Here is a 61876-nt window from a genome sequence, read left to right as displayed (position 1 = left end):
TGATGCTTAAGTAAGTCTTTGCAAGTAAAGTAGTGTAATGCAGAATGAATCAGGCTAAGGTTTATACTTGGTATAAGAGCCTATTTATAGGCTAAGAGGTGGAGGTAAACCTGGATTAGGTTTTCTACTCGAACTTAAATTAGGAGTGCTTGGAGTTCAATTCGGACCAAGAGTCCTATCCCAGTTCAACTGTAAGTAGGATTGTTGATCGGGTTCTTTAAGAAGTCTTAATTGGACTTGGACTAGGGCTCCTACACCAGTTCAACTTAAAGTAGAATTCTAATTTGGACTTCATGGGATGAGACCTAGTCCCAGAATTCAAAGGATTGAGACCTGAGTGTATCATTCTGTGGATCAATGAGTGACTTGACATATTTTGTGATGAGACTGATACATACCTAAGTTCTCGGGACATGTTTGTCTCAAGCCTTGGAAGGAGAAGTTGAATCTTGGTCTTGAGATGTGTCCACTTTCGGGACTCGATCTCGATGTGCCGCCTATCATATATTTTCAAAAACAACATTTTTCGGGGAGGATTTATTTGGGTGTCCGTCTACCGGATAGGCCCATCCAGCTGGATTTCACCATTACCCAAATATAAGAAATTTTGGATCAGCCACCCCACTCGAACCGCCTGATTGAGCTTAGAGATTTACTCTTGACTTGGGCCCAAACCCCAAACTAGCCAATTTATATTGACTCACCTCCCCCATTTCAGCAAGCCCATCCCTATCCCAAAAGACGAGAGAGAGAGAGAGAGAGAATACATAAGGATTTAAAATTTTTGGGGTGGATGCCAAAGCAAATAAAAAAGGTTAATAGGATTCAACAGTACCAGATGTAACCGGGAGAGGATAGACCAGTGTCCACAATCTGCCATGAAAAACACTTCGAATTCTGAATTTTCCATGGCTTATGATCTATTCTATTTTGTTCTAATACTCCTCAAATTTTAATATTATTCCAGGATTATTTTTAGGAATTTTCTTGCTTTAGTGTGTTTAATTAGTCAAAGTCAGGAAATTGGCTTAGTAAGGGACCGGGTATTTATCTTCCACATTTCCACTCATTGGATGTTAATTAGAATATTAAGTAAATGTTAACTTGCGATATCATTTCAAAAGAAATTAGTCAATTATTTGGAGTTTTTTAGAATTACTTTTATAAATTCTTGACATTCTCGTTCATATCATGTAGTGCTCCAATATCACATTTATAACGACCCAATGATCGAAAACGCTAGCCAACGGTATGGGTGGTGATTTAACATTTGACAAATTGTTGACACATGTTAGCATGTGATTGGAGGGTGTTCAAAAAAAAATTATTGGTTGGCGTATGTGGTTCCAATCACATGCTGACACATGTGAGCAAATTGTAAAATAGTTGTAGGTATGGCATTACACATAAATCTATAGCCCAACCAACAAATTAAAAGAACAGCATGCAAATCCTGGCTAGATAGCTTATACCCAGGTCGGATTAATTTGTAAAGTTGTAAAGCCACCAATAGGCCAATTAAATTAATATAGTAATTATAGGTTGAGTTAGTTGCATCAAACTTTGACAAAAACGGGCCTCGGGTTTCTTTTTTGCAGGCTCAAATGGGTGCACATCCTTCCTATGCATAGAGATCGAAGTTTGCTTAAAGCTAGACCTTCCCTTGAGCAAGGCTTGTTGTGGAGGATAGGGAATGGCGAACAGGTGCAAATATGGGGTGACAAATGTCTCCCTACCTCCCCCAATTATCAAGTTCTTTCCCATGTACAAGTGCTGTCTCCAAAGCAGGGCCGACCCGATATATTTGGAGGCCTTAGGCGAGAAGTTTAAGTGAAACATTTTATTTAAAATTAAATATAAATGAAATATTATTTAATTTAAAATTATATTTTTATTGAAAATGCATTCTTTCTCGCTTTTTGAGATGCAAAATTATTTATTAAGTTTTTATATTCAAGTTTTTTTAACATTTTTTTTTCAATTGATAATATGGCTTATCCATTTCCTTTTCAATAGATATATCATCAATATTTTTCATTTTCTTTTAAATTTTCCTGAACTTCTTCATCAAGAGTTGTTATATTACATAATTGAACGTCACTGTCATTATTTTCAACGTCACCTTTTTGTTGTATTATTTCATTATCTTCTAATTCTTTTTCATGAATTTCTTGTTTATTTATGTGCTTTTCAACTAAATTATCATTTATATTGGGGCCTTATTAAAGATTTTGGGCCATAGGCGAATTAGGCGGTTGCATAAGGCCCCAGCCGGTCCTGCTCCAGAGGCGAGGGTGAATTCACTTATAGATCCTGCCTCCTGTTGGTGGAACTATGGTCTTATCCATGAAGTTTTCTCCCCTGAGGAGGCAGCGAAGATTTGCAAGATGGTTCTCAGCCCGCTGAAACAGGCTGATAAACTGGTCTGGACAGGGACCAAAAATAGGTGTTTCTCTGTTCGAAGCGCATACCACCTAGAGATGAATCGTAGAGCTTCGGTTCATGGGGAGAGTTCTACTTCGGGGGAGCTCCAAACCTTCTGGAAATCAGTTTGGCAGCTCCATTCCCCCCCAGATCTGAAGAATTTTTTATGGAAGCTGAGTAACAACCTTTTGGCCACAAAGGAAAAACTTTTCCATAAAGGTATTACACAAGACCCTTTCTGTCCTTTCTGTCTCGAGCATATTGAAACAGCCAGTCACCTGCTGTGGAGCTGTCCCTCGTCCGAGGCAGTGTGGCAAGAATGTTCTCGCAGGATCCAAAAGCTTGCTTTTGAGGACAGTGAAGGAATGGGCCTTATAAAGAACCTGCAGGAAAAGTTGGTTGGAGAAGAGTTGTTGGAAGCTTTTATGGTGTTGAGGCTAATCTGGATGCGTAGAAATAGCTATGTGTTTCAAGGAGTTTTTACTCCCCCACATCAGATTATTTCCAAGGCAAAGGAGCAGCTAGCAGTTTTTTCAGAGACTACTTTTCGAGGGACAGAGGGAGTAGCAGCCACGGTTCCTTCTCTAGATATTTGGCATTCGCCTCCAGGGGGATGGGTAAAGCTGAACTAGGACGCAGCTCTCAACAAACACAGTAAACTGATGGGCATATCTAGGGGAAGTGGTGCGGAATGACAAAGGGGAGGTGGTTGCGGCTATGGCGAAATCAGTTCCTTTTATAGACGATCCTGCTACTGCTGAGGCCATGGCTGCATGGGGGGCGGTGTGTATGAGTGTGGATAACGGTTTCAACAGGGTGGCGCTAACGCGCAGTACCATATAAAAAAAAATTAAAATTAAAAATTAAAAAAAGAAAAAAAAGAAAAAAAAAAAAAAAAGGGTGACTGGCTATCCCCTATTTTGGTCCAGGGGTGGCTTGACAGAAGAAAAAAAAAAAAAAAAAGTCTTGATCGGTTTTGGCCCTTGGGAGTGGCTGAACCAACCCTGTGGCCCCGGAGCCACCATCAAGGGCCAAAACTGATCAAGACCATTTTTTTTTTTTTGTCAAGGGGTGGCCGAACCACTCTCTTGGCCAAAATGGGGTGGGAGCCACCCCTCTTTTTTTTCAATTTTTTTTTTAACATTTTTTTAATTAATTTTTTAAATTTTAAATTTTAAATTTTTTTATATAGTGCCACATCCCAACCTTTGAGGTTAACACGTGGCGGGCCGTTAATTTTTGGAATAAAAATTTGACTGAGGTACCAATTTGATCTGTTCTCAAAATTAAAGTATCATTTGTAATACGAATTGAAACTCAGATACCAAAAAATAAAATTTCCAAAACTTAAATACCAAAAAGGTATTTAACCATTTCTATTAAGATATTTGCATCCGGCTTCTGCGGTGGAATTTTTGGATGGCCCAGATGCATCCAAAGGTTTTCTAACAAAAAAAAAAAAAAAAAAAACACAAATCGTTTTGTAAAAAGTCCATCCTAACCATCCAAAGACGCCAACTCAAACCTAAATTATATATGCTTAAGAGACCATGAATTTTCATACCTTTAGAAACTTCAATGTCTTTTCCTCTTTGAAGAAAATGTTGGCCACCTAAGCACATTGCAGATCATCTTCTGTTTTTGAAATCAAGAGAAAACTATATTTTTTTTTTTTTGCAGCATATTTTCTGAATCTTTTTACTTCTCTTCTGTTTCATCTTCTTTGTTGTTACAGAATTTCTAAATTTAGAGTAGTGTTTAGAATTGAGTAATGCTACACATCATCTCCTTGTCCTCCTTTTATCCTCTCAAAATTAATGTGGCTCTTAAAATCACCAATGGATCAAAATTCAATAGTGATATATTAAAAATTCAATGGTGATTTTAAGAGACACATCAATTTTGGGGGGACAAAAAAAGGATAAAAGGATGATATGTAGCATTACCCCTTCTCTAAATGCAGCTTGAAATTTTATAATAAAACTATCAAATTTCATTGGGGTGGTAAAATAATCCAAACAAGTATAGCGTTTCATGTCTAAAGATGTCAAAGTGAAAAAGTAAAAGAATTATGACGGTGCCATGTTCCCAGTTCAACTATAATAACATACACTTAAGTCACAAATGGGATGTGAAAATTGGAGAAATACATGAGACAAGCATTTTTGTATAATGTTCGATGAAAATCTACCAATTTACAAAAGTAGCAAACTTCACCCTCAAAGGGATTTTATCAAACATGTAGCAAATATAAGAGTACTAGCAATAGACTCTCAATTATTTTCTCTAATTTAGGATAAATTTAAGAAATCAAGTCATTTTTTTTTTTCTCTATACAAAAACATCAATTAACAACTTTTCTTTATCGTTCCTAATATATTAAAATATTATTTTTTTTACCCTTTACTTCTTTTTTATTTTATTTTATTTTGTTTTATTTTTTTATTTTTTCATTCTTTTGTCTTCTCTCTCATCTCTGTCTTCGTCTCCATCTCTCTCTCATCTCCATCTTCCCATCATGCGAAGCAAATCCACAAAGAAGAGTGGATTGTCCCGCTTAGGGGTGGGCAAAAACCGCAAGATCGGATCCGATCCGACCCACAGAAGCCGATTTTTAAGTGTAAATTTGTAGGTACGGGTTTTTTATGGGTATATCCATGCGGGGCGGGGCAAGGCGCGAGTTGGGTGTTTTAAAAAAATCGGGGCCCCACCCCGCCCCGCCCTGCACAACAAAGAAAAGTGTAAAAAACCCTAAAATTTTACCCTTGCGCCGCAGCTCCTACCTCTTACTCTTCATTTTCAATTTTCTTTCACCCTTCGTCTCTTCCCCTGTTCTTCACCTTGCCACACACTTCTTCATCTTCTTCATCTACGCTGTTCTTCATCTTCTTCATCTACGCCGCTCTTCATCTTTTTCATCTGCGCCGCACACAGACCAAGTCTTGCCTTCCCTGGGCCAAGAGTCCAAGATGGCAAGACCTAACAAAACCCCTCCTTGCGAAGTGCGAACCCCAAGTCCCTCCATCCTCAGTCCCTTCTTTCTTCGTTTTGTTTGGGTTTGCAGGTATTTTCCATTTTTCAAAGCTTTACGGGTCTCATTCTAAGGCGTTGAAATTAGGGTTTGTTTGTTTGGTTGCTTTCTATTTTGTTATGAATCAACAATTATTGGTGATTGATCTAGGTTTTTCTTAACGATTTGGTTTCTTTTGTTGTTTGTGGCATTGTTCTGTTTTCCCCCGCCCTGCACACCCCAGTCCCGCACGGATATTTCTAATTTACTCAGTTCACGAGTTGGATTTACTAAACCTGCAGGGTTGCGGGGTGGGGCCAAAAATGGCGGAAATCCGCCCCGCCCCGTGCACACCCCTAGTCCCGCTGACGCCGAACATAATAGCAATTATTCTGTAGGTTAACCAACAAGTAATTTGCAAGAAAAAAAAAACAGAAAAATTACTCCAAACACAGAGACAAACTCTGAATTCGATAAAATTATCAATAATCAACAACTGTGGAAAAACATTCACAAGCCGGGCTAATATAGTTGAAAATTTTGAATTTTACCAAAAATAGCAAAATCCTAAAAATCCTAATAAAATGAAATACATAATAAAATAAATAGTTTGCCAAAAATCTGACCCAAATCGGACTTAGAATCACCTCCTAATTGATAAACGAAAAGTTACCATAAAAGAAAAAAAAATATAAAATTAAGGTTTTGGAAGGGAAAACAGCGGATTTTGGGCTCGAAACGAGTACGCTCGGTGGCCACGACGTGCGACTCAAATAGAGCTTTCTGAATTGGGGTCATATGCGTGAATCGGATACTCGTAGCTAAAGTTATGGCCAAAATATTGTAGCGCACTTAGAAATTGTTTGTCCAAATTAGGCTAGATGACGATTTCTTTTTAATTTTGTCCTGATCTGCCTGCTCTAGATAATTTAGTGTCATTAATGTATAATCTGACAACTCAGCATTATCTTACTCGGATCCCCTGCATCACCCGTCATTTCCAAAGAAGACTTGCTGTTCGAAGTCAGAATCCGGAGACGACGACGACGAAGAGAGATCAGAGAGAACGCATGATGATCACCTACCTGCTTGGGATCCCCGAGAATATCAAGCATAACCCCGTACCCATCTTCCATGACCGACGTTCTTCTTCCTTTCTTGCTTGCCAAAACGAAATTTCTACCTGCAACCTCAAATTCCTTGTTCGCAATATCATTGCCATAAAGTTAAGTTGAAGTCACCTCCTCCTTATTGTTTAGGAAAAAGAAAAAGAAAAAGCAAAAAGTTAGTGAATTCACGTTGCAAAGACCAAAAAAAAAAGAAAAAAAGTGGAGCTTGAAATGACCGTAGAAAAGTCCACAGCCACATATCGTTTTATCTTTATCTCTCACAACACAGTAATGGTTTGAAATGACTATAGAAATTAGAAGGATCCAGAAAAAGAACTGCCATGGTGCCATCGTAGCACAAGGCACAAGCTCTCAAGTCTCACCACAAAAGAAAGAAAAAAAGCAGAACGGCGAGAGAGGCTAGACGCTAGAGGCTGGAGCTCGCTTGTAGCTGGGTTCCTGCATCTCCTACTCTCTGGCTGCTAGAGGAAAATGTCAAAATGCGGTGCATTACCGGTAGTGATTTTAGTCGTAATTTGTTGGAAAGACACTGTTTTGTAATTTTTTTTTTATTTTTTATGGGGGACTGGGGGACGAGTTGTAGAGTTTCCAAAGGAATAGATAATGAATTTTAATTTTTTTTGACAAAATCATTTTGTTTCTTGGAATCTAACGGATGGTTTTTCTATGGAAGTTTTAGAGTCCAAGGAAAAGTTAAATCACTTTATTTCTTTTTCTTTTCCAGAGTTTTTTGGGCTCACATTGAATTTTTCATCAGATGTAGGAAACAAATTCAAACGCCGGCATATCAAAGGAAATCACTGAAGGTGATTCCTCAGTTATTGCCTCTGCACTAACACAAGATCTCCCATGTTTGCAACGCTTTGGTCACTTGATAGCGGAGATTCCACTCTTACCAGATTCTACATGTCCGAAAGGCAGCAAACCAGGTTGCCCACCTCCTCGCAAAAGGGACCTTTGAGAACTCATCTGATGTTAGTTGGATGGAGGCTTGTCCTTCTTTTATCCACTCTTTTGTAATGGCAGACCAAGCCACTTCAGGATGATATTTGGAATAAAATGAGTTATCATTTCAAAAAAAAAAAATCAAAGGAAATAAGTCTTACATAGAAAATCCCCTTTTCAACCAAGGAATGAGACTCACACACCCAAACTGAATCGACCATTCCCTTACGTTCGGGTTGTTCCTGCCACACATGATCACCCAATCACTTTCGTCCAGGTTTCATCAAATTCATCTCCTTTTGGGGAACCAAACTAACCAGAATTTTTCTGTCGCCCATAAAGATAGCAAATACAAATAACTTTCCAGATATAGATAGGGCAGGATATTTGGTGTGCGATTATTTTGTATTTATTTTTTTTAAATTGTTTTCAAAATTGTGAATACCCAAAAAAAGAAAAAAAGAAAAAGCAAAATTGGTCCAAACATTCTATTAAATTTGGGTGAATTAAATTAAATATAATACACGTGTTCTCTCCTCGGTTTTCGTGTGTGAATTCACTTTTAAAACAAATTCAGCTAAAATAAATTGAATTGAGTTGAGAAAAAAAAAATAATTGAATTTTGAGTTTATTGACCCAAACATGAACTCAAAGAAAAAAAATAAAATTGAGTTGGATTAGTGACTTCCAAAAAATAAATTTCCCTTGGGAAAACATGGCTATATGTTAGAATTCAAGTGGGCTTTCCATCTTATACGAAGAAAAAAAAAATCTATTATAAAAGTTAAAAAGCCTTGAAAATTTCATTTCTTTTGATTTTTCACACTATTTCAGCAATCAAGGAATCTATAAACAATAAATAAATAAATAAATAAATAAGAAACAATCAGATCTGTGAGTTACAGTATCCCGTCGACACATTACATATCACCGAAAATCAAAACGAAAAAAAGAAAAAAGAGAAAAGTTTACCTCTGTGGATTGATTGTGGCATGGCTTGGTTGTTCTCTAATAAAAAAAATGGAGAGAGAGAGGTGAATTTCGAAGACTGTCGAGAGAAAGTGAGAGACAATCATCAACTTTCTACCGCCAACCGTGCAGATTGCAGAGATTGAAGGAAACGTTCACGTTAGTGGGACTTCAATTTTATCATAAAAAGAGAAGTAAATTTATGCACACTTCTTTATTTTTTTGAATATACACACGCTTTTTCATACAACAACTACAAAAAGAGAATTTACAAAAACAAAATAAAACAAAAAACAAAACAAAACAAAAAGAGAAGTACAAACAATCATACAAAAATGAGAGTTCAAAATCGGACCAAAATCATCAGAAATTAAAATTATTTGCATCAACCGTATCATTATAAGTAGAGTTTTCTATATAATTACCAAACCATAACGCACAGTAAGTGTAACAGAATCGAAAAAAAAAAAAAACAAAAAAAAAAACAGCACATACAATATTCCCCCACGTTTTTTTTATACATCATAATATAAGAATAAGACTGGGCCGACCAGGATCCATTCAAGAAAGAAGTCAAACGTTGGCTTCAACTTCAACTTGAGGACGCTGGGGGATGCAGGTAATCAGGCTCCATTATATTAAAGAAAGAAGTCAAATGTTGGCTAGCCTTCGTTGTTCCCTTCAATTACAATTGCTTCAGGTTCAGGACGTTGGAGGATGCAGGTAATGATGAGAGCAGGAATGGCTTTGAGGGTGTGACAAAACGAACCCAGTATCATTTCATACCAAGGAGATAAGATAAGGAGCATGGGAAACACAAACCAGAAGAGTGACAATGGGATAAAGAGGGAGGCCACCAATGAAAGAGTGAGGGGACCTGAGAAATCTCCTGGCCTCAACTGAAGTGGCTCCACATTGAGAGTAAAAGGCAGCTTGGCAGAGGTGAAGAGGAAGGCAAGTAGTATGGCAATGACAAGTGCCATCACAAATATTTCACTAGTATCGAAGTTGGGATCTAGAGCCCAAGGCTTGGCTTGGGGTATGAGGACCCAAAGGTCTTCAATCAATAACTTTTTTTAAGCTGAGTGGCCAGAAAGAGAAACCTACAAGATTTGAGTCTCGAATATTATGAAAAGCTTCCGAATGTTGGAGCATTAGAGTTGAAATTGAACAAGCTTCCGACGAATAAGACAAGATCGAGAAGAAATTAACCTGACCCCGCCTTCCTCCACTATGTAAATAGTTTGTTTAGATGACCATGACTCCATTAATATCAGTAGCAGAATCTTTTTTGCATCATTTTCCATGTATGTGCAACTCAGACCATAGGCTTGATTATACTTTATAATTGTTACTAGATTTACACAAAAGATTACTCTATAGATATATCTAAGTTGGAACTTAAATTAAATACATATTAGATTCTTGTCACTGCTCAATCTGAAATTCCTAGTTTTGGCACTAGAGGATAATTCACACTCTAAAATCATTTTCAAACCTTTTGTATGTGTAAAACTATGGAACAATCCATAGCAATGTTGAAGGATAATTCATGCTTTAATAATTTAATTAATATTCTTACGCTCTCTCACACGTAGACCAAACATCTCCATCAATAAATAAGGCCAAACACAGATTATTTTAACTAAACGGAAGGTAAACTATGAAATCAAAATTTGAAGTCAATTAAATCATTAGTTGTCCAAAAAACTTGATTAAATGATTAGACAACCATGTTCTTTTCTACCCTTTCGTGTTTTGGAAATTTGATGTTTACATACATGTAGTGACATGATTGATCTCTCAAACAGGGGAATTGCAAATCATTTTGGCAAGGTTGCAGGATTGGTATCTTGTTTGATAATGGGAAGTCAAGCTGCCACCCACCAAGACCATCACTGTCCGAGTAGCTTACAAGAAGTGAGAGTTTCTGTTAAGTATTAATGCAGCTGGGATCACAAGTAAAGCCCGAGTTAGGTTATACAAGCCAATGAATTAACGGGAATAGCGGGTGAATGTATATAGTTAAAGCTAATCCATTTCCATTTGTGTTTTGTTTTCGATTACGTTGTGTTGTGGGTCTGTATAGGTTATTTTATTTTATTTTAAAAAAAATAAATAAGAAGAAAAAAAGAAAGAAAGAAAGTTGGTGATGGTTTTGTGGAGTTAATATGAATGTCATTTGACAGCTGACTAATACTTGGGATATAAAGACTCTGTCTCGATCTCCTCCTTCACCATACTTCTCTTTGCTTTGTTTTCTGATGGATGATTCCCAGGCAGCCCTTCAAGCATTGATTGATGATATTGAAGCGTTAGGCTGGGATTTTCCAGAACAGTTAGACGTCCTTGAGGATGCTCCACCCGATCAAGAAGCCTTTGCTCTTATATATTGGCAAGCTCTTGTCCCTCAAGCCCCTCCATTCTCAGCTAGTTCGTGCAACTCTAGCTTCTGCATGGAATTTTGATGCTCCCCTGGCTGTTGAGGTCCTGGCTTCTAATAAACTCCTCTTTGCTATCCCACAATAGAGCCATGTGGATCAGATTCTCCAACAAGGTCATTGGAATATCCGTGGATCCCTGCTCCTCCTTCAACCTTGGTCTCCTGTCTTACCCATATAGATGAGATTGATCTCTATCTTTGCCCTTTTTGGTTTCTGGTGTGTTCGAACAGTTTTCGGTACGGTGTGAATGATAGGTTCTTTGATGTTCTACGCACTCCAACGATCACTCCTCTATGCCTAAGTAAGTTTCTGCGAGAAAAGTATGTCTAATGCAAAATAAATCAGGATAAGGTTATACATGGTATAAGGGCATATTTATAGGCCAAGAGGTGAAGGTAAACCTGGATTAGGGTTTCTACTCCAACTTGGACTAGGAGTGTTAGAAGTTCGATTTGTTCCGGGAGTCCTATTTTAGTTCAATTGTGAGTATGACTATTGACCGGGTTCTTCAAGAAAGCCGAATTACACCTGGACTGGGACTCCTATCCCAATTCAGCTTGGAGTAGGATTCTAATTCAGACTTCATGTGTGGATCAATGAGTGACTTGACACATTCTGTGACGAGACTGATATTTAAGTTCTCAGGACATGCTTGTCCTAAGCCTTGGAAGGACAAGTTGAATCTTGGCCCCGGGATGTATCCACTTCCGGGACTCGATCTGGATGTGTCGCCTGTCACATATTCTCAGAAATAGTATTTTTCGGGGACGATTCATTTGGGTGTTCGTCTCCTAGATATGCCCATCTAGCTGGATTCCACCATTACCCAAATACAAGAAATTCTGAATCAACCACCCCCACTCGGACCGCTCGATTGAGCTCAGAGATTTCCTCTCCTCTTGGACCGAAACCCCAAACTAGCCCATTCATTATTGACCCACCTCCCCCATTTCATCTAAGCCCATCCCTATCCCAAAACACAACTTATTTATATTGAAGTTCCACTTGCAGCTTTGAGAAAGCAAAGGGAAATGACTTTGGACTAGAATTGAACCTTAGAAATAACTTATAATTTGTGATTTTAAGCCTTGTTTGTTTGGACGTCCTATAGCTCTTGGAAATCCAAAAAAAAAAAAAAACGCCCTGTCTGTCTTGAAGAAAGTTTTTTTTGCACAGTCCTGCCCATCCACTTCTTTTCATTTCAGCTACTCAGGGAGGAGGGAAGGACCTCATCTCTTCCTCCGCCTTTTTCTATGAATATTTTTGTTTTTGTTGCTTTTAGCCTAGAGGTCTCTCTAGCCCTTTTTACCTCTCATGAGGTTTTATTCATTGTTTCGTACGACTTATCCCGCCTCGCTATGAAACCTCAGGGTCTTGGCTTCTCCAGCGCGTCAATTTCTCCCTCCTCCATGTTCGCTGATTTCTCCCCGCGTTGGTGACCGGTTTCGAAGCTGTTAGATTTGGTTTTTTCAAAGCTAGATTTGCGTTCCTCTGTTGGTCCCGGCATCCCACGCGCTACTCTACTGCTCTCACCGGCGAGCCAACTTCCCGACACTACAGGCCACATCTTCAATCGCCATCCACACATCGTAGCATGACTCTCACGCGCCGGTGTGTGGACCTCTTGTACTGGCATGTGGATCTCGTGCGCCGGAACTCTCCGCCCTGCCAATCCCTGTTGTTGCAGTGTTTTGGGTTTTTTTGCTGCGGTTATTTTTCTTATTTTTTAATCTTAATTGGGTTATTGTCTCCATTTAGGGGAGACTCTTGTATTTGAATTTGTGTTGGTGCATCTCTTTTCTCCCGTCCCAGATTTGGACTTTAACAATGCTTTTACAATTTCAGCCTCCTTCGGATGGTTGTTGTTCCCAAGTGAGGGTACAGATAGGCTTGTCTTAATTCGTACCTCTTTACCTTTTGTAACCGCTTTGTGTGGCCCCTTGAGAGGACCTGGTCATTAATTTGTTTGACCTATTTCTTACTATTTGTATTTATTTTAACACTGTTTTGGTTTGTTTTGGGTCTATTGTTAGGGAACCCGCCCTTTTTTCGTTTATAGGATCGTCCACTTCTTCTTCCTTTTGGATCAGAAGTGGAAATGATCCTCTCTGTAACCTTTTTCCTTAATCAATTAGAAAAAAAAAAATGGTTTTTGATTGAAAACATTTTTCAGCTAAAGTTACTAATTTTTGTTTGGCTGACATTTCAAAAATAATCCTGAAGAATGTTATATATATATATATATATATATAGAGAGAGAGAGAGAGAGAGAGAGAGAGAGAGAGAGAGAGAGTAAATAAGCATTTTCCATGGGATCGGATGAGACAGATCGATAGAATATATATACACAAGCATTTAAAAATTTGGGGTGGATGCCAAATCAAATAAAAAAGGGTAATAGGATTCAACAGTACCACATGTAACCGGGAGGATAAACCAGTGTACGCCCACAGTCTGCCATGAAAAACACTTCGAATTCTGAATTTTCCATGGCTTATATTTTACGATCTATATATTCTATTTTGTTCTAATCCTCCTCAAATTTTAATTTTATTCCGGGATTATTTTTCGGAATTTTCTTGCTTTAGTGTATTTGCTCTCAACCTCTTTTGGATATGAAAGGTTGAAACCCAAATTAATTAGCCAAAGTTAACAAATTGGCTTAGTAAGGGGCCGGCTATATATCTTCCACATTTCCGCTCATTGGATGTTAGAATATTAAGTAAATGTTAATTTGTGATATCATTCTAAAAGAACTAGTTAATTTGAAATTTTTAGAATAACTCATAAAGCTCGATCAATCTCATTTAGTAAGGAATTAATTTGAGATTTAGCACCCATAAGTGCCTTTATAATTTACCATCTTTAAGTACGTGGCCTATTCATTTTTAATATTTTTGAATGTGGGACTGTGGTGTTACAATAAACCCCCCTGATTCTAAATTCCCGACGTCCTTGTTAGGGTCATGTTATATAGTACTCCAATACCACATTTGTAATGACTCAATAAAAACACTGTCACATCTACACTATAGGTGGTGACTTAACATTTGACAACTTATTGACCGACACATGTTAGCATATATGTGATTGGAGGGTATTCAAAAAAAATTTAGTGGCTGAAGTACGTGGTTCCAATCACATGCCGACACGTGGGAGCAAATTGTAAAAAAGTTGTAGATATAACATTACTCATAAATTCTATAGCCCGACCAACAAAAGAGCAGCATGCAAATCCTGGTTAGATAGCTCATACCCAGGTCGGATTAATTTGTAAACTTGTAAAGCCACCAATAGGCCAATTAAATTAATATAGAAATGAAACAATTAGGTTGAGTTAGTTGCATCAAACTTTGACAAAAACCCTAAAGGAATATTTTCTTAAGACATGTTGGTTAGACACATAGAAAGAGACATAATATTAAGGATTCAAAAGGTAGGAAATCATTGTCTTCTGCAGACATCTGCCCATAGTACGTATACATATAGAGATACAACTGCAACATTCTTTGCACATTGAAAAACGTAAAATTCAACTTTCTAGCCATTTTCTTCAATGGAGGTTATGAGAATATTCATGGTTGCCCTTGTTTTGGCTTTGCATGGCACTGAAACCCTGAGTAGTGTTGATCATGGGCCTCTAGCCGTTGACTATTACAAAGAAAGCTGCCCCTTAGTGGAAGATATTGTGAGACGCAGTGTTCAAACTGCTGTGTTTAAAGATCCTCGAATGGCTGCCTCCCTCCTCCGCTTGCATTTCCATGATTGCTTTGTCATGGTTAGCCCTCTCTCTCTCTCTCTCTCTCTCTCTCTCTCTCTCTCTGTGTCAAGATTCTTTTAGTTATAATTGGAGTTTCATGCATGGGTTTAGGGGTGCGATGGTTCGGTTCTTTTGGACAGTGAGGGGAGCATAGTGAGTGAAAAGGGAGCTGGGCCAAACGTGAACTCCCTGCGTGGATTTGAGGTGATTGATGAGATAAAGTATCTCTTGGAAGAAGCCTGTCCTTACACTGTTTCATGTGCTGATATTCTTGCCATTGCTGCTCGTGATGCTGTTGTCCTGGTACAATCTTCTAAACTGATAAAGCATTTTCAAAACTAACATGTGTATATATATATATATTATTTGTGTTTTGAAAATGTTTTAAATGGAATTGAAGGTTTTAATTAAAGGGCATCGAATGAAAATAGTCTTGTGTGAGAAAAATAGGAAGTGTAGTTGGTATTTATAAGGCCCAACACATTTATGTGTATATTCTAGTAGATGCACGCGCACATGGGTTGTAGAGGACTAGTGGCGTCTTGATGACGCACTTGGCTATGCAATTTTGGATAGTCAGGATCATTTGATCTGGTGGTTTGATCTAGACCATATGATATGGTTCTTAAGTAGATTCAGTGGTTGGATTTACTAGACCATCACTAAAGTAGATTGTAAGGTCAAATCAATTTTGATCTAACGGTTAAGATTAAATAATTACGATCTAATGGTTATTATTAAATAATCATTAATAATTACTTAATCTGATGGTCAGAATTAAATGTCTGTTAAAATAGTAGTTTATTATTGTTAAATTAGCAGTTAATAATGAAACAACGTGACTATTAGTAAACAAACATAAATAACTGCTGGATTAATAGTTAATAATATTGCAGCCTAGTTTTTAAAAGCACAAAAATAAAAATAAAAATAAAAAATAAAAATCTATTAACTTCTTCTATTTCTCTCTAACACCTTATGTAGTTCAAAAATTTTGAGTTTTGATCTCTTGCTATAATAAAAAATATGAAGGTTTTCAAGTTTAGTTTCGTTTGTGCAAAACGCAACTAGACAACAAAGAATTTTTGGGCTCCATTGTATCCTGGAAAAATATTTGATGTAACCTTTTGCATACCATTTTTTGTGGGGAAAATAACTTCTTAAGGAAATTAAAGAGACGTTGTAATGTACCTTATGAGCATTTCGTTCTTTTGCTTTATATTATTTTTATCTAACATGCATAAACCTCAATTTCTTGACTTGAAAACTGTCCAAATTAATAATGAGTAATAAGAATTGGTTGATGTGATAAAGGTGAAAAGAGTTTTCAATTATTTGTGAGGGAAAAGTGAATTAAAATTGTTTGGTAGGAGAAAAAAGTACCTAGACGCTTTTTTTTTTTTAAAGAGAAAATTAAAAATTAATTGATGTGACATAAAAGTAAAATGAGTTATGAATTATTTGTGAAAGAAAGTAAAGAAAATTGTTTGGTAATGTAAAGAAAGAATTTGACTCTTTTTTAGAGAAAAAAGAAAGAAGGAATGTGTTTTGCCAATGCCAAATAGGCTTGTTTGTTTGTTATAGTGTCTTTTGAGAATGTTTTTTGTTTTTAATTTGAAAAACAAGAGAAAAATATATATTAGCCCCCTAAAATACCACATTTTCTCCGGATGGCACTCCGAACTACCAACACTTGCACTCCGACCCCCAAACTACCGCTTTCTGATTTTTTGGCCTCATCCATCTATTTATACCGTTAATTCTAATAGAAATTGGCCAAAAACTCGAAAATACCCCTCCATTAACCATGATAATTTCAAAGTGTAGGAGGGGTATTTTCGGAATTCTATTTAAAATTAACGGCATAAATGGACGGATGGGGCCAAAAAATCAGAAAGTGGTAGTTTGGGGGCCAAAATCTAAGCATTGGTAGTTTGTGGGACCATCCGGATAAATGGTGGTAGTTTGGGGGGCTAATATATATTTTTCCCGAAAAACAAATTAAAATGAGTAATGGATTTTTGTACGATTGCCATAACGCAAAATGAGTAATGTAATTTAGTAGGCTCCTGTACAACTTGTCATACAATTGGATGATATGAGAATAAAAATCAGGCTTTAGATCTGCACTTATTAAAAAAAAAAAAAAAATGCTAATTTTCATTGCCACGTCATTCCAGTTATATGGTAGACTTGGCCGTCGAACAAGAGTCTACTAAATAGCATTTCTCACCGTAAAAGATATTTGAAAAAGATTATTATATTTGTATCTTTCCATAATTATTGTATCATTTTTTAAACCATATTATCTACTTTGAGATGGAATGAAAAATAATTTTGTATATATATTCTTTATAATAAGTTATACTCTTCTTTTTTTTTTTTAATATTCTATATATATTATATATGATTTTTTTACCTACTTCTTAACAACTAAATTATATATATATAATATATATATTAAACAAGGGAGGTGGGCCAGGATGGGATGTGTCGCTAGGCAGAAGAGATTCAATGAAAGCAAGCTTCAGTGGTGCGAACCAGTTAATCCCTGCTCCCAATTCCTCTCTGGAGACTCTCGTTGCCAATTTTCAACAACATGGCCTCGATGTGTCAGATTTGGTTGCTTTATCGGGTGAGATTTTATATAATTTCCACATTCATATAACAACTAATTAATGCATTAATATATCCATATTAATACATAATTTTTTCCTTACAATCAAAGCTTGAGATAGAATTCCAATTTTTCCATCACTTTATTGGGAATCAAATGTTATGATTTCAAGTAGAGTTTGACAATTTTTTATACAACTCACGAATCCAACACAAATTCAACATGAAATTCAAGAATTATCGTTGAGGGGTCTGACCCGTTTAATTAAATTGGTTGGGTTAAAATTGACTTATATAGTTTTATACTCAGGCTTCGACATAACCCGTGAACCCGATACGACCTTAATACAAAATTATAAGATTAGGGTGGAGGGGTTTGACCTATTTAATATAGTTTTATACACATGCAAAAACACAACTCGAATCCGACACGTGAACACGAATTGCAAGCCATAATCTCAAGAGTTCTACATAAACTGATCTTAATGGTAGTCATTTTTTCTTTTAATAGCTTCACTCATTTATTATTATTCAATGACTTAACACTATGCCTCGTATATATATTATCAAACATAATCTTTCTGTATGCAAAATCTTCAACAGGTAGCCATACAATAGGAAAGGCAAGGTGCTTAAGCTTCAGGCAAAGGGCGCATGATGTGAGCACCCAAGATCATGATCCTTACAAGAGATACACAAGCTTCCGAAGAATCCTACGGTCCATATGCCCAAAATCAGGAAAGGACAACAAGTCTGCACCGCTTGATTTCACTACCCCAGCAAGGTTTGACAACCACTACTACCTTAACATTCTCCAGGGAGAAGGTTTGTTGGGATCTGATGATGTTCTGGTGACCCAAGATCATGGGGGGGAGATAAAAGCCCAGGTGTGGGCTTATGCCTCTAATCAACACCTTTTCTTTGCTGGATTTGCCAAATCTATGGTCAAGATGGGTAACATCAATGTACTCACTGGAAATGATGGAGAAATCAGGAGGAATTGTAGGTTTCTCAATTCCTAGCTCTCCAAAATTACTACTTATTAGTTGTATTAACCTACGTTTTTGTACTAAATTTGCAATCGGAATAATTTGATTTGCCTCCTATTTCTTACATAGGATCAAGGGTTGTCCATAATTTGATTTGCATGCCTACCTAATGTCTTCCGGTACATGGTTGTTTCTTGCAAGCAGAACTAGCCGGCTAAGAACATTCAAATCCGGTTCAACAAATGTTTGATTAAACAATGCAGTCCCAATAAGCTACACACCCATTTCACTGGATTGACATGACAATGTCCATCAATCTTATTTTTTATTTTTTTAACAAGAGTTGGTCTATATAAGGACGGATGGATACTGCCATATCATCCTAGTAAAATGAAGTGTAGTATATAACATTACTAGAAGTCTAACCTTACTCTTTATATAGAGTATTAATGTTCAAAAGCAAGAAGCCAAGTAATCTCCTTTATTCCATCCATAAAGCAACCACTTCCTTTTCGAAAAGCGACTTAAGGAAAGGTTTTAGGCAACGAGGCTACGAGTCTTGTCTTCAAGCCGAACTGCCTGAGCTGCCTGGCTTTCGTAGTTAACCCTACTGAAAAACGTGAGCAGCTTCAGTGCAAAGTGGGAATTGAAAGAAAGAGTCTGGCATACTATAAGCCCCTACGGATTGCTACATCTGCCCTCCGGGTGACCGAGTGTTAGAAGTTCATACTCTCAGCAAGTAGAAACTCTATGATTAGTCATAACGCGCTATTTAGTTAGTAGTCAAACATTCACAGCAGGACTCGAAAATTGGTAATGAAAAATATATTTCTGGACTTCTTATCAATTTGAGGTGATCGTAACACAATATATAAGAGTCGTGATTCAGGCAATCCAATCCGTATCAAAGCAAATATAACATGTAAGGATGTACCCATTTGATGGTCATTTTCTTACCAGACCAACTTTGGACAAAGACTCATTGGAGCTACAACGACTTGCAATCAACCTTCTGAAATTGGTGGCCCGGAACCTGAGAAGCCCAAAAGCATGTTTGATGATGGAGTACAAGGGGTCAGAATGAACCACTATCCACCTTGCGTACAAGCTTACAAGGTTATGGGCCTCACGCCACACTCTGATGCCACAGGATTAACTCTGCTGATTCAAGCTAATGATGTCCAAGGACTACAAATCAAGAAAAATGATAAATGGATATCCATCCAGGAGCATTCATTATCATTTGTCAACATCGTTGAGGTAATTAGTACACGAGACCTGATTGGTGCATGCAACTATTGTGCACATTTGTAGAGATATAAGGTAGGACCCACCACATATCTCTACAAACCTACGTAACTGTATTACACTTTTGTAGAGATATGAGGTGAGACTCGCCCCATGTCTCTACAAACTTGCGCAACTATTGTGCATGAGTTTTTTTTCTTATACACAAAATAAATTAATTAATTATTCTTTCTTTTTAAAATATAATTTTCTTACCATTTTCACACTTTTTACAAAATTTCAACACGTCCCAAGCAAAGATAGAAAGAGATGAGAGGGAAAAAAAAATAGTGTTAAAATAATAGATAGGAAAGGTATAAGAAAGCTCTTTAAGTTAAGCCCCTATAGAGTAGCTATTGTGAGTTCAATAAAAAGTTCTCTCGCAATACCATCTGAATTGCAAGCTATCCAAATAGCAAAATTGTGATATTTCTATCCATAAATAACATTATCTTCACAGCAAGCTTAGCTCTTTTGTACTATCATGAGCAATGGAGAATATAAGAGCACAGAGCTGTTGTGAACCCAATATTGGAACACGTCTTTCAATTGGAGCATTTCATAGTTCCAAATATGAGTAAGATTGATCCTGTGCCAGATATTGTGAAGGGGAAAACAGATATTTACAAGACTAAAAACCATGAAGACTTCGTAAGACTAGTTTTTGCCAACGAACTTGGTGGTAAAACCCTGTTAGACCATATGAAAAGCTGATCAGTACAAGACTGACGAATTGTCTATATTGAAGATGAGCCAATAAAGTGCAATGGCAGTGAAATTGGAGTTAGAAACATCTAATATCATGATAACATAACTCTAATGGCAGAAACTACCAAAGCAATGCCCACTAAAATAAGCTTGACAGCCAAAGTTGCTTAATGATTTATCAACTGATGATCTTTTATTGGTACACTTCCAAATTTATAGAATACAAGTGACAAAAGTTATCATGCTTACAAATCCTACTTCCTAAAACCCTTATTATCCAAATCCTAATTACAGGTGATAATAAGACAACATTGCTATCAAAAGGACTTCATAGTTCTTCACTTCACGGCAGCCAGCATCTCTTGTTCTTGATTCCAAATAGGACTCTGTTTTTTAATGCTACTCAAGCTGGTTTGCAGCAATTCTCTTGTCAACCAAAGCACAAATAAACATGTCCAAGTTCAAACTAAAATATTTCATAAACCTACCATACATAAGAGACACAACACAAATAACTCAGCACAGGAGAAAGCATCAATACAGTTTATGTTGGACCAGAAGGACAATACACAAGTGATATGTTTAAAGACAAGTTTCTTTATATGTTGGGCAATAAATCAAGGACTGTGTTACACTTCCAAAATTTTCTTTCCCAAATGACATGTCACCATCATTTCTAATATATTATTTTGAGAAATGTGTCACCGTATCACTTGGGAACCAAGATTTGACTAGAAAATTTGTTAAGTATAGCACTTTTCATAAATCAAAACTTAAACATAGACACATTTGGACATTAATAATGTCAATAAACCCAAGTTTCTAATTTCACAAAGGGAGTGTTAGAAAAACACTAGGTGCAAACCTTCCCTCTCCAAGAAGACACCGAGTGGTTTTTTGGCCCTTTCACAAAATATCATGTCATCGTAGGACCTCCATTCAAAATTCAATAAGGTCTAAAAACTTTCCCTTCAAGATATACTAGAACATGGTAAATTTTAAATGAAATTCCTACCACTATGATTTTTGCACAACACTCATGTGTACAATAATTGCACACCAAGACACATTGGGTGTGGGACTCATGCATGTGGGTCTCATATTTGAAACCCACATGCATAGATCTCACACCTAATATGTCTTGGTATGTAATTATTGTATGAGTTATGATTGGTGCACAACCTAATTGCACAACACTTGCACAACACAAGACACATGGGGTGAGACCCATGTAAGTGAATCTCACCACATGGGTCTCACCCCATGTATCTTGTGTTGTGCCAATAATGTACAATTATGTTATACAAAAATATTTTCCTTTGTATACACATGAGTGATTATGCAAGTAACACTCCCCAAACTAATATCTACAGCTACAAGACATTCAGAAGCTGTAAAACCATTGAAGCAAGAGTCGCACTAAGGAGTAATGCTATGCAAACTTTCTATCAGAATTTCATCTAGATGAAAAGTCTTCTCTTTCCAAAAAAGTAGACAAGACCACTCCCAGAGCATTACTCTACTTTTTGTGAAGGAAAATCCATTCCATCCTAATGAATTTTGGATGATAAGTCGGTACATAGATTTAACCTTAAACTAAACTGACACCAACAATTTCATGAATCACCAAAAACATTTTGGTGAATTGCATAACTTTTAGGGTAATGATACACAACTTTTTTACACAACAACTACACAATCCCTCTCATATAGGATGGCACACCATCACATAGGTCTCACCCCATGTGAGAGGGGTTGTGTAATTATTAAATAAAAATATTGTGTAAAAAACATTTCCCTAATTTTTAAGAGTAATACATGCACAACAATAGTATGCACAACAAGACACATGGGTGAGACCCATGCACGTGACTCGCATGGATTTCACCTATGTGTCTTGTTGTGCACATGTGCATATTATTGTTGTGAAAATCATTTTCCAATTTTTAATTAGGTATTCATTTGGCAAAAGTTCTAAAGCACATGTCACATTATCATGTTTGTACGAATTTAGATCCCGTGCAATAGGGCTGCCCTATTTCATTGCAATAGGACAACCTTATTGCACGGGATCTAAATCCGTGCCAAAGAAAGGGATTCCATTCAATAGGTCAATAAGTTCAGGCAAGGTCAACCTACTGACTTATTGCACAGAATCAACATCCTATTTGACTCTTTTGAGCATATTGCATCCCAAAATCCTAAAAAGTTGCAGTACTTATATAGCCTTTGAGATCAATGTGACATCATATGTGACTAGAAATGATTTAGGAATTTCCCATCCTCCTCTTCCTTTTGAATAAAAAAATCACTTTTATTCAAAAAGACAAAACAAAACAATAAAAAATACATTTTTTTGAATAAAAGTGACTTTTTTATTCAAAAGGTCACTTTTATTCAAAAAGACAAAACAAAACAATAAAAAATACATTTTTTTTGAATAAAAGTGACTTTTTTATTCAAAAGGGGAGAGGGGGGAACAATTAAGGATCTCCCTCAATCATTTCTCCATATGTGACTTGGAAATCTACACCAACAAATACTAACTAAAAAGACAGCAAATCAAACTTAATACAACAACAATTGAAGAAATATAAAGAACATTACCAGGATACAGATTAAAAACATTAGAATAATTATAGACATTGTTTTTAAAAAAGAAAACAAAGGAGAAAGGGCATCAGTTCTCCAACGTGAAATAGCATCAATGAAAATTTCAGACGCAAATTACCCATTAATGTGTTGAGATTCATCACGTGCCCAACCAAATAGGCTAATAGAAAACAATTAAGACAAGGAAATGCACTATCATTCCAAATTGCACGTGCCCATCACCTATAATAGACCACAAATAACAACATTACAATTTCTCCATAGCCATTTTGGGAAGAATTAATTTTCTACAGAATGAAAAAATAAATCTTCTCAAAGGAATCTCCACAATAGATCCTAAAAGAAAATCAAATCTTCTAGAAAGAATTCTCAGTTCTCCTCAAATGATGACGTGACTATTTGTGACAACTAGACCATACAAACAAACCAACCTCAATAAACAGCTCATTTTAGTTAAATGGCAATACAATTGAGGAAAATGATTTGTAGGGGACAAGTAACTCTCCACCAACACCCACTTTTAATTAAAAAAATGGTATTTAATCAAAAAAATATCCTCTAATGTGTCGCATCAAAGAACAATTTTTAATTAAAAATCCTTATTTTAATCAAAACAGAAGGGCAACGGGACGGTCCATGTATCAGCCCTCTATAATTGAATCCAAAACCTACCATATCTCCATGGATGCCTTTACTATTATGTTATGACATTCTAAAATAAGATTGTCATACACTAGCAGTAAAGGCATTTAAAGGAAATGGTATGACAAAGATTCAATTATTAAAAACTCTGAACTCTTCTAAAACAAACACAACAAAAGCAAACGCTTTGGCCTCGTTTGACAACGCTTTTTGGAGAGGTTTCTTCAAAAAGCATTTTCAAACGAGGCCAAAATATCTTATGCCACGGTTGCATCACACCTAATACAAAGGGACACCACAAGCCCTAAGACAGACTATTTTACTCTGAGGTGTGTTACTTGCACAACACCCATGTGCACAATAATTGCGCAACCAAGTCACATTGGGTGTGAAACTCATGCATGTAAGTCCCACATGCCAATGTGTCTTGTGCAATTATTGTGCACATAGGAGTAGTGCAAAAGGGAAAAAAATTTTGCATAACAAAATTGCACAACACTAGACACATGGGTAAGACCCATATGATAATTTTTGGTCCACCACATGGATCTCACTCCATGTGTCTAGTGTTGTACATGTGTTGTGCAATTTTGTTGTGAAAAAATCACAACTCTGTGCAAATCATTATTCATTTTACTCCACTCAATGAACAAAATACCACAACAATATTCACATCACACAAACAATACACTCGCTAAATCCGGGTACAGTCATCAAATACTAAAACTAGCTATAAAGTATGGCACAGTATAAAAAAGTGAAAGTGAAAATCCAAAGCTTAGTCGGTGGCAAACAAACCCCTAAATACCAGTTAAGCACACAGTACAAAGTATCATAACATAACCAGAGAATGAGGCATTACAATCTGATACGGCATGATGCATAGTAGTTGGTACTCCCTAAAACCAATTCAAGCCATACCAATCAACTGGATTATCAGCACAAATAAAATAGGGCATCAGTTCTCCAAGGTGATAAAGCATCATTGAAAGATTTCAGACGCAAATTACCCATTTTTCACAATGAGATTCATCACTGCCCAATCAACACAAACCACTAATTTTTTTAAAAAAATAAACAATAAACAAAAAATAAACGGATCAAATATTGTTAAAAGTAAAAGTGGTCCATTTTTTATATGATTTGGTAAGAGGAAGATAGCGATCAGAACCTGTCGGGATTCATGGAGTCATCACATTATAAGTTCAGTGGATTGACAGACATGAATATCTATCATCACCTCGCCTTTCACCTTCCCAAACCTCACCACCACCACCATAACAACTGGTATAATAAACAAAGATTGCGGTTTAAAAAACAGTAAAATAGAACATGAACAAACAAAGCATAAAACAAAATGAAAGGAGAGCTCAGAACTTCTTAGAGGGTTGTGTTGCCGTCAACGACGGATTCTCCTTAGAGACCGTCTCTGGTACACAGATACTTCTTCATCACAGCTTCACATTTTTCATACATTCAGACAAGAAAAGCAACTCAGAGAGAGAGAGAGAGAGAGAGAGAGAGAGACATACAGAGAGAGAGGCTGGTGATGTGAGATGGAGAAAAGGGTGCCGAAGAGGTTATTTTTATAGACACGGAAACCCTAATTAGGGCAGGCATAAGAGCGGGTCGGGTCGGTTTTGAATTTGGGTTTGGGTCGGAATGTTCTTTATAGTATTAGTAAGAATTAATTTGAGAGAATGGGCTGGATCTTGCTGAAACTGGAAAGTGACTCTGTATCCACCTATTTCTGTTTGTTAGCTTTGAAAGAAACCTCCTTTTTTTTTTTTAATAAAAAAATTGTGAAAAATAAACTAGATCGTAGGTAAATAAAGAAACAATTTTTTGGAAAATTAAATTTTGTCCCCATAACTTACATGCAATTTGCAAAGAACCACTAAACTTAAAAGTGATACTTTAGGCATCTTTTGGTTCACGGAATAAGTCTTTGGAATGGAATGACTGGAATAGCTATTCCTTTATTTGGTAGGAACCTATTCTTTGGGAATAACTATTCTCTTACGAAGAGGAATAGTTATTTCTGAAATAATAGACAACATTTTAAAAAACAAAAATCTTTTTTTCTTTAATTTTTTCAAATTAAACTTAAAAAAAAAAAAATAGAATTTAGATCAGATCTGTCACCCACAGATCTAATTAAGGTCCAATATTTATTTACTTATTTTAAGATTTGAGTTTTTTTTTTTTTTTTGAAAAATAATAAATTATGTGAGTTTTTTAGTAATTTTGGGTCAATTCCAATTATAGTATATGTGTTGTCACCAAACTAAGGAATTTGAATAATTATTCCATTCCACTCTTCTTCATTCCCAATAATAACTATTCTGTGAACCAAATGAGACCTTAAAGTTTAGGATTAGATACTCCTCTGGTTCCTGAGTTTTGAAAATTTTATTTTTTAGTCCTTGAGTTTCAATTCACATAACATATGATACTTCAGTTTTAAAAAATAACCGAATTAGTGCCTCAGTCAAGTTTTTCATCTAAAAACTAATATGTCGCCACGTGTCAACCTCTGAGGTTGACATGTGATACTATATAAAAAAAATTTAAAAATCTTTAAAAATTAAAAAATATATATATATTAAAAAATTTGGGAAAAAAAAAAGAGCCACCCCCTTGTTTTTTTTATTCTTTCAAATTTTTTATTTTTTATTTTTATATACTGCCACATATCGACCTTAGATGTTGACCCGTGGCGGACTGTTAATTTTTAAACGAAAAACTTAACTGAGGTACTAATTTGGTCTTTTCTCAAAATTGAGATATTATCTGTGATAAGAATTGAAACTCAATGACTAAAAAAAATAAAGTTGTCAAAACTCAGGGACCAAAAAGGTTTTAACCCTTAAGTTTATTCATAAAATTATCCACAAAACTAGGTTTTCTCTTGTTTAGAGAGCGAAGCTTTAAATACCTTTGTTTTCCTATCGTCTCTTGCGTTGAGACTTGTCGCCTCCTATGTAAATGCATTTTGAGGAGGAGATATGCCCAATCGGCAGTCACTCATTACATTTTTCCATTTTTCTTTTAAAAAAAATAAAAAATTTTAAGTTATATTTTTTTTATATTTTTTAAACAAGAGTGACACATGTTGACATCTTATTGGTGTTGACATGGCACCTAACGAAATCTGTCAAAATTTTTAACGAAATTTGACTCCAGGGAGCAGTTTGTAAATTAGGCCAACCACATGGATCTCTGAATTAATTTTGATATGACAGGAAGTGATTTGTAATTTAAGTTAACCGCAAGGACCAATGATGCAATTTTTTCTAGTTTTAAAGAGTAATTACATTTTCTCATCATGAACTACCGGCCATTATCAATATGTTACCATGAACTAACGCCCTCATCAAAAAATACATTGAACTACCATTTACATACCAAAACCCCCGTTCCGTTAGGGAATCTTGTTAAATTGAATCGAATATTCTATTTTTAGATGTCAAAATTTTATTTAAAAATAGAAATACCCTCAAACAATAATTTAATAAAAAATATTAAACTTAAAAATACAAATATATATATATATATATATATATATATATATATATATATATATATATATATATATATATATAAAAGAAAAAGGGAAAATAGAGGGGGTATATTTAAATTTGAGATATTATATTTAAAATTGACTATAAAGTTAGGGTATTTGAGTATTTTAACAAAGTTGACTAACGGAATGGAAGGTTTGATATGTAAATAATAGTTCAATGTTCATTGTTTTCTTCTGGTGAGGGCGTCAATTCATAGTGGCATATTGACAATGGCCGGTAGTTCATGGAGAGAAAATGTAATAATTCATTGTTTTAAACTGCAATACATCTTTAGGGAAAAGAAATAGGAAAATAAAAGAAATAGAAAGCTGTTTTAAAAAATAAAATAATGAATAGGGAATCAAAAGTGCTACAGTAACCTAACAGTTCTCTTGAGTTATCCTTATTTTGTGAAACACCAAGGGAGTCTAATTTGATGGTGTCTTTGCAAAATAGGTGTCAGTTTCAGAGAAATAAGTATATTTTTCTCCTGTTATTTTCTTTGGGGGAATGACCACAGGTGGGTGAATCAAACCATTTGAACAACCAGCTTGGGCATTTTTTTTTTTTGAAGGAAAGATCAATCTTTCATTAATCAGGATAAGGGTACATAACACACAACCATAAAGGTTTACAAACATCACCACAATAAGGTGTATACCCAAACTGAGCCAAACTAGCCTCAGATTCCAACAAACAGTTGCTAACCAAAAACCTAATAAACCAGAATGATGCCTACTGTGTTGACATCAGGTCTAAATACTTGATCTGGGAGTAGGTCCGCCATTCTGACAAAATAAGTGACTAGGTTTAAAACAAGAACAGAGCAAACTGTTGAAATAAACACAAAAACAACCCAACAACAGAACACCAACACAAAAGTCGGCATCGGAGGTGCCGTCACTGTCGCCGGCGCGTGGATCACACGCGCCAAACACCAGGGACCTCCTCTACGCCAGATGACCGCCGGAGACACCCGAAAACACTGAACACCACCAGGCACACCCTGGAAATCATGCAGTAGCCCTCACGCGCCGGAACAGGAAGAAACCTCCCAGCCGCGTGCTGGCCACGCGCCGAGCAGGAACGCGCAACACGGCCGAAGCTGGGGCCTGCTGAACCGGAAGAGGCCGGCGACCGCCATGGAGAGGTGCGTGTTATGAGAAACCCGCCTAAAGTAAGCAGATCTGACACCAAATAAACACTAAGGAACAAGCGGTCAGACTCTTCGACGGCGACACACCGAGAAACCACTCCCCAACACCAAACTCCCGTGCAATCTTCTGTCAAGGGACTAGCAACCACCCCCGAAAAACCGAGAGGACAAAACACCCACAACCCTAATGGCTTGGGGACTCCTAACCTACGTAAACAAACAACACAAGAAAGAAAAAACTAAAACTGAGAACCACCACAAAGGAAGAAGGTGCGTAGCACACCCCCCCCCCCCCCCCCAACAAGCTCCTTGAAAAAGCTCTCTCTCTAGAAAACTCTCGGGACCTTCTCTCTCTAGAAAACAGTTTTTATCAACAATTACCAGCTTGGGCATTCTTGGGCATTTAAGTTAAATAAGTTGTCTGGTTTAAACGAATCAAGATTCCCATCTCCATTTCAAGTGAAAGGGAGAGGAGCTATTTAATATTTAATATTTTATTTTGTTGAATTTGATACTATACATGGCATTACATCATTTAAAATTTTTAAATAACGTAGCAACATATTCACCATGTGATAACATATATATATATATATAAAATCTAATCATCACTATGAAAATCCTAATCGGGTTTAAACCTTCTAACAAGCAGTGTGCATTAAAACTAATGCAACATACTTTTTAAAACAAGGAAAGAAAAAAATGGGTAAGAAACATTATCATTGGAAAGAACAAGAACCAAAAAGGATGTGCATTCGAAGAAAAATTACACCAAAAAATGCAGAAAACAATAGAAAGCTGCCATGAAATTGACTATTCCATCTGTTTTCTTCTCTCTCTTTTCAGCCATTAAATGCCCTGGGTTTATGGGCGATAAAACAGGCGGTAATCCCTTTCTATTCCTCTAAATCCTTCCCATCCTTGTTAAATACTGGACTTGATCTACGTCTCTGGTATGACTTTATCAGCTAAGCTACTCAACACCTTCGACTCTTCCAATGATTTTTCATTGGAAAATGCTACTCACTGAACAATCATCATGAACACGCCAAATAGTTTCACCCAACAGGTTTGCTACTGAAAGAACAGTCAACTGGGGGAAGTAGTTCTTCTCTTCAACTGGAATCGTGTTTGTAATAATCACCTCTTGAAACAGGCCGCTTGACAATCTCTCAATTGCAGGAGGACTGTAAAGAAAAAGTAACAATAGAAGAGTCATGTGATTGAGATAGTTAAAAAAACTCAAGATATCAAAGTAAGAAGTTTAAAATCACAATCACCTCTAAGTAAGTTGCATAATGCTGCTATATATTGTTATGGAAGGAAGAAAAAAGGAGTTAATTGAATTAAGGAAAACTGAGAAATGATTTAATAAATTTAAGTTTCTCCAACTTGATCAAACTATTCAGATTTATCTCATAATAAAGTTAGCAAGTTTTTCCTAAGCATATAGAGAAACAACATAAAAGATCAAATGCTATGAATGAAGTCAATACCTCAAAACAGCGTGAGTGCAGCATGCATAGACCTCCCTGGCCCCCTCTTCATGTAAAAGAGCTGCACCTTTAGCAATCGTCCCTACAGCCCACGACAAATTCACAAGTTATAAGTTGATAAAGTTCAAAGGAAACTCATACTATCAATTATGTTTTTCTTTTTTCTTTTTATTCTTAAGCTTCAAAATAAAATTCCTTCTGTCTTTAAACAAGTTATTTCCCAAGGTACAGCCATATCTATGATGGGAAACATCAGCTCCGTGAAGAAACCTAATAATTGGAGAAAAACAAAATCTGCAAAAATCTACCCATTATTTTACATGAAAAGAATAAACGAATTTGAGTTATGACTTCAATCACAAGGGGCATGATTGTGTGTACCAGCTTCATCATTTAAACTGTAAAGGATAAAGATGCAGAGGTAATCTAGAACTTAGTCAGTCATGCCTTCATTAAACACCAAAATGGGGCATAAAAACTCATGAGAAAACCTAGTGACAAACTTTTCAAGAGAGAAAATGGGAGGCATAAACTCATGCCAACTGACTAGCAGAAAAAAAGTTAGCCAAAAAACAGAATGAAGAAGAAAATCATTAGCAATTGAGAAATTTTCAAACATCAACTCACCATTAAAGAGATGCTAAGTATAATATTGATTTCTGTTATTTTTCACTTTTTCGATATCCAGTGTGCAGGAAGGTTTATGATTGAAGTTTGGCATTAAAAGAACTTGACTAACCAGCAGTGTCAATCATGTCATCCATCATAACTGCAACTTTTCCTTTCACATCTCCAATCAGATTCATCACCTGAGAAGTAAGCATTAAACATGAGTTTTAGGATATGAAAGACATAACACACTAAAGAACAATTCCTCACAGGCATCTAGTTTAAAATAATTTTGACAAGAACCAAGAATTTGATCAAAGCACATGTAAGCTGAAAAAAAGATAATGTCACAAAATACTGGTGCAGAAACTACCTCAGCAACGTTATGTCCCTGACGCCTTTTGTCCACAATGGCTAGAGGCGCATCAGATAATTTTTTTGCAAAAGCACGTGCCCTGGCTACCCCACCAACATCAGGGGAAACCACAACCAAATCTTGAGAACTAATCGTCTTGCTGGCAAGATAATCAAGAATCACAGGCTAGAGTGCGCATAACAAAAAAAATACTATCAGAGACCATTAAATAAGTAAAAGTCAAAAATCAGAATGAAGGACTAATTTACCTGAGCATATACATGATCCACCGGAATATCAAAGTAACCCATGGACTGCCCAGAATGAAGGTCACAAGCTAGAACACGGTTTGCACCTGCCTCTGTGATAAGGTTCGCAACTAGTTTGGCTGCAATTGATTCACGCCCTTGAGTCTGGAAAAAAAATTGTAGATGGAATAGACGATGTCAACTCAGCCTATATAGAACACAACATAGTGCGAATGCTTTTGAAAGTCATATCCCCCTCCATTGACAACTAGGAAGGATCATCCAATTCTTTTTTTATCACCAAAATTGGGATTGTAGGTTCCCAATCACCCCCATGTCTGCCAGATTTCCTTAGTTCTGTCTGTAATATGCGATGTCTATATATACTCCAAGAAAAGATTTATCATGGATAACTTCATTAATGATTAAACTACAATCAAAACTTAGAACTTGCCTTTCTGTCAGCTCTGGCATATCCAAAATATGGAATCACTGCAGTAATGGTTTTGGCCGATGCTCTACGACAAGCATCTATCATTACTAAAAGCTCCATGAGATTCTCATTTGCGGGAGGGCAGGTAGGCTGTATTAGGTATACATCACATCCTCTGACACTCTCTTGCAACTGAATATATATTTCACCATCAGCAAATCGCTTTATATTGATCTTTCCAAGTTCCAGGCCCATGTACCAAGCAATTTCCTAGGGGTAAAGAACAGAGATTTAGCAACTTATGCACAAAATTCCAAGAATTATAGGTTGGATATATTCATGTATACATGCATACATTGCCTATAAAAGAAATGAAGAAAAGGAGGATAAAAAATCCATATCCTTAGACATGATCAAGTAAATAAATATTTACATTCAACACATTTTTGGGTGAAGAACATTTATTCAAAAAAAGAAAATATATAAACATTTGAGCAGTTGGACTTGACGCAGAAGGATGCAAATCCAATAAAAATCTTGCAAATTGAAGAGCCAAAAAATTCGTTCTGAAGTACTGGCATAACAATGAATTTGTATCACATATTACTCCTTTGAATGGGTGAAATTTAGATCAAGTCCATCACAGACAATGAGATTTTAACAAATTATCATAACCAGATTAATATAGACGTGAGGCACTTGATCAATGGAAAGCTCACAGGCATGTCATGAGATAAAAAAAAACTCATGCAATGTTTACAAAAATCATAACTTGAAGACATTGAGCACACCCCAACACTGATCTGCAGATAATGTTTAGACCAATACCATCAAAGAGAATTCCAGCAACCACCATAAGAAAAACAGCTCGAAAAGCTTTACAGGAGAAACCACAGGCAAAAAATGACTTATCAACATACTTACTTGTGAATCATCCAGTATTAATGACAATTTAGAATATAGTTATAAGAAAAAATGATAATAAAGAATATGATAAGAAAGCCCTTATCCCATTATCTTCTCCTACAATTTAATCAGAAAGCATTTGACTAACAACAGAATATTGATCTACCAACCAAAAGAAAATACTAGTCTTACCTGAGAAAGTGCAGGATTTGCAGTGCCAGAAAATAGCTTGAGCCTGGTACTAGTCCTGTTGACCGTTTTCTCCATGCGTGCCGTTTCCAAAAACTTGGGTAGCGTCCGCTCGTTAAGGATGGGAACAATTGGCTTCCCATTTACATTTTTGAACGGTTCTGCGAGATCACATTTCTACCACACACAAAAAATAAATAAACCCATATCAATTATATATGACATCAATCTAATTCCCATATACCTCAAAAAACAGGGGAAAAAAAAAAATTCACAAACATTGCAGGTATAACCATAACAGTGTTATATCACAACAATAAATATATTATAAAATAAAAGTCTTTGCAGCTGTCTCCCTCAGAGCTTCATTCCTCATTTTCAAAATGCAAAATTTCACCCTGTTAACCCAACCCCACAAGGCCACAAATTAAAAAGAAAGAAAACCCATTGATATTGCAGCGAAAAAAAAAACCAATGAAATAACGACAAAACTTTAACTGAATTCTATTTTTTCGTCACTTTTTTGCCATTACAATCTTACTGAAATTTCACATTTTCTGAAGCCACACAAAACCAAAGAGAGAAAAAGAGATTACGATGCTGTTAGGAGAGTGAGCTCGCGAGCGAGAGTCGTAGGAGACAAACCGTCTGTGGCCGAGAGAGCAGCTCCGAGAGAACAGCGACGAAGACGCCGCCGCAGACGACGACGAAGCAGAAGCAGCAGAAGAAGAAGGACACGGCAGAGTCACCGAGGCAGCAGCAGTAGCCATGTCCGTTTCGCGAATTTGGGTCTAGGGTTTCAAAATCAGCGACACACCGCGCAAGACAAGCGAGCGAGCGAGCGAGAGAGAGAGAGAGAGAGAGAGGTAGTTTCTGTTTTTTTTTTTTTTTTTTTTTTTTTTTTTTTTTTGTATTCCCAAAATGATGAATGGCGGGTCTTTGTGTTTCCACGCCGTTCGGATTTTGTAGAATATATAAATATAAAAAGGGTGGAGGACTGGTGGTGAGAGGGTAATGAACGGCGCCGTTTGGGGTATCTTTGGTGGGTATGGTCGGTTTTGGGCCTTTTGGCTTTATATGGAAACTGTGTTGGATTTATCATCATTACTCAAATATCTAATGTTACCCAGAAAAACATGGAATTATATCAAAAAAACATTGATTGAGAATCCCACTCTCTCTGGTTCTTCCACGTGGCAGACCACATTCCAAGTTTGAGCCATTCATAGCAGCTTCTTCTTTCCCACCACAAATTAAATAATATATTATATTGATTCTCTAAGTCCAAAGTTTACTTGACCCACTTGGATTGAGTCCAATTCTAGTTGAAATTGGATTCTTAATCTCAACGTGTGGACTCATATATATATATATATATATATTTTAATTACAAATTAAGAAGATTATTTAAGCAAATAAATATTAAGATCATTTAATATTTTGTAAAAAGTGCTTTTTTTTTTTTTTTTTTTTTTTCCTGTTATAAAAGCACCAAAATAGGTTATGGTTTAACAAATGACAATAATCATGTGTAACATAGCTGGATTACTTAAGGTTCGTTTAGATTTGTGATTTTAAAAAGTGCGATTTAAAATAGCGATTACGATTTAAATGTAGTTAAGTGTTTGACAAAATCGTAATTTAACATTTAAAATTCTACGTTTCAAAAAAGCACATTCTTACCTACAATTTGAAAAAACAGATTTTCAGTTTTTTCCAACCACAAATTTTAAAAACGCAGTTTCCAAACGATTTATATTATATTTATTTGGTTTAAAATCGCACTTATTATCTACGAATTTACAATTCAAAACGCACTCGATCCACAAACAAACATTCCAAAAACAGAAGCTGTCTACATTATTTGTTCACAACTGCGAAATTTAGTATGCACCAACCAACCATGAACAACGAACATCCAAATCTTGCCGTGTGATGCTGGCTGTGGCAAATATTAAGAGGAGCATTCAATGCAATCAAAATATGTAGGTACGTTGAAATCCATGAGGATTTGAGAAAGAAAATAAATCATATAATATATCCCTAAGACCATCCTAGCCCACCAACTAATTGGTGTGTTCACTCAAGGTCTTCATTTTTATACATAAATTTTTGTATAGTAGGTGGAATCTTCGTTCAACCCCACGTTAACCTTCTTGATTATACTCGGGTGAGTCCCACATGTTTGAACATGTGTTTGAACGGTCCGAATAGAGAATCATGATTGTTTACAATTATTTGTTCGGATTTAAAAGAATTCATGCAGGTGATTATAAGAGACGACTAATAGAATCCACCTAATCAGATAAAAATTAGACTATCCAACAACTTATCCGGTTAAATGAGTCCTATAAGTAGTCTCTCACAATCATATATCCGAATTCTTTCAAATTCAAACAAATAATTATAAACGATCCTAATCTAACTACCATGTGCGTGTTTGGGTGCATAAGTGAGGTAGAAAAAAAGAGAAAGGGAGAGATGCTTTTAGCACCTTTCAAAGGCTGCGGTCAATGGGAAAAGAATCAAACTAGTACATAGCGTGATTCAACAAGATGCTTCCTTTATAAGCCGCAAACGTGTCTTACACGCTTAGAGAGAAATCAAAATGAGACATATTTCTGGTTACATTCATAGTAGAGGGACATCCCTAGAGAGCCAAATTTATGTACAGAACATCACGAGATGGAACATAGAGTGTCCTCTCACGTCCGATGAACGCGTGATTTCTGGTTACATTCAATGTTAAACTGGGACCACAGACAAACAAGATGTGACCTTCACAAGGAGTTAGTCATCCTGAGTTAGAATTTGAGTGCCATCAGCCATGTGAATTTGAATCAGTCAGCTAAGGAATCTTCGAAGGTTTTACCAATTCATGTTCCTGGAGAAAAACACGGGGAATTGAAACAGGAAATGTCACCAAATTTGGGTTTAAAGCGAGTATTAAGTCAACTTTCATTGATGGGACTTTTGTGGAGACAGCTTTGCCTTTGAATGTGGGGTTAAAGAAAGAAAGGAAAATTTTACTATACCTCTTGAGAAAGATGAGCTTGAGAGAGAGAATTAATCTGGCAGCTTTCCATATTTGCAAGCAACTGGATCACAGTTTGGAGATGAGGAACACTGCAAAAAAAAAAAAAAAAAAAAAAACCATTACTTAAAAAAATAAGCCAAGAGAGCCAAATATGAAATATTGTGGAGCTAAATACCAGAGAGGTAATTAAGATATTTTCCTTCTATTATTACAGTGAAATATTTGTGGTTTATGTCCCCATGCAGCATCCAGACATGTCTTTAATTCAGCAGAGTATTTGATTCAATGGTCACTACAATAGCATCAAAATAGTTAAAGATGGTTTGTACTCGACAATAGTTACTAGCCATTTTACATCTTTTATGGTCTTGATTCTATTTTGTTTCATTTAATGTTGTACATAGGGTTTAAATGACGTAAAAACATATACACCGTTAATTTTGTGAAATCTACTCTTGATTATGAAATGGATAGAGATTAGAAAATGGGCAAAATGTGTAAATAGGAATCTTATTTGACCTCAAAATAATAGAAACTTAAGAAATGCATTCAACAAAGAAATATACTAGACCTACAATTCTTTTACAACTTGCTGACACAAGTTAACATGCGATTAGAGGGTCTTAAAAAAAAATTTAGTGGCTGACATGACTGTAGGTGTACCATTACTCTTCAACAAATTACAATTTTCATTGCATTTTGCTACCAAGAAACAATTGTGATTTTTGCACAATTTTAACATGTTTCCGTTTGACCCATACACCAAAGAGCAAAAGTCAAGTGGCTGGTGGGAAAAGCTGAATGACTGAGAAGGAAATTTTTAGCCAATTCCAAATAAGCTCTTCTTTCTGCAAGCATCAGCATGGATCCTCAAAACAACGTGTTTCCAAATTTAAAGTTACAGGATCTATAATATGAATGGAGCTTTAAAAACTGCCCCATTCCACCAAGGAACGAGACTGATAGCGTTTCAAAAAGTGTCAAAAACTAGTAATATAGGCGTGCAACACACCTATTTACAAGTTTCTTGTAAAATGAGAGTGACTTCAGAAAGTGATTGGTGTATGTTAAGACTGATGATAATCTGAAATAACACCGGCGTAATACATGAATACAACCTTCGTAACCCAGTCTCCATATGTGCATCCAAGGATGAAATGACTCGAGGCATCTGCTCTAACACCTGCAGCAAAAGAGGAGACGAATAGAAAGATCAGACGTATGGGTTCTGTTAAAGATATCCCATACTAATATATTTGTGCAGCAGTTCTACATACTTGCCCAGTATTCTTGATTGTAGAGGTTTTTGCCAAAAGGTTCTTTGGAAGCTTTATCAGTTGGGCCTGTACACATGATCATAGATTAGAGTAACATTGCACAATAGACCACAAAGGAATAAAAGTTGGCCTGTGACAATTTAGGATGCTTTCAGTAAGCATCACTCTCATATGCATGGTTAATGGAAAGGAGGGTGATTTATGAGTAACGTTTTGACAAGAGACATTTATGTGTGGAAGCAAAACCTAAATAATTCTACAACATAAATGATGGTAAGAGTCAAGGCAATAACAATGATCTAGCCATTAGCATCCTAGGTACATCCTTGAACCTAGATGGGATCATCTCCAAAACTCAAATCTTCTATCCATTTCAATGCATATGGCCTGCTGCCCATCAAGCCTTCTAGTCCCTCGCAATCTCGAAGATTGATGGTCATCACAGTATTAAGGGACCACTCATAGCATTTACTAGACGATAACTTCTCACCTGCTTCCCGAAGTGGAGGAAGTTACTTATCAAAATGCTCCTCATATATCACACTTCTTATTTCCCCCAAATTATCCAAAAATATTTGGCCCCACAAACCTTCACCATTTCTTTTTACTTCAAATTCTAGATCTAGAGCTCATTGGCACATTATACAAATATTATATGTAGCTCTCTTATGACAATGGTTGATCAAATTATTTCCATAATATCAGATTTTACAAGACATAAAAAAATTGATCAAACTTTGCCTCTGTTACTTTCATGTCCTTTTTTACTCTAACTAGCTGCTCTATCTGCTTCATCTGCTTGTCAACCAGGTAATGGCTGTTCACATACGAGCAACAGATGGTCTTATGAAAGGAATGGAAGTGATTCAAGAGGTTCTTACAAAGGCAAACGCATCTAAAGCACATCTAGAAAACCTTCGATTCAGAATCGTGTAGAAAAAAAAAATCGATCAAAGTAACATTTGTGCCTCTTGATTGTACTACATATGATATATGAAGAAAAAACAAATTGTAGTGTACCTGCTCATGTAGATTTGACAAAATATTTTCTAGGAATTCCCCATCCCAACGCTATTTTCTCTAACTCGATAAAATTTGTAACGTGAAGCTAAATTAAACTTTCATGTTTCCAACTTTCATAAACATGTGCATAACATACAACCAAAACATCCGTTCTCAAGCACATTCAATCTTCCAAATTTAACCAAAACCCATATGCAAAACGGGTTTATTGTACAATTCAAACACACAATTACATATATAATGAGAGAGAGAGAGAGAGAGAGAGAGAGAGAGAGAGAGAGAGATGTTTGCCTGGGAAGCAGAGGATTGTTGCATGAGATGGAGGAGATTGGAAGTGGACTGAACAGTCTGGGAGATCTGATCGGCCACCGTGGCTTTGGCCGTGCCTTCTCTGCTATTCCCACCGGTCGTTGAAGTTGCCATTGTTTACAGTGTCTTCTCTGAATATGGCCCAATTTGTCCATGTTTTGCTCCTTTTCTTCTTTAGAAGACATTTACTATTGGTACTTAAAAATGGCCCAGCCCATTCTCAGCCCTAGCTTTTGATCTCCTTTATCACATAGATAAAGAGTACAATTGATTTTTAAATTTTTTTTTTTTCTAATTTTGATTTGAAAAAATATTTTAATTTGATATAAAGGTGAAAAGTGTTTTTTTAGTACACATGTAAAAAATATTTTATGTTTTGAATTATTTGTTAATAATTTTAAAAAACGTAGTTTCTGGTTTTGATAAAAAGAAAAAAAATTCAAAACCATTATCAAATGAGAGTGAATTTACAAAATATAAAGTTTTAAAATGAATGGTTTTTCAAAACGTGTTAAGTTGAATCACCAATTGTTTCAAAAATGTAAGTAGAAAATTAGGAATTTTATTATATAATTAATATTTTAACATCTTCCTTCAAGTGTAGGCTCAAACTCTTCCTCAATAAATGAGGTTCAATTGTCGGTCGCCGGTCGGGGGTTAATGGGTTATAAAGGTGTAACATTACCTTTCATGTTCAATAAGTAAGATGGGTATCAAACGTTCTTATTACCAGTTTTATGTCAATTTTACATGAATTTTGGCTTGTTAGGATTGATTTTGTTTGTGTAAATTGTTTTGCTCCTCAGTCCTTATTCATAGAAAAATAAATAAATAAATAAAATAAAATAAAAAATAAGAGAGAAAAAATAAAAAGGGGTGAAATTTCTTGAATTGTTATAGCGTAATTTGTTCCAATGTGATATTGACAAGTTAGGAGTGGTTGCCCCTCTCTAGAGCCCGTGATTTCATCGTCCGCTCAACCAACCGCTTCTTGCTCAAAATAAGGAGAAAAAAAATTGGTATAGCACCACATACACCGTTAGATGCTCTGAAATTTAATCTAAACCACAAAATGGTTTCTCTCCATTTCGTGTGCCCTGCTCTGCCATTTGCTACCAAAAAAACTACTCTAACTTTCATCCCAGGAAAAACATGACTGGCCCTTAATATATTGTTCATAATTATGAGTATTGCTGCTGGTAGACTTGTTTTGTGCTTCAATGACAATAGTCCTGCTCCCCAATCATTACTTTTACTACCCACTGGACTGGACTAATGCCAACATTGATCGGAGGTTATCTAAAGGAGTTGGTTGTTTGGATCTCCATCGTCGTTTCTGATCAAATATATGAAACTGACAGATAGAAACAACACAAACGTTCTTACTATATGAAGCATTTAATACTGTTCTACCAAATTACTCTTTTAAGTTGCTAAGAGAAGAGCATGCATCTTGCATCACAACTTTATTCCTTACACTTTATCGAATGAAGCAAATAACAAGGATTTTGTTAGGAAGGTCACTTCTCTATTAATTAATGGTTTCTCTAAAAGTAAACGTAATGCTCCAACGGCCTATAAAATTAGCCCAGTTTTTTGAAGAAAAAAAAAGATGAGGAACTCCTCCAGGGCAAGGCTCTTTTGAGACCCATCTTTATCAGGTAAATCCCGGATACACAAAACCCCCACAAGAACTATGTATCAAATAATTGAAGAGATTCGAACAACCGGCCTCGTGGTATTACACCAAACGAGTAACCTAACCCTTGTGGGCATTTAGTCTATATTAATGACAGGTTTTTAACTTACCAGCACTACTACATTCCACAGCCATGTCCAATACATTTCCTAGACATATATAATAGGGAGAAAAAAAAATTGGGAAACATTGGAGGAGGAATAAGATGTCATGGACACTCATATGGTGCTAGTCAAACATGCATTGATTCTCCTAACCCATGCATTCACATCATGCCATCAACCCTGATTACACCCACTATGTCACTTACACAAAACTGCTAAAAGTTTCAATCCAAGAAGAAGTATACGGAGCAGAATCAATTATCAATATATTGTAAGAATATGATTGACAAGGTAGACCAGTGCGTGGATGAGATTTTTTGCTTCATTGAACAAGAGAAGTAATCTTTCTACATCTTCTTCTTCTTTTCTTTCTTTCTTTTTTTTTTTTTTTTTTTTTTAGTCTGAGCAACAAGAAATGTATTCACATTGGTCATGCCAAGTGACTCAGGCCTTCAATATAGGTGAAAGGAAATGCACATGAAAATCAAATGCTTTTTCGCAGAGATATCAAACTATAAGTGACACAACATGATTATAAGATTCAAAGTATCTGCAGTGGGTGAAATGAAAATCAAATGCTTTGTCATATGAAATATCAAACTTAGTGTTCTTTAGCCATTTCTGCTCCTCCGTCCTTTGACGTGATTATACTATTAACAAAATATAAGAGATTGCCCATTATTCTATGCTCATTACATGTATGACTCTTTTGTGAAAGACATTTTTCATTTTTTAATGAGCCACTGGCCCCAACAAAGGACAATCTTCACTAATAAGCTTTAGATCCCAGAATGAGTTTGAACAGCCCCAACAAGCATCAGAGTTCTCCTTCAATTGAGTTTCATTATCAAGATGAGAGTATTATAAACCTTCATGCTCAATTTTATGATACAAAATCAATTAACCATTTATAACACCATTACTATACACACAAAACTGTCTAGAACTTCTAGGGAAATTATCCCAGGCTTAATTCTCAAGAATTATGCCAAACATATCTAAAGGTCCTAACATCATTCCTTTTACATTTGCTTTCTCACATCCACTAAGATACATACAAAAAATATCATAAAAACTCTAATTAAGATTGATACAAAGCTAAACAGAATGCATTGTAACCAGTTACACTACGCTAGACAATCCTGCCATACTATGCATTGTGTAGATTCCATGCTACTTCTTCACTGCATCCAGTGGGTGGCCAGGGTTTACTCAAAAACAAAAGCTTATTTACTATATAATTTTAATGCAAAGCAAAAGCGAGATTGAGCATTGCAAATATTCAGACCTTGCTATGAGGAAGCCGCCTTTAAAGCTCTCTGCAATTCAGATTCCACATCTGCCTTGAGAGCTCTCTGCAATTCAGATTCCATCTCGCTCACCTGATTCAAGGACTTTTTCGATTCTCTTCGCACATTCTCTTCTCCGCCACTTTTCTTGCCCCTCCACTGCTCAAACGCGCTAGAACTCTCACTGCTAGGTGGTGAAACCTTCTTCCTTACAACATCACTATCCCCGCGAAATTTTTTAGCAGAAATTCTTGTTCTCATCTCCTCCAAATCCTGGTTCATCTCTTTATTTTCCTTCTCCAAAACCTCCAAATCCCTTCTCATCCAAAACCACATTCCCTTCAAAAGTTCCAAATCACCCGCATTACTCTCACCACTGTTCTTCTCCACCTCCACCTGCTGAACCCTCTGTATACCAATCTTACTCACCGTCAAATACGGCATTCTCTTTCCCAAATCAGATGGAAAATTCACTCCCCACCGCAAATTCACCATAACCCTTTTGGTTACTGGCAATACCGTCCTTGCCAAAACCGCAACTCCAGACAAAAACCCGTCTTTCCCACTATTCTTCCAAGCCAATTGCCTCTCTGGCACAAACCCAATCCCACCATTAGAATGAATCCCACAATTCTCCCTGTAATCAGAGTTTGTAACTCCATCTTTGCTACTACAAGGCTCCAATTTCACCTCCTGCCAAACAGATGACCTATCTAACACAAACCCATTTCCAAATTCACCGTTTGAATGTGACCCACAATCCAAATTGGCCCCACCATTGGAGAAAGACCCAAAATTCACTTTATCTCCACCGTTGGAGAAAGGCTCAGAAATCTGATTAGAACCGGGGTCAGAGAAAGTCGATCTTTTGAGGGAAAAGTGACCAAATTGTGGCTTGAAGTGGAGAGAGAACGTGGGGACGGGAGTGTTTGTTGGGGAGAAGGAGAAATGGGCGGAGAAGACGAGGGGGGAGTTGTGTGGGGAGCCAAAGATGCCAAGGCCAGACTTGAGGGAGAGAGAGAAAGGAGTAGATGCTGTGGTGGTGGGGGTGGGAGAGTAGGAGAGCTTGAGAGAAGGACCAGAGGGGAAGCTGGTGGAGAGGGAGAAGGAGAGGTCTGAGGGGGAGCTGCCGGTAGTTGCGGTGGTGGAGGAGATGAAGGGTTGGTTGAAGATGGTTATGGGTATTTTTGCCTTGAGGATTGGGTTTTGGTTTTGGTTCTGGTGTTGGTGGGGGTCGTCTCGGAAATTGAGGGAGAGCTTCATTTCTTCTGGCTGTAACGGGTTGCGGGATAAAAGATCAGTCGCCGCAGACTGCAGATTGATCAGAGATTGATTGGTTTGGGTCTTCCGTCTTTGGGGTTCTGAAAGTACACGGGAGCAGGAGCTAATGGTTGGAGCGGGGTATGCATAGACTTCCTCTCGACTTCCTCTATTCTTAGCCATTTGTCGCTGATCAATCAATCATATACTTCTTTCTCCTCATTTTATTTTCAATTTTTAAAACAAAAACATTTATAAATATTACAAAATACTTAAAATTAGTTTGGCCTTTTATATCATATCAGAATATTTTTTTAAAAAAAAAAAATAAAATAAAAATATATTCTAAAAATTATTTTTTAACGGAATCATTTTTTTTTTTCAAAAAAAAAAAAAAAAAAGAAAGCAAAAAAGAAGAAGAAGATCTTGACATCCTACCCCAGTTTTTAATTTTTTGATTTTAAGAGTTAAGCATTGGTTTTCTACTAATCCAAGATATGTATTAAAATTTTCGTCAACTTTTTTTTTTTTAATTCTCTTTTTCTTTCACTTATATACCATAACAATTTCTAAATTTTTTTTTTTCCTGAAAAACATGTTTTTGTTTCGGAAAGAATTGAAATACAATTTTCTTTTTGATGTTTGTTAGTAATAATACTGCTCACTTATTCATTAAAAAAAATAAAAAATAAATACAATTTTCTTATTTTTTCTTTATAGAAAAGTGTTTAGTTAATTGGACTGAAAAACTATTTTTTAACTTAGAAAAGCAAGAAGCTGTATTTAAAAAAAGTTTCCCTATAGAAACAGGAAAACCATTTGGTAAGATATTATTCTTGATTTAACTTACAATTTAACAACCATATATGTTTTTGATGTGGTGAGTGTTGATGTTTTGCCCAGAAGCTGGTCTGATCACAACTCCCTCTTTGTGTTCTTTTCCAAACATCACGACATGGTTTGGCGAAAGAGAAGACAATTCAGATATGAAGCTAGTTGTGAGAAACACAAGGATTATGAGAATCTGGTAAAGTAGGTGTGGAGGGTTCGTGACTCCTCTGAAGCAGCATGGACAAAAGTGAGAAATAAACTAAAAGGCTGCCAAAGAGTTTTCTAGAAGTGAGTCAGGAAGGAAGGAGGCAACTTGGAGGAAAAAATAAAAATGAAGGAGCTGGAAGTGCAAACCCTTCAAATGAAGGATAATGATTTTGAACTTGAACAAGAGTGTCAAGTTAAAGTAGAAATTCACTCTTTCCTTGAATAAGAAGAGTTAAAGTGGAAGCAACGGGCAAAGGAAAATTGGTTGAAATTTGGTGATAAAAATACCAAATTTTTTCATACTAGTGCAAGCCAAAAGCATAGAAGCCACCATATTGAAAATATTCTAGATCTGGAGGGAAAGCAATGTTCCACTCAAGAGGAGATTGAAGAGGCTTTTGTGAATTATTTTCAGACTTAATTTGTTCAGGGCAAGGGTCAATTTGGAGGTGGAATCCAGTACCAGGTTTGTTCAAAGAAAGGTCACTCCAACCATGAATAATTGACTCTTGGCAGAATTTACTATGGAATACATAAGCATTGCACTTAACTAGATAGCAATCCTAAAGGCAGGTCTAGATGGGTTCACTGCCAGTTTTTTCCAACAAAACTGGGCCACTATTCATATGGAGGTTTGCAATGTTATCCTGCATTTTTTCAATACTAATTTTCTGGATCCTATGATTAATGTCACAAATATTGCTTTATTCCAAAAAGTGCTTCACCTCGTAGTGTCACTGACTTTAGACCCATTAGTTTGTGTAATATTATATATAAACTAATTTTTAAGGTCTTGGATAATCGGCTCAAGGAGGTGCTGCCAGGTATTATTTCTCCATCCCATAGTGCTTTTATTCTTGGATGTTTCATCAATGATAACATTATAGTGGCATATGAGACTATGCATACCATGTAGACCCAGATGTGGAGTAAGGTTGGATTTATGGGGTTTATTAGTTTGTAATTGGCTGCATTCTGTTTGACAAAATCACTTGTATGTAATGTTGCTTCTTAATCAGGGATACCGTTAATTTCAGAGTCTTCAATTCAGATATGTGCTTCAAAAAGTTCTAAGAAGATTCTGTGCAATTTCCAAGCCAAAGAAGTTGGATCCCAAGCATCCGTTCGAACAATCCTGTCTACTGTCCGGACGCTCATCAGTCAAGCAACATCCGTCTGGACGACATGGTATTTTCCGTCTGAACTCCCATCAGTGTCCAGAAGCTTCTAACAGTTCAGAGGTTACATCCATCCGGACGTCTCAGCAACACATCTGGACGCCTCAACAACACTTCCGGACGCTATTTAGTGTTCAACAAGTAAAAGGATTTATTTCGCATACACATATATGAGAAGACAACTGCATACATCCGGACGTATGGTCTACATCGTCCGAACGCCATACTATATAAGGCAAGACGTGGAGAGCAATTGCAACCATCCAGACATCAGGGCAACACCGTCTGGACGCCAGTCCTTATTATGGAAATTGTGTGCAGCAGAAGTGCAACCATTCGAACAATAGGGCAACATCGTCCAGACGCAGTCTTATTCATAAAATAATTTAAGCGCATTATGAAAAGCCGGTTGCACAGTTGGCTGTCCGGACACTCTTAGCGGCCGTCTAAACGCTGCCTAGAGAAAATCGTATCAGACTCGAATTCGGTCTTCTGAGTCTATAAATAGAGGTCTCTAGGCATGTAAAAAATACAGAATTCGGTATTTAATTCTTTATAACTTAGAGATGGTGTTTAAGGAGATTTGAAGATCTGCTAGTGGTAGGCTCGAGTCTAGACGACTCCGTACGTGGAGTTTAAATTTATAAGTTTTACCACTCGCAATAGTACGAATCAATTGTACTATAGTAAGGGTTATCAAACCACAAGGATTGGGGGGTTGTAATGCGTAACGGGATATTCAAAGAGCGTATTTAACTTAACTTAAAAATAAAAACAAAAGTAAAGTTGTAGAATTGAAGCTACAACGAATCTAGAGATAAAAACAAGAAAATGAAAGGAAACTTAAAAGAAAACTTAGGGTAATGATCTTATCAAATCCACAACTAATGAAATGCTTAAAGTCTAAATAGATATTCCTAACAAGCATGATATGAGTGTGTAATGGGCGTCAACCATTACGACAACCTCGACATGAAAACACTTTCGTTAAAACATAATAAAAAAGTACCTAGTTTCACATTAAACAACTCCACGTAAATATTTAAATTACAATTGAAACGTTTACACTACAAAAGGTGTGGGGTGACTAATGCTCTCTAGCTTACTACTCTATAAAACATCCTAATAAGCATACACAAGACATGAAAACCCTAATTAGGCCACAATGATAAGGTATCTAGTTTCACACCGATCTATTCCACATAAAAATTACACTACAATTAAAAAACGTTTTAAACTACCGAAGGTGTGAAACGACTGGTATTCCCTAGCATACCCTATAAGGTAACTCTAATAAATAAACATATATTATGTCAATTGCGAACCATTGCAAAAGACATCGTTCTTTTGACTGATCTATTATTGATTTTCTCTATTGTTTAGAAAATCTGGTTGCTTTAAGTAATAAACAGATAATGCAAACCAAAAAATAAGAAAAATAATTTTAAAATAAAATTGTAATATATAATTTTTTGAGGTAATTACCTTTTCCCCCCATGAACTACCGGCCTATGTCATTTTACCCCCATGAACTACCACTTCGACAAAAAGAGAGCATCAAACTACCATTTTTACACACTTTGCCCCCTTCTGTCAGTCTAATTCATGCAAAGACGTAAATGCCCTAACTCAATTTAAAAAATGACTTAAATACCCTCATTTTAAAATAAAAAAATAATAATAAAAAAAAAAAGACTGAAGGAAAAGGGGTGGCGGCAGCCACCCCTTTTCCTTCAGGTTTTTGGTTTTTTTTTTAAAAAAATATATTAATTTTAATATTTTTTATTAATTACTGTAGAGGGTATTTTGGTCTTTAAGTCAAAATTAACGGTAAAAAATGGCATATTCCATCCAAAATTAACGAAATTCCTGACGGAATGGAGCAAAGTGTATAAAAATGGTAGTTTGATGCTCTCTTTTGGTCGAAGTGGTAGTTCGTGTGGGCAAAATAACATTGGCCGGTAGTTTATGGGGGAAAATGTAATTACTCCTAATTTTTTTAAAAAACTACACTACTTAAATTTATCCTTTTAAGCCTAAAAATATATAATTGGACTACGTACATTTTACTTTTAGACCCACTACACATTATACACCTTAGAAACGCCTTGCCCGCAAGATATAAAAGAAGTTAATTTATTTATTTATTATTATTTTTTCTTTTAAAAAAAAGCCTATTTTGAAACTCAGAGTTGATGAAGCCTAAGCACTAGTAACAGATGCCCTATAAGTAGTTCTATTCCCTAAAATAAGAAAAATTTGAAAAAAATGTGCAAAATACGAGCCACAGCAGCTTCCTCATTTTAGATGAGGATCCTTGGGAAGCTACAGTGCTTCTCAATACATTGGGAAGTACTGTAGCTTCCCAACATATTATTTTAATAATAATAAAAAAAGTTTCTCTCTCCTCTCTCCTCTACGCATCGTCATTCTTCAACCTTAAAAAACAGTTCTCTCTCTCCTCTCTCATTCAGTCGTCCTCATTCCTCAACCTCAAAGAAGATGCAGACAAGAGAGAGAAAGAAGATGGAGAGAGGGAGAGAGAGAAGAGTTTATGGAAGAAAGAAAAAAAATAGATAGAAAAAATAGGAAGAAGATGGAGACGAGAGAGAGAGAGAGAGAGAGGGAGAGAAAGACGAAAAAAAAAAAATCTGAGAGAGAACCGGAAGGTGGGTTGTGCGTGGGGGGAGAGAGTTTAGGTGGAGAAGAGAGGGGGTGAGTTGGGGGATCATTAAAATGAGAAAATCTGAGAGAGAACCGGAAGGGAGAAAAAAAAAAAAAAGTCTCAAAGAGAAAAAGAAAGAAGAAGAAGAAGAGGAGGAGGAAAGTCTGCAATGAAATTAAAAAGAAAAAAATAATAATAAATAAATATTATTTTAATATATAAGGAAAGATAAATGGAAGCTGTTGTGGGGTGTTTTTGTATAGAGAGAAAAAAAAAGTGGTTCGGTTCCCTAAATTTTTCCTAAAATAGGAAAAATGGTTGGGAATCTGCTGCTAGTGCTCTAATAAACAAAAATTGGGGAAGGCATCTTCTCCTCATGCGTAGTCTCTCTGCTATTCAAGTTTCTGCATTTTTCCTTTCCCATGTTGCTCTCGGAAAAAAAAAAGAAGAAGAAGGCATTTCGTCACTTTTTACTTACCGTAGCATTACTCAGGCATTTTACATTTTCAATAAAAATTATTTACTTTCTTAATATAATAGCGATTTTGCATACCATTAGTAATCTAAAATTATTATCAGTATAAACCTTGACGAGCCTTTTTATTTTCACACAAAGTTATAAAAATAAAATTCTATTTTTATTTTTCAGTTTCGTTGATCTAAGGGGGGCTGGCAGGGCCATAGCCCCCGTCAATTCAAAAAAAAAAAAAATTAGCCTATTAATCCCTACCAATAAATTTTTTTAACTCTTAACCTCTACCAATAAAAGTTTATAGCTCCGTTCCTGCATGCAAGCTCTGCCCATGATTAGGCAACATAGATAAACTAACACAATTTATCAAAAAATAAATAAATAAATAAATAAACTAACACAAGCAAAATGTTTAATGCGGTGGGAATCTTTGACAACAGTTGAAGACACATCATGCAAACTGCAAAGGGTTTGCATGCACTTGCCCCCATCAACCCTCTTTGCGGAACGTAACATTTGTCCCTGTCAACTAGGGGTATGCAAAACCCGCCCGTACTCGCGAACCCGCCCCGCCCCGCCCCGCACCAACCCGCCTCGTCAATAATGGATATAAGACATTTATAAAAAAGTGCGGACCCTAAATATGCCAACCCGTGATTTATGGGGCGGGTTGCAGTATTAAATTTTTTTCCACCTGCATACCCACCCCGCCCCGCAGTCCCTTTATACTCGTATCATCAAATTTTTTCAAAAAAATATTATAAGTCATGACTAGGGGTGTGCCTTTGATTTCATCAAATTTTTCCCAAAAAAATTGTAAGAGTCACGACTAGGGGCTTGCCTTTGATTTCATCAAATTTTTCCTAAAAAAAATTATTAAATTCACGACTATAGTCACGAATTGCCCAGATTGTATACCTTTGATTTCATTCAATACAATTCTGCCCTATCCATTTCATCTATATTCTTATTCCATTCTTATATATACTTCCATCTCTACATCCTCACATACATGTACCCATTCAATCTACAATCACAGAAAAGAATAAAAAAGTTCTTTACAGTTGGGTTTGTTGGTAATTCTGATTCTTTTTTCTTGTTCTTGTTTGTTGGTGAGGTTGATTCAATTGGAATTTTCAAATTTTGAACTGGGTTAACAAGATTGTGAATTATTTTTCTTGTTTTGGGCAAAAAAAAAAAAACCCGAACCCGCATGAACCCATCCCGATCAACGTGACCCGAGGCCCAGCGGTTTGACCATTCACTATGCGAATTGTGGATCTCAATTTTCAAACCCATTCATTGCGGGGCGGGTTGTGGGAAACATGTGAATCCGGCCCGCGCCCACCCCTACCGTCAACCCTCAAAGGGAAATCGAAACAGGTATTGATTTGCATATGTCTCAACAATCAACATCCCTCATACACGTTTACTTTTTAAAAAAAATCCCTCATACACGGGCGGAGTTACTACCAAGCTTGGGGCCTGACCCTCCTAGTTCCAAAGTTTTCTAAAAAAAAAAATTAAAATTAAAATTTTATTCTTAATTTTTTTTAGTTTTGCACCTACAATTTATTTATTTTTATTTTTTTTCAATTTGGCTCCTCAAATTGTAGAAGCGGGTTCCGCCCCTGTATACACGTTCGATTCCTTGCTTCTAGGGTGAGAGAGAGGGAGATTTTAATTTTAATCCATTGACCGACCCTTTTGGCAACAATAATATGAAATTTTTAGTCCCACCCCTTTTTGTAGTTGTTTCTTCCCATTTTACCCTTTTGGCAACCATAGTATAATATAAAATTTGTAATCTCACCCTTTTGGCCCCACCCCTTTTTGTAGTTGTTTCTTCCCATTTTACCCGTTTGGCAACCATAGCATCGTATGAAATTTTTAATCTCACCCTTTTGGTCCCACCCCTTTTTGTAGTTGTTTCTTTCCATTTGACCATTTTGGCAACCATAGCATCGTATGAAATTTTCGCACCCTTTTGGTCCCACCCCTTTTTGTAGTTGTTTCTTCCCATTTTACCCTTTTGGCAACCATGGCATCGTATGAAATTTTTAATCTCACCCTTTTGGTCCCACCCCTTTTTGTAGTTGTTTCTTCCCATTTTACCCTTTTGGCAACCATAGCATCGTATGAAATTTTTAATCTCACCCTTTTGGTCCCACCCTTTTTTGTAGTAATTTCTTCCCATTTGACCATTTTGGCAACCATAGCATCGTATGATTCGTATGGAATTTTTAATCTCACCCTTTAGGTCCCACCCCTTTTTGTAGTTGTTTCTTCCCATTTTACCCTTTTGGCAACCATAGCATCTTATGAAATTTTTAATCTCACCCTTTTGGTCCCACCCCTTTTTGTAGTTGTTTCTTCCCATTTGACCATTTTGGCAACCATAGCATCGTATGAAATTTTTAATCTTACCATTTTGGTATCACCCCTTTTTGTAGTTGTTTCTTCTCATTTTACCCTTTTGGCAACCATAGTATCGTATGAAAATTTTTAATCTCACACTTTTGGTCCCACCCCTTTTTGTAGTTGTTTTTAGGGCTGAACATGGGGCAGCGGGGGGGGGGGGGGGGGGGGGGGGGGCGGGGATGCCCCTTTTTTGGCCTTGTACCCCGCTAAAATTTTCCTGCATCCGTGCGGGGCGCTTGGGGATGGGGAGGGGATGCACAAGGCGGGAATCAGCGGGGATTCTGTACAGTTTTTGATCTGCCCAAATCACACCCAAAGGTCACACACCAGACCAGAATTTGTGTCAAACAGAGAAGAACACAAGAACACCCATTAATCATCTAATCCATATCTTTTTCTTTTATAATACCTTGTCCAACTTGTAACCAACTGGTTGAACTAGTGACTCACAGACCCACTTCCTCACCCAGTTCAATGCCTACTCTAGGTATCTAACTGTTCCACAGGTAACACAAAAAACAGCTAAATATAATCACAAGCAGCAACAAGCATACGAAGAAGAAGAAAGCCAATGAATCATCTAACAAGAAACCATCACTTTTTCCCTCGTCTTCCTCTTTTTTCCCCTCATCTTCATCTTTTTCCAAGGTCGAAGAAGGCTCGAAGGCCTCTTCCTTGCCATTCACAGGCTTCTTAATCCCATTTTCTTCAACAGAAACTTCCGTATTCAACTTTTCCTCCGCCATTGATCAAACCCTGTAAACATTCACCAAGCCTAAATTTTAATGCTATTTCTGTGGTCGACGATGAAGGTGACGATCAATGTTGATGAAGAAGAAGAGGAGGAGGAGGAGGAGGAGGCCTACCTAGGTCTGGACCCACCAAAGGCCACCCCTGCCATCGATCTCCGGATCAGAGACAGTGAACTCGGAGATGTCGCGGTTGTTCTCGCAAGCCGGATCGCCATGGTCGACGAACATGAGTGAAGCCTCCAAGCGGCGCTAGGGTTAGAAAAGATGAAGATTCTAGAAAAGATGAAAGTGAGGCAGTGACGTGTGCGACTGTGAGGGACTGAGGGTATATTTTAGAATTTTATTTTTATTTTTATTTTTTTCTTGCGGGGTGGGGCGGGTCCTCGGGGTTTTTTAAAACCCCAACCTGCGCCCCACCCCGCCCCGCCCCACCCCGCACGAGTTGGGCAAAACTCAACCCGCACCCACAAAAAAACACTTAAAAAACCCGTGTTTTGAGGGTCGGGGTGGGTCTTGCGGGTATACGGGTTTTTGCTCACCCCTAGTTGTTTCTTCCCATTTTACCATTTTGGCAACCATAGCATCGTATGAAATTTTTAATCTCACCCTTTTGGTCCCACCCCTTTTTGTAGTTGCTTCTTCCCATTTTACCATTTTGACAACCATAGCATCGTATGAAATTTTTAATCTCACCCTTTTGGTCCCACCCCTTTTTGTAGTTGTTTCTTATAGTATAAAATTTTTAGTCCCACCCTTTTGGTCCCACCCCTTTTTGTAGTTGTTTCTTCCCATTTTATCCTTTTGGCAACCATAGCATCGTATGAAATTTTTAATCTCACCATTTTGGTTCTACCCCTTTTTGTAGTTGTTTCTTCCTATTTTACCCTTTTGGCAACCATAGCATTGTATGAAATTTTTAATCTCAACCAAAAACGCATTTGCCCGCAAGATACATATATAAAAGAAGTTTATTTTATTTTATTTATTTATTTTTTTTAAAAGAAGTCCATTTTGAAACTTAGAGCTGATGAAGCCTAATAAACAAAAATTGGGGAAGGCATCTTCTCCTCATGCGTAGTCTCTCCGCTATTCAAGTTTCTGCATTTTTCCTTTCCCATGTTGCTCTCGAAAAAAAAAAAAAAAAAAAAAAAAGGCATTTCGTCGCTTTTTACTTACTATAGCATTACTCAGGCATTTTACATTTTCAATAAAAATTATTTATTTTCTTAATAAAATAGCGATTTTGCATTTCATAGGTAATCTAAAATTATTATCAGTATAAACCTTGACGAGCGTTTTTATTTTCACACAAAGTTATAAAAATGAACTTATAAAAAAGAAAATATTACTTTTATTTTTATTTTTCAGTTTCGTTTCTCCAAATTTTACATGTTAGCATGGACGGATCTAAGAAGGATAGGCGGGAGCCATCACCCATCTCAATTTTTTTTTTTTTTTTTTTTTTTAAAAAAGTAAAAAAATATTAACTTACTCACCCTTACCAACAATTTTTTTTTAACTTTTAACCTCTACAGAAAAAAGTTTCTAGCCCTGGCATGATTAGGCAACATAGATAAACTAACACAATTTATCAAAAAGAAAAAAAAAAAAGAAAAGAAAAGAAAAAGAGAGATAAACTAACACAAGCAAAATGTTAATGCGGTGGGAATCTTTGACAACAGTCGAAGACACGTCAGTTTGCATGTACTTGTCCCCATCAACCCTCTTCGCGGAACGTAACATTTGTCCCCATCAACCCTCCTATCTTCCCATTTTACCCTTTTGGCAACAATAGGATATTAGGATAGCATGAAATTTTAGGTCCCACCCCTTTCTCTAGTTTTTTCTCCCCTCTCTTCCCCTTTTACCCTTTTGGCAACAATAGGATATTAGGATAGCATGAAATTTTAGGTCCCACCCCTTTTGTACCTTTTTCTTCTCCTATCTTCCCATTTTACCCTTTTGGCAACAATAGGATATTAGGATCGCATGAAATTTTAGGTCCCACCCCTTTTTGTAGTTTTCTAGTTTTTTCTCAACAATAGGATATTAGGATCGCATGAAATTTTAGGTCCCACCCCTTTTTTCTAGTTTTTTCTCCTCTCTCTCTTCCCCTTTTACCCTTTTGGCAACCATAGATCGTATGAAATCTTAGGTCCCACCCCTTTTTGTAGCATTTTCTTCCCCTCTCTTCCCCTTTTACCCTTTTGGCAATAATAGGATGGTATGAAATTTTTAGGTCCCACCCCTTTTTGTAGTTTTTTCTCCTCCTTTCTCCCCCTTTTACCCTTTTGGCAACCATAGATGGTATGAAATTTTAGGTCCCACCCCCCTTTTGTAGCTTTTTCTTCCCTTCTCTTCCCCTTTTACCCTTTTGGCAACCATAGATGGTATGAAATATTTAGTCCACCCTTTTGTCAGTTTTTTCTTCCCGTTTTAGCCTAGCATTTCTAATTCCCGTAGCTTTTGTCGATTGTAGCATCTCTCCTCTATAAAATACGGTATCAAGTTATGAACAAACTCAGAGATTCAACTCACGCCCTGCCTACTCTGCTCTTTCCTAGCCTCCTCAGCAGTCAGCACCCTGTATTTTTTTTTTTCCTTTTTTTTGTAGAGCAGAGAAAAATGAAGGTTTTGGTAGATTTGCGATATGTTTTTCTTCCGCTCATCAATTTCACCATTTGGGTGATCCTCACACCCCAATCCAAGCCTTGGGTCCAGGATCCTAACTTGAATAATCCAATCTTTGTGATGGCATGTCTGTCTCTTGTCATTCCCATACTAGTGATCTTCCTCTTCACCTCTGCCAAGCTCCCTCTTATTCTTAGTGTGGAGTCACTTCGCTTGAGGGCAGGAGATTTCTCCGCTCCCCTCACTCTTTCATTGGTGGCGTCTTTCTTATTCCCATTATCACTCTTCTGGATCGTCTTTCCCATGCTGCTTATCGTATCTCCTTGGTATGAAATGATACTGGATTGGTTTTGTCACACCCTCAAAGCGATTCCTACTTTCATCATTACCTGCATCCCCCAGTGTCCTCAAGTTGAAGTTGAAGCAATTGTAATTGAAGGGAACAACGACGACGAAGCCAATATTTGACTTGTTTCTTTAATGGAGTTTCATCGGCCCTGTCTTGAGTATATATGGTGTACGTTGTACGTGTAATAATAATAACGGATTGATAGTATATAGTGTGTTTTTTGTCTAGTCTCCATATATATGGTCCTATTATAGCAGGTCGTTGTGGCTACACGTACAACAGAGCTTTGGTATTTATCTTCATAATTGTGTGTGCTGCTTTTTTTGTTTCGATGAAACTCCATATTTAATAAAACTGAAGCTTGTGTTACAGTATTGAATGTGATGATTTGCTAATTATATATAGAGAATTCGATCTACTTATGATTATTGATGCGGAGGTTTTAAATTTTGATAATTTTCGGTTGTGTAAAAAAAAATAAATTTGAGGCCCCCCTTAAATCCTACTCACATCACGCATAAACCTTAATAAACAACGACGCCTTCACTTTCGGTCTCTACAATTTGCACACCTGACGCCCTGACGGCAGGCAGTTGGCGATTAATTGTCTTTCTCTTTCTCTTGGCAGTCTTCGAAACTCACCTCTCTCTCTCTCTCTCTCTCTCTCCATTTTTTCCGTTGCAAAACAACCGAGCCACACCACAATCAATCCACAAAGGTAAGCATCTCTCTTTTTTCTTTTTTTCCTTTTGATTTCCTGTAGTATGTAATGCGTCGACGGGATACTTTTACCCACAAATTTGATTGTTTCTTGTTTATTTATTTATTTTGGTTTGTAGGTTGCTGAGAAAGTGTGGAAAAATGAAAAAGAAATGAAAATTTTTAAGGCTTTTTAACCTTTTTTTTTTTTTTTTTTTTTTTTTTTTTTTTTTTTTTTTTTCGTATAAGATGAAAAGCCCACTTGAATTCTATCATATAGTCATGTTTGCCCAAGGGAAATTTATTTTTTGGGAAGCCACTAAGTCCAACTCAATTTTATTTTTTTTTTCTTTGAATTCACGTTTGGATCAGTAAACTCAAAATTCATTTTTTTTTTTTTTCTCAACTCAACTCAATTTATTTTGGCTGAATTTGTTTTAAAAGTGAATTCACACACAAAAACTAAGGAGAGAACACGTGTATTATATTTAATTTAATTCACCCAAATTTAATAGAATGTTTGGACCGATTTTGCTTTTTTTTTTTTTTTTTTTTTTTTTTTGGTATTCACAATTTTGAAAAAATATTAATAAAAAAAAGACAAAATAATCGCACATCAAAACCTGCCCTATCTATATCTGGAAAGTTTCTTGTATATTTGGTATTTGGTATCTTTATGGGCGACAGAGAAAAATTCTGGTTTGTTTGGTTCCCCCAAAAGGAGAGGAGTTTGATGAAACCTGGACGAAAGTGATTGGGTGTGTGGTGTTGCAGGAACAACCTGGACGTAAGGGAATGGGCGATTCGGTTTGGGTGTGTGAGGCTCATTCCTTGGGTGAAAAGGGGACTTTCCATGTAAGACTCATTTCCTTTGATGTGCCGGCGTTTGAATTTGTTTCCGTTTATGTAGATTCATATGTTATATTTGCTACATGTTTGATCAAATGCCTTTGAGGGTGAACTTTGCTACTTTTGCAAATTGCTAGATTTTGATCATATTCTGGGTTCTAGAAGCTAAGACATTGTACAAAAATGCTTCTCACGTATTTCTCCAATTTTCACATCGCATTTGTGACTTAAGTGTTATTATTGAGATCTCAGATTCGGGAGTTGAACTAGGGACATGGCACTGTCATCATCCGTTTACAATTTTGCTTTGATATCTTCAGACAAGAGACTCCATACTTGTTTGGATTATTATATCACCCCTCTGGGATCTGATAGTTTTATTATAAATTTTCAAGCTGCATTTAGAGAAGAGTATTTGAATTCTTTGGTTGATGGGGTTCAGAGCTGGCCATTGTGCTCATGGGCGTATGGAATGTTCTTGCAGGAAAGATCGTCAAGGACTCAAGAGTATTTGCAGGATGAGAGATTCATTTGGCCTGAAGGATTTGCCATAAGTCATATTTTAAGTTTCTCTGATCATCTTCATCACTACGATAATGTTATTTTCACAACATTTTTGCTTTTGATGCTTGGGGGTTCATATCCCAATTTGTGCTCATTATATAAGATGGAAGTGTTGAGAGATGCTGAATCAAAGATTTGATCTCTACTCTTAACTGTTTGTTGCTTTTGACGTTGTTTGTGCTGATGATCTCTTTGCTTTTTTTGACCTGTTTATTGTCTCTTGTAGCTCAAGTTTGCTCATCATGAATCGGTGATAACTGTATATAGACTCTAGCATCACTGAATTAGCTATTTCGGATTTTCTTTTTAATTCAGAACTAGATATTTGAATAAAAAATATCTAATTTTCTAATTTTCTAAGTAGTTTCTAATTTTTATATTGGTTAGAATAAAAAATTTATATTGGTTACCCATGTTCGTTACATCAAATTTTTATTCGTTACATCAAATTTAAACAAATAGTTAGACAGGCAATTGCATGGGTCCGAACAACATACGATAATGCTCAAACATGAAGAGTTTTATAACTTGTCGATTGGAGTGGTGTTCGCTTAGCGTTCGAACGAGAAGTTTAATGAAAAACTTTGAGCATTCCCGAACATCTCGATTGGTGAAGTTGTTCGAACGAGATAAAAATTACACGTCCCCAAATGTTGCGATGAATCTTTCTTGGGATTGGGATCTAATACAATTAGTTGTTTAAATTTGAGAGAATTTAAGTAAATGATTGTAAAAAATTACTTATAAGGCTCATCTAACCGGATAAATAATTAACCAGCTTAATTTTTATTTAATCGGATAAATTTTTTAAATAATTTCTCGCAATTATAAATTCGATCAAATAATGATAAAGGGCCTAATTGCTTTCACCGACCCTTTGTACCAAAATTGGATATTTTGCAGTTTGCTTGCGTCCCCTGTTGATTTCTGACGTCATCGTAACTTTGGAAAAAGTTAGGGCCTGTGTACGTAGGGTGGGGCAATTAATTTTTGTACCTTGGAGTTTGCGTCAGAAAAGCTATGAGTCAGAAAAAAATTCGTTATTATTATATTTAATTTCCTTTTTTCTTGGAAGCTATTGGATAGTTTGACGAATTATTTTCATTCTCATTCGATTTCTTTTCACTTCTTTTAAAAATATTAAATCAAAAATATTTTAATTTTTTTACACTTTTTATCACATCAATAATTTTTTATTATTATTAAAATAAAAAAAATTTACCACAAAAACAAAACTTTTTCATTTTTTTATAAAACATTCTCAAATTTTATTGGAATTTGATTCTTACACTACACTATCACAGCATCTGTACAACAATTCCTCACATGAGGGTGAGCTCCAGTTAGGGCTGTATTCGAGCCGAGTCGAATCGAGTATTGAATGTTCAAGCTCGGCTCATTTAATTTTATTTCGAACACGAGTCGAATTCGAATTTATCATCGAACGAAATATTCTGTTCAAGCTTGGCTCGTTTAATTTTATTTCGAATACGAGTCGAGCTCGATCTTATCACGAGCTGCTCAATTAATTTATTCATTTCTTATATAAAGTAAATATCATGATTGTTTATATTTTCATAAATCCATATTAATCATTAATTAATCAAGTCTTATTAAAATTTTATCATCTGAGTTCATTAAATAAATTAACTTGAATCTTAAATAATATAATCTCGAGTTTATATGTATGTATATAAATTTATTATGCACATACACAAATTACATGTGTGCACACAAACACATATAACCACACATACTCACAAACACACTTATGTACACACAAATCTATAAAATTAAACTCACAACAATAATTCAAGCTATATCTATCATATTTGGATGATGATTCATTTTTACTTAAGATGTTCTTATTACAAAATTAAAATAATACTAAGAAAAAATTGTAAAAATGAAGTTATACGAGTTTATACAAGCTTATCCGAGTCTATCCGAATCGAGCCGAGTTTATACGAGTATGTCTCGTTTAATATTCGAATATATTATTGTGTTCACGAACGGCTCATTTATTATTCAAGCCGAGACCGAATCGAGTTTAACCGAACCGAATCGAGCCGAGCTGACGAGTGACCGAGCTCATCTTACACCCCTAGCTCCAGTGTAAGACCCACCCGGGCCACCCTCATGTGAGAGGTTGTACAGTTATTATATTGGTATTGTAAATTTAACATTTTTCAATTTTATATCACATCAATCACTTTTTTTCATACAACACACAAATATTACACAACACAATTACTTGCCGAAGGAACCCTATCAGTCAGAAAAAATCGTTATTATTATATTTAATTTCCTTTTTTTTCTGAGAAGCTTTGAGTCATGAAGGTTTATGGTGCCTGTCTCAACGGCAAACGTAAGCAGAACTCTTTGGACTTTTTGGACTTTTTGCACATTGCAGAACTCTATAAAATCCCCCCATCGCTTCCGACTCTGAAAATCCCATCCAAAAAATCAAAATATTTTGCTGAGTACCAACAAGTTTAGAGATTCAATCCAAGCCCCTAGCCTACTTCTCAGTTCTTTCCCCCACAGCATCCAAGCAGTTGTATTAAAATTAGATATTTTTAAAGGAAAAAGGCTTGAATATTGTTGAATAGTTTTTAAGTGTTTTATGAAAAAGGAGCGAGTATTATTGGTTGAGATTCTTTGATTGAAAATAAATATAATAGTAACATGTCTTATAAAAAGAGAAATTGATAATGTATCATTTCGAATACATATGTGTTGATATTGCACTAAGAGTGGTAAGTATCTTTATACTTACTAATGGTGATGTTGGTGGACTTTTCTTTAATATTATGTTTACTGTTTTGTTTATTTGGTTGTGCATGTGATTTTACATATTTTGTATTTCTAATTAAACTGCTTAATAATGAGCTGGTAGGCATAGGGGGTTATAGGCCAGTGGTGGGACCATCAGATCCCTGTTGAACATAACAAATAACTTAACGCTGGAACATTTGGCTTCCAGTAACAAACAATTAAACGTTAATTGGAGAGACAGTAATCCCTACTGAACTCACTAAGACCGAACCTATGGATTCATCATGAGTGAAGTTTAAGAAAGATAATTATAATTAAGACATTGTATAAAAAACATTACTATATTATTTTTTATATATTCAATTTATGCTCGGAACATGATTTGCATATATATATAGTTATATAATCATTGTGTTGTATTTTATAAATAAATCAGCATTTATTATATTATTGGAAACAATTGACTCACTTAAGTATTTTTCTTTTGTATTATTCTTTTCTCTATACTATTTATTAATACAGGATAAGTGGAGGATGAATGTCAAAATTACCCAGATGGTTAGACAGATCCTGATATTGGATTTTCAGACTGTGTTGTCTCCAGTTTAGTGGACTACTATGTTTTAATTTTGAATAAAATATGTTTTGAAATGTTTGTATTTAATAGGTTTTTCCATGTGTATTTATGTGTCAACAGTGACACTCGTTAATGTATAATTAAATGATTTCTGAATGATAGTCTAGAAGTATTTCAGTCAGCTCAATGTATTATGAATTCCAAAGCCTTTATGTAAAAATATTTTCCGCTGCTAATTTATACTCTAATGACGTTATTGTTAATGTCATAACGATACGTGAAAATTTAAAATTTTTCCTTACGTTTTTTTGTAAAAGTGCGGGTTGTTACAAAAAGGATTCCTCGTTATAAAAAAAAAAATATATATATATATATAAAAATTCTGGTTAATTTGGTTCCCCCAAAAGAAGAGGAATTTGATGAAACCTGGACGTAAGGGAATGGGCGATTCAGTTTGGGTGTGTGAGGCTCATTCCTTGGGTGAAAAGGGGACTTTCCATGTAAGACTCATTTCCTTTGATGTGCCGGCGTTTGAATTTGTTTCCGTTTATGTAGATTCATATGTTATATTTGCTACATGTTTGATAAAATTCCCTTTGAGGGTGAAGTTTGCTACTTTTGCAAATTGCTAGATTTTCATCATATTCTGGTTCTAGAAGCTAAGACATCTTGAAAAAAATGCTTGTCTCATGTATTTCTCCAATTTTCACTTCGCATTTGTGACTTTTTTTTTTTTTTTTTTTTTTTTTTTTTTTTTTTTTTTTTTTTTTCTTCTTTCGAACATGTAGCATTTGCTACCATATATAACTGAAAGCCCAAAGGCCAGTACAGAGAAAGGGAAGTCAACAAGACCCCTAAACTCAAAGTCAGAAGGATCTGACTTAAAACAGCTGCTGGAACAGAAACATCAAATTTACCAGAATTACATTTGAGCCTCTCTTACATTAACGCTCACTCTCAAATAAAAGAGGGCCGATCTAGTAACTAGCCAACATAAATTCTGATAAAATTTGAGTAATACACAGACAGACTGTACCGGAGGAAACAAGAAGAATACACAACACAAAACAGGAAAAAACCCAAAAAAAAGAGGCTGCCAACAGTAGAGGAAGAAGCGGAATCCACCGGAGGCGGCGGCGGCGCGTGGATGACACGCGCCGTCACCTGTCCCACCCAGCCGTAGATCAACCGCCGTAGACCTCAACCAGCACCGTGCACGGCCAAAAGAAGAGGGGCGTGGACATCACGCGCGCCAAAGAGCAACAATCTCTCTGGCGCGTGCAGGCCACGCGCCGGACACCGACGACCACCGTGGCCCGAGCTTCCGGCGACTGGAGCGGACAATGACGGGGAGCACGGTTGAAGGCGCGTGTCTTGGAAAAAACAACGGAGTTGTGTAGATCTGGCTCCAAAAGTGAAGAGGAAATCTGGAAAAAAAAACCGGCCAACAAACCATCGTTAAAGACATGATCACCGCAACACCTCCAAGCTGGAAACACCTAGATTTGAGTTTTCCTGCCAGAAAGAAAAGAAAGAAAAAGAAAAACACAAATGTAAACCACCATAGCCTATTAAGGCTAGGGGAACAAAAACTCCACAGCCCTAAACAAGCTGGGAGAAAATCTAGCCTCCACTGAGAGAGGCTCAGGGAGGAAGCAAAACACCTGAGTCCTAGAGGACTAAGGGCAACACAAGAGCCGAAAGGAGGGAGGCTGACCTCCCTCCCCCGACAAAACGACGAGCACTCTTTTTTTCTTACTCCTTTTCTCTCTCGCTCTCTAAGACCACGGAGACATCGCATTTGTGACTTAAGTGTTATTATTGAGATCTCAGATTTGGGAGTTTTCTGTAATCCTTCGTGAAAAGCGCAATATTTGTCTTTATTCCTTTCGAGTGGATTTCTGTAATCTTGGGAGGACGGACATAATCAGGATCTTTCTTTATTTGCATTAGGACCTCATGAATCAACGCGTTGAGGGGCGTTAAGTTGTAATCTTGGTTTATGAACTCTTCCACTTTATTCATAAACTCCAACAGGGTGTCGGGTTGACGACGAGCGAGTTCGACCATCAGTGGCCCATCAGCTCGTATGACCTGGTATAGAGAGCCATATACCATTTGATCTGTAGGGCTCTCCACAGACAATTTTGCCTAATTAAATCGCATGATAAAATCTTTTAAGGATTCATCATCATGCTAGCGCAACGATAGTAGCATGGCTTGAAGGCTTCTTGCGTATCCGACTTGCCAAAAATTGGACCAGAAACTTTCTTCTCAAAGTGTCAAAGTTGTCAATTGACTTTGGGAGGAGTTTACGAAACCAATCTCTGGCGTTTTTGGACAAGCTGAGAGGGAATGCTCAACAGTCTACCTCTGTCGGGGTTTCGTGGAGATCCAAATGATTTCAGTA

The 61876-nt window shown here is 36.4% G+C and overlaps 3 protein-coding genes, 1 long non-coding RNA gene and 4 other non-coding genes across 8 annotated transcripts; 1 reads left to right on the top strand and 7 right to left on the bottom strand.

Annotated features, from left to right (window-relative positions):
• The first annotated feature begins 14392 nt into the window (after positions 1-14392).
• Positions 14393-18435, top strand: LOC133854506 (peroxidase 20). The gene is made up of 4 exons (XM_062290744.1): positions 14393-14700; positions 14794-14985; positions 17152-17317; positions 17902-18435. The coding sequence occupies exons 1-4, from the start codon at positions 14479-14481 to the stop codon at positions 18318-18320; spliced, it is 999 nt and encodes a 332-aa protein (XP_062146728.1). The 5' UTR covers positions 14393-14478; the 3' UTR covers positions 18321-18435.
• Positions 18436-19939: 1504 nt separating this feature from the next.
• LOC133854644 (uncharacterized) lies at positions 19940-25080 on the bottom strand. Its single transcript, XR_009896828.1, has 3 exons — positions 24915-25080; positions 24709-24821; positions 19940-20264 (listed from the first exon to the last, which is right to left on the bottom strand). It is a non-coding gene; the product is annotated as an uncharacterized LOC133854644 (long non-coding RNA).
• On the bottom strand, positions 22955-23047 carry LOC133855102 (small nucleolar RNA Z101). The gene has a single exon (XR_009896940.1). It is a non-coding gene; the product is annotated as a small nucleolar RNA Z101 (small nucleolar RNA).
• On the bottom strand, positions 24488-24581 carry LOC133855103 (small nucleolar RNA Z101). The gene has a single exon (XR_009896941.1). It is a non-coding gene; the product is annotated as a small nucleolar RNA Z101 (small nucleolar RNA).
• LOC133855106 (small nucleolar RNA snoR14) lies at positions 24698-24782 on the bottom strand. The gene has a single exon (XR_009896944.1). It is a non-coding gene; the product is annotated as a small nucleolar RNA snoR14 (small nucleolar RNA).
• Positions 24904-24997, bottom strand: LOC133855105 (small nucleolar RNA U61). Its single transcript, XR_009896943.1, has one exon. It is a non-coding gene; the product is annotated as a small nucleolar RNA U61 (small nucleolar RNA).
• A 3882-nt stretch (positions 25081-28962) lies between the features above and the next one.
• Positions 28963-33371, bottom strand: LOC133854982 (ribose-phosphate pyrophosphokinase 1). The gene is made up of 8 exons (XM_062291270.1): positions 33092-33371; positions 32499-32672; positions 31422-31670; positions 30989-31132; positions 30738-30905; positions 30495-30564; positions 29756-29837; positions 28963-29446 (listed from the first exon to the last, which is right to left on the bottom strand). Exons 1-8 carry the CDS (start codon positions 33263-33265, stop codon positions 29266-29268), a joined length of 1242 nt encoding a protein of 413 aa, XP_062147254.1. The 5' UTR covers positions 33266-33371; the 3' UTR covers positions 28963-29265.
• A 1667-nt stretch (positions 33372-35038) lies between these two features.
• On the bottom strand, positions 35039-38305 carry LOC133853776 (tobamovirus multiplication protein 2B). The gene is made up of 5 exons (XM_062289803.1): positions 38124-38305; positions 36810-36875; positions 36651-36715; positions 35531-35621; positions 35039-35379 (listed from the first exon to the last, which is right to left on the bottom strand). The coding sequence occupies exons 1-5, from the start codon at positions 38253-38255 to the stop codon at positions 35344-35346; spliced, it is 390 nt and encodes a 129-aa protein (XP_062145787.1). The 5' UTR covers positions 38256-38305; the 3' UTR covers positions 35039-35343.
• Between the last annotated feature and the right edge of the window lie 23571 nt (positions 38306-61876).

The sequence above is a fragment of the Alnus glutinosa genome, chromosome 13, assembly GCF_958979055.1.
Source record: "Alnus glutinosa chromosome 13, dhAlnGlut1.1, whole genome shotgun sequence".
Lineage (NCBI taxonomy): Eukaryota > Viridiplantae > Streptophyta > Magnoliopsida > Fagales > Betulaceae > Alnus > Alnus glutinosa.
Note: the sequence above shows the minus strand (reverse complement) of the source record. Positions and strands in the feature narration are given on the sequence as shown.

What these genes read in the sequence shown, in the direction of transcription:
- LOC133854506 (XM_062290744.1), top strand. Translation starts at nt 14,479, where the DNA reads ATGGAGGTTATGAGAATATTCATGGTTGCCCTTGTTTTGGCTTTGCAT. An exon ending in TCCATGATTGCTTTGTCATG is followed by an intron (nt 14,701 to 14,793) that starts GTTAGCCCTCTC and finishes GCATGGGTTTAG; the next exon opens with GGGTGCGATGGTTCGGTTCT. An exon ending in AGATTTGGTTGCTTTATCGG is followed by an intron (nt 17,318 to 17,901) that starts GTGAGATTTTAT and finishes AATCTTCAACAG; the next exon opens with GTAGCCATACAATAGGAAAG.
- LOC133853776 (XM_062289803.1), bottom strand. Translation starts at nt 38,255, where the DNA reads ATGGCAACTTCAACGACCGGTGGGAATAGCAGAGAAGGCACGGCCAAA. An exon ending in AACAATCCTCTGCTTCCCAG is followed by an intron (nt 36,876 to 38,123) that starts GCAAACATCTCT and finishes TCATGTGTACAG; the next exon opens with GCCCAACTGATAAAGCTTCC. An exon ending in CAATCAAGAATACTGGGCAA is followed by an intron (nt 36,716 to 36,809) that starts GTATGTAGAACT and finishes CTTTTGCTGCAG; the next exon opens with GTGTTAGAGCAGATGCCTCG.
- LOC133854982 (XM_062291270.1), bottom strand. Translation starts at nt 33,265, where the DNA reads ATGGCTACTGCTGCTGCCTCGGTGACTCTGCCGTGTCCTTCTTCTTCT. An exon ending in CAAATCCTGCACTTTCTCAG is followed by an intron (nt 31,671 to 32,498) that starts GTAAGACTAGTA and finishes CTTTACCCCTAG; the next exon opens with GAAATTGCTTGGTACATGGG. An exon ending in TGCACTCACGCTGTTTTGAG is followed by an intron (nt 29,447 to 29,755) that starts GTATTGACTTCA and finishes TTTTCTTTACAG; the next exon opens with TCCTCCTGCAATTGAGAGAT.